Raw genomic sequence first — 60,948 nt, forward strand, 5'->3', positions numbered from 1 at the left:
ACAAAAGAAAGAAAAGGAACCCCAAACCTGTTCTATAAGCTGTTAGTCCTAGGACCTTGGGCAAGTGTTTGAACGTCTCAGCCTTGGTTCCCACATCTGTGAAATGGGAGTATATAGTGACTCACTTGATGTTGTAAGAGTTAAAGAAGTTAGTGGAAGAGAAGTGGCCAGCACATGGTCGTTTTGTCTGCTTGTACTTAACTGCCAATCTCCATAGTCACCCAGCCAGCAGGGAAATGGAGCCTGAGCGGCAGAGCCGTGTCATTGCCGTTGAGTTCTGTGCCCTTCTTGGCTGTGGCCCAGTGCCTGGGCTGGTCACGAGGATTAGATAAATATTTGTAGAATGAATGAACACGTTTTGGTTTTGGAATTTTAGGTGGTGGTTTTCCAGGCAAGGCGAATTTGTTAGACGGTAAGAACATACCTTGGGACGCATGAAAGAAACAGAACACCAGGTCAGAGCTCTGGAGAGCACCCCTGTATGCCTCAGTGTGGGCTGTAAAAGCAAACAGCTCCTTGGATCAGTCACTTTCAGAGAGAAAGAGAGAGAGAGAGAGAGAGAGAGAGAGAGAGAGAGGAAGAGAGAGAGCCCTTGGTGGCTTCATGATGGTCTGGCCCAGGACAGAAGTAGTGGGGTGGGGATTCTTAAAGCCCTGTCTGTCAGACATCTGGTCTACCTTACCATGGCGACAGCCCATGAGTGATTCGGGTGTTGTGCTTGGCTCCTAAAAAAGCACAGGCATTGGCAGAGAACCCAAGGGTGCTCCTATCACTTTTATTACTGGTGTCTGTAGACGTGAACTTTAAAAATAGGTGAGTCTTCTCATCTGTTTAAATGCTGTGAAGGAGAGCAGAACACAAAGACTGAATTCATTGATGATAGGGCGTGACTGGCAGAAGTCAGTCTTCTGGTCAGGTGGCAATGTGGGTGGAGTTAGGTCTGCTGTGTCTTTGGATCTTCCTCTCTGAGTCCTCCTTTACTTTCCCATCTGTGCCTTCCTGGTGCCAGGCATCACACTGAGCCAGGAGAGAGGGGTGAATTAGTAGTGGTGGTCTAGTAGGCAGCTGTGATGCTCATTTATGAATTTGCAGTCCGATTTTCGCCATCAGGAAATCCAAGTGCTGGAGGCAATTGTCTTAGTCACTTTCTCTTTCTGTGACAAACACCAGGACCAAGGCAACTTGTAAAAGAAAACATTTAATATGGGAACTCATGATTCCAGAGGGTTTGAAGCTATGACCATCATGATGGGGAGTGTGGCAGCAGGGAAACAGGCATGGCGCTAGAAAAATATCTGAGCACTTGCATCTGAGCCACAAGCACAAGGAGGGGAAATGTGCTTGGGAATGGCATGTGGGCTTTTGAAACCTGAAAGCCCACCCATCCCCAGTGATACCTTCTCCAACAAGGCTGCATTGTCTGGTCCTTCCCAAACAGTTCCACCAACTAGAGAACAAGAGTTCAAGAGCTTTTGGGCCATTCTCATTCAGACCACCACAGCTATCTTGACTGGGTCAGGTGGCCTAGCAGTGGGAGGGCCTCCCAGAGTTGGGGAGATGTGCTGGTACCCAGGCTGAGGGGTCCATTGGTAACGCAAACAGAGCATTGTTCTGAGTCTTGGTGTAGGCTAGAGTGAGAAAGAGGAGGTGCCTGAGGAAAAGGTCTGGGTCTTTTGGATGCCCCAAGAAGGGAGTTTCTTTTACAGTGGGGGGTTAGTTTAAGAGTGTTATCAGTCAGGAGGAACCATAGTGATAGTGGCATGCATTTAAGACGCATGCAGTCAGGGGGAACGGGACATGAGAAGTTGAGAACCGTTAATTGGCTGGGACCCTTGTCACACCTGGTGTCTTCCCCTGACTTTGAAAAGCTGAGTCTCTCTCAGAGCTTCCTGTCTCCCTGTGAGTTTTGGGGGTGAGGGTAATGTACAAAGATAATGTGTACTCGGCCTCCAGGTCAGTCATATTCTAGGTTCCAGAGTGGGTTATTTTCCTTTCTCTTGGACACATTGCAGAGTAGACTGTAGACGTGTAGAGACTCCAATCAAGGCACACTTATCGCAGCCCTCCATTAAGTCCACAATGTGTTGCTCCTTCCCCCCATCACATTAAAACCCTGGGCCTGACTGGGAGGGGGGAAGGGCAGTTTCCAGTTGGAGACACATTCTGCTGCCCTCCGTGGAATTGTCTACTGTTGCCTGCAGCTCTGAACTACAGGTTACCAGTATAATTAGGAGTTCAAGAGTTTAGAACATACTGCTGCTGCGGAAATGGCAGTGGTCTTTACTGCAGCAAACACATGCTTTCCGTCCTCTGATTGGTCAGTCATGTCACAGGCAAGGTAAATGCTAAGTTGCTCTGTGGTGGCCCAGTCCGGTTCCAGGCAGGGCATGGAGAATTCACATTAGTCCACAATTCTGATTTACTCAATCCTTTTTTTATTCCAAAGGGAAAGAAAAAGATTCTTGTGCTTCTCCCTCTGAGTGAATGGTGAGGAAAAGTAGGCGAGGGTCAGGCAGTGGACACAGCGGGAATTAATGCACGTGTTGCCCATTGTCACTGAAGCTTTGTACGTGTTACCCCAAATGGGAATAAACGGAAAGGTGGTAACACATCTGTTCTTAATCTTTGCTCACACACCACTCGTGCTCACAATTACAGGTCTAGAGTCGAGACTTGCACAATCAAGGCCTTCAGCCCCTAGCCACACGCAGTGGTTCTTCAGTAGGACTGTGGATATTCCAAACTAAGAATGTGTGGGTCTAACATACCATGTTTTAAGAGTGAGTGTGGGAAAAGAGTGGACCTTTTCCTTCTTTATGTTGATAACATCCTCGTGCTATAATGATTAGGATTGATTAGTACCCTAGTTTTCTTTTTATTGTTATGATAACCACTAAGACCAAAGGCAACTTGGGCAGCAGAAGGGTTTACATCAGCTTACCGTCCATCACCAAGGGCCAGGGCAAGAACCTGGAGGCAGGAAGTGAAGCAGGGGCCATGAAGGACCGCTGCTTCCTGGTTTGTTCTCTTGCACTCTAAAGACCACCTACACAGCAGCAGCACCACCCACAGTGAGCTGAGGCCCCCCCCCCCAATCAAGAAAATGCCTCATAGACTTGTCTGCTGGCCAATTGAATTGAGGCATTTTCCCAATTGCAGTTCCTTCTCAAATGGCCCTGGTCTGGTTCAAGTTGACAAAAGCTCATCAGAGCAGTTGGGTTAATGGTACGTGTCTGCTTCTCTCTCTCTCTCTCTCTCTCTCTCTCTCTCTCCATATTTGTATGTGTTCAAGCATGCGATGACAAGAGGTCTTCCTCAGCTGCTCTTCATCTTGCTAGCGCTTTGTTTTATTTTGAATTTTGAGGCAGGATCTCTGTTTTTACCTGGAGCATGTCAGTTTGGCTAGGCTGGCCATGGAAAAAGCCCTAGAGAGAGATTTCTTGTGTCTGTCTCACCAGGGTCACAATTACAAACACCAACACACCTGACTTTTTTTTTTTTCTCTTTCTTTAAATGGGTACTGGGTTTGAACTCAGGACTCCATGCTGGAGAAATGCTTCAGTTGGCAAAATGTTTACATGAAAGCACATTTTAAAATGTGACTTATATTTAAAAATTATATTCATGGCTCCAGCTGTGGACCTAAGAGGCCGATGAGAGGGTTTCCTAAGGAACTGGCCACCACTGAAGGAAGACACTCCTGAAAAGTTTATCTGCTGAGTCAGGGGTCAGCTCCTGCTGTTTCCTGCCATTGCCACTGCCAGGCACAGCTTCCTGGGGGAATTCACTTCCTTGCCTGCCAGCAGTAGTCCCAGAGTGTCCTCTTATCTCCTGTCTGTGACGGATGACGGGGAGGGTGTGGATGCTGTTAGCCAGCTTTCCTAGAACCAGCAAGAGTTCCTGCACGCGTTGTCAGCCTGCACTGGCTGCTGCACGTTCGGTGAGCTGGCGATGAGGGTTCTGAATTCTGAGTGAGCTGCCTGGGCAGAATTTGCCCTGACTTGTTTTTCCTCTGATGTACCTGCGTTGTTTAGAATCAAGTCTTGTCATTTGGAGTGTGTAGTGAATATTCACACATGGAACTGTGGATCTGGAGGCCAGAGGTCAGGCAGCCTTAAGTGTCTTCCTCAGTTGCTTCTCTGCCCTGCCACCCCTTTTTCTTCTTCTTTTTGAGGCAGGATCTCTCACTGACCCGGGAGGCCGACTGTTAGCTGGACTGCCTGGCCGGTGAGACCCAGAGATCCTCCTGTCTGCCTTTCCAGAACTAAGATTATAACCTTCATCTTCATGCCTGACTTTTTCACATGGGTCCTGGGCATCTGGTTTTTTGCTTGAACTGCTAAGCACTTTACATCCCCTGAGCCCTAGTATATGTGCAAAAACTACCACCAACAAAAAAGAAAAAGAAAACTTCTTAGGTCCTTTTATTCTTCTTAATTACTATTTATTTGTTTATTTTTATATTATGGATGTGTTTGTACCTTGTGTATATGTGAATTATACGCATTCCTGGTGACCATGAAAGACTTGGGCTGTGAGCTGCCATGTGTGTGGGTACTGTGAACTGATTGCTGGGCCTCTGGAAGGCTCTTAACTAACTGCTGAACCATCTCTCCAGCCCCATGTTTGTTCTTTCCCGGGAAATGAGAAGTTTGTACCTTGTTGACTCTGTTGTTCAAAAATGAGGCTTCTTTTTGAACTTCTCCCTTAAACAGGTATCCAAGAAGATTTATCTTGGTGCCTAGAAGCAGGATGTGGAGACCTGTGAGTGTCCTTGACAAAACTTTGTAATCTTTGTATGGAAAACAAAGGCACTTAGACGGCGCAGTTGAAGAGATCCTCCAGCTTGCTGTCTGGAAGGAGAGGGAGCAGCATTGTGTAGAAGAATTTAGGTTCTTTGTTCATTGATTGAGGTGTGGGCCTCACAGATTTCAGTCCTTGTAGAGAGATGCTTGCTTCACACACTACGAGGTCTCTGTGTGTGTCTGTGCAATACAAGTCCCCAAGTCAAACTAATGAAGAATATTTTCTGGTGAACACTGAACTTAGTTTACTCTCAGTTCTTTTGGGCTGGGCCTGCCTAGGCATTTAAGGAAAGATTTCTTTCTCTGGGAGAAGAGATAGAAGGGAGCCAAGCCCCACCTTCTGGCTGTAGCCCTTACTTGTGATAACTCACCTACTGCCTAGATAAGGCCATGAATCCATTCTTGAGGCCCAGTCCTTGATACCTAGCACCTTCTAGAGGCCCCACCTCTCAACACTCTGGGGACTTAGTTTCCATAGCAAGGACTTTGGACACATAGTTTGGCAAGCTGTTTGATTTCATGTGCGCCTCTGTGGGAACTTCTAAAATATGTTTTAAATCATATATTTTATAGTGACCTTTCAACTCAATAATTTCAAAGCAAGAACTCGGATTGCAGCGAGTGTTCATCATAGAGGCAAATTCTAGCTGTGGGTGTGTGTGCTAGGATGTCATGTGAATTCCGTAGGAGCAGCGAGTTCCATCCTGAGGATAAGATATTAATGTCCCCTCATTCCTCCCTGGCTTTTGTTTGACCTTTCCCTCTAGGACCAACTGCTTACACTGCGGCTTTGTACCCTGGGGTCTATGTTTAAGCTGAAAGCCGCTGTTTGCTTCTTGTGATATTTTCCCAGTCAGACTAGATTTGAGGGTCGCTATGCTTGCTAGTTCTATGTCACCTTTATACAAGCTATGGTCATCTGCCGGGAGGGAACCTCAACTGAGAAAATACCTCTATATAACTGAGTTGTCGGCAACTGTAAGCTGTAAGGCATTTTCTTAATTAGTAATTGATAGGGGAGGGCCCAGCCCATTCTGGGTGGTACCACCCTAGACTAGTCCTGCAGGCTGAGCAAGCCATGGGGAGCAAGTCAGTAAGCAGCACTCTTCCATGACCTCTGCATCAGCTCCTGCCTCCAGGTTCCTGCTCAGTTTGACTTTGCTTTGGCTCTCCTCCATGGATTGTGATTCAGGATATGGAAGCCAAAAAAACCCTTTCCTCCCCAGGAAAGGTTGCTTTTAGTCATCACAGCAATAAACCCTTACTAAGATAGTCACTGAGTTGGTGCATTTGCATATCCCAAGGGAAGGGAGCCCTCATCCAGTCCCAGCTGGAAGATATATCACCTCTTTCCAGCCAGATGAATTCCAGCCACTGGTGGGGCACTGAAGACCCAGCCCTTACACTGATTTTTTTTTTTTTTGTAAATGTCTCCAATTGGTCCTTGGGTACTGCCAACTCCACCCTGGTTTGACTTTGCTGTGAAGGCAAGAATGAAAGCTTCCATCCTGTGAGAGTTGTTGCTGGCTGGTGACCGCGGCCTGAGTCATTAGCTGACTTAGCTTGTAGTTTTTCTTGCCTGTGAATGGAAGACAGGGCTCAACTTTTCCGAGGAAGAGAGATCAGGGTCTTGCGCATGAAGAAGCCAGCAACTGGGATTGACACTTGCAGTGAGTTTTAGGAATAGCATCCCGAATTTTTTTTTTTTCCAAGACAGGGTTTCTCTCTGTGTACCTCTGTCTTGGTAGACCAGGCTGGCCTCGAACTCACTGAGATCCCTCTGCTTCTGCCTCCCAAGTGCTGGGATTAAAGGTGTGCGCCACCACCGCCCTGCTAGCATCCTGATCTCCTGGAGCTCTTTACATGCTTTCTCACCTGTGCCCTTTCTTCCAGTCAAGTCAGGCTGCCCAGGTACGGGGCAGTGTGAATCCGTGATGGTGCTTGTGGAGCTCGGTCCTGCTATCATGGTTTATGAAAGTTGGGGTTTCTGGAATTTAGCCCAGGGAACTGCTCTGGGTGAGGGACAGTGCCTCAGTGTGGCACCAGCTGAGGCAGAAGCAGAGGGATCTCAGAGAGTTCAAGGCCAGTGTGGTCTACCAAGACAGAGCTACACAGAGAAACCCTGTCTTGGAAACAAACAAACAAACAAAAAATTTGGGATGCTATTCTTAAAAACTCACTGCAAGTGTTGGTCCCAGTTACTGGCCTCTTCATGGGCAAGACCCTGATCTCTCTTCTTGGAAAAGTTGAGCCCTGTCTTCCGCTCACAGGCAACAAAAACTACAAGCAAAGTCAGCTAATGACTCAGGCCGCGGTCACCAGCCAGCAACAACTCTCACAGGATGGAAGCTTTCATTCTTGCCTTCACAGGTGTAGCCCATTGCCCCATTTTACATTGGGCATCAGGTGGTGAGCAGCTTCCTGAGTGAGAGACAGGAGTCGGGGCATTTGTTTTGGACTAGGGGCATTTGGGTCCACACAGGGCAGTGGTTCTCAACATTCCTAATGCTTCGACCCTTTAATACAGTTCCTCATATTGTGGTGACCCCCAAACATAAAATTATTTCATTGCTACTTCATAACTGTAGTTTTGCTACTGTTAGGAATTGTAATGTGATTATCTGATATACAGAATATCTGATATTCAGCCTACAGACTGAGAAACACTAGCGTAGAGCCTGGAGTCCTGGGGGTGGGGGCTAAGAACAGGGCTGATCATGATTGTAGGAGCTACGAGGAATTGCCTTCCCTTATGTTCGCGACTTAGAGCCTCACGTGTCTGCTCCGGAAGGGAACTGCTGGCTTTGTTTGGCAGACCTCAGATGCAGCTCACCTGACTTGGCTCATTCTGTGTCCAGCTCGGTGGTGTCTCAGCCAAGCTTCAGCCTCCCACATACTCATTCAGCTGGTGACCTTGCGGGTTTCCAAGTGTGGAGTGGCTAAAACCACTGACAGGGCGACGGAAGTAGCCCCTGGCCGCACAGATGGTGCCCCCGCTCTGTGCATGTGTGCTGCGTCTTGTAAATGCAACTTGAAGAAAACCAATGCATGGTATTGTTTGTGGAAGTCATTTGTCCGCATTTCATTGGCAACAGGGGTGATTTGGGTCCTTAGTGGCTTCCAGGGCTGGGCGGGTGAGGTGTCTTAGATTGTTTGTTCCTGGGCTAGACAAAGGTGAATGCCTCCATTGTTGAGCCGTGTGGTGCTGTTAATAGTTTATGGCTGGTGATTAAGGGGAACTGTGTAAGCCAATTTACAGGGTGTCTCAACCTAGGTTGACACTTGGCAGAAAACTGGCCCTTTCAGCTCCAGATTTCCACTTACCCATAGGAACTTGGTCCATTCAGCCCCCATAACCTGCTCCTGGCAGGCTGCCTCCTTGCTCCTGTCTGTCTGTCTGTCTGTCTGTCTGTCTGCAGTCTGTCTTTGTCTCTGTCATGCACATGCTGGATTCTAGTACTCTGAAGACATTTCCCAAGTTCTTTTCTTGTGGCATAAAGTTTAAATTCATCTCATCGGAGTGCCACAGACCCCGCGTCACTGAACAAAAGCTCCAATTCTTTTGCCCACCTGCAGTCTCCGGCTGCTTATTTTAGTTCCATGACTTCTGGGAGGTAGATTGTATTTATTTCCCCCTTTCTGGTAATGACCAAAAATAATATATATTATCTATTTATACATATATATATAATTTATACACACACACATATAAAAGGCTCCTAGAGCTTACTGTATGTAGCGACTCATGGTGAAGGTGTGGTAAAGTCTCCGGCAAGGCAGTTTGGCATGGCATTCAGGACTGAGTCATCATTGAAAACCTATGGTCCTGGTTTATTTTCTATTGCTAAAATAAAGTACCTGAGATCAGGTAATCTGTCTAGACAAAATCAGTTCATTTAGCTCCGAGTTCTGAAGGTGAGCCCCCAGGGCGGATGGGGAGGGCCTCTTCCTTCCTGACCTGACTGAGGACATCACTGGGGACACAGAGCAGGGCGTCTAGAGAACTCCTTGGCAAAGCCACTGGGGGGACCAAGTTTCCAGCATGTGGAATTTGGGGAATACATTCCAGTCGGTCGCCGAGACTGCACTGCACTCCAGCCACGACACTCCCCAGGCTCGCTAACTGAGGGGCATGCCGCAAGCACCTGACCAGCGGTCCTCAAAGCTGTCAAGGCCCGAGAGACTGGAACAGAGAGGTACAGCACTAGACACAATGTCCTGGAGGAGCTGTGAGATAGGAAATGGGGACCGGGAAAACTGGTGAAGTCTGAACAGATTGTAGCATCGAGAACCTCGTTGTTCCCAGTCTGTTGTGACAGAGGATGCCTGTGGCGGAGATACACAGGGACTTCTTGTAGTATCTTTGCTACTTCTTAGTGTGTTCTCAAGCTTTCTGAAAGGAACCATTTACTTTGGAGGAACATCATGCCTATGTGTGCTCCCCCCCGCTCCCTGTTTTGCTGGCTTGTGAAGGTTATCCGTGTGTTCCCAGTCCTTGCTCTGGGAATTCGCCGGCTGGTGGTGAGCTCTGTCTTAGTGTGGGTTTCTGTTGCTGTGAAGAGACACTATGACCATGGCAACTCTTATAAAGGAAAACATTTAACTGGGGCTGGCTTAACAGTTTCAGAGGTTTAGTTCATTATCTTCATGGTGGGACATGGCAGCGTGCACCAGACATGGTGCTGGAGAAGGAGCTGAGAGTTCTGAACGTTCTACATCTTGATCCGCAGGCAGCAGAAGGAAGAGACTGTGCACTAAGTGTAGCCTGAATATATAAGACCTCAAAGCCTGCACACCTTCTCCAACAAGGCCCTGTCTTCTCCAACAAGGTCACACCTACTCCAACAAGGTCACACCTACTCCAACAAGGCCCCACCTTCTCCAACAAGGTCACACCTATTCCAACAAGGTCACACCTACTCCAACAAGGCCACACCTACTCCAACAAGGCCCTGTCTTCTCCAACAAGGTCACACCTACTCCAACAAGGCTCCACCTTGTCCAACAAGGTCCCACCTTCTCCATCAAGGTCACACCTATTCCAACAAGGTCACACCTACTCCAACAAGGCCACACCTACTCCAACAAGGCCACACCTCCTGATAGTGCCACTCCCTGATATGGCCAAACATTAAAACACGTGAGTCTATGAGCGCCATTTCTATTCAGACCACCATAGTCTCCTTCTATTTCCATGCCCAGGACAGGGTTGGCAGAATGTTTTTGTTGTTGTTTTGGAGCTAGGGGAAGGACCAGGCTCTTGTGCATACTAAGCACATTGCTACTCAGCTATATCGTCAGCTTCTTACTTTTTATTTTATGTTTTGAAGATTTAAAAAATATTTTAATATTTAATTGTTTTCTTTGGGTGTGTTCACGTTCCCAGGTGGCACCACACAGAGGTAGAGGGCAGAGAGAGTTTGTGGAAGTCAGTTCTCTTCTGTTTTGTAGGTCCTGGGGATTGAACTCAATTTGTCAGGCTTGCTGGCAATCATCTTTACCTGCTGAGCCAGCAAGCTGGCCCGAGCGCGTGCCTGCTTCAGCAGGAGTGTCACGTGCTCTCCAAATCCCAGGAAACCAAAGAGGAATGAGGGTGGGTTTTCAAGCAGGAGCGAAGAAATACATTTATTTAAATAAAGTCTTGACTGCTACCAAGAGGAACAAATGCAGACACTGATGTCATATAGGCATGCGTTGCTCCTGGCTCGACTGGAGCTCCTGCCCTCCCCTCCTCTCCCCTCTCCCTCTGTGCCTGTTCCTGATGGATTATTTTGAAATGACTAAGTTATTTTTAAATGCTTCATAACTGGTGGCAGGTGAAGCTGTAGTTCTGGTGGTTTGGAGGGAAAGTCGGGGTATATGGTTAGATAAATGAGGCCTGTATATTCCCCTGCCCTCAGCAAGGCTTTGAGAAAGAGGTTACATAAGTCGTGGGATCTGTGTGTGACTCAAGAAGGGGCCAAGAACAGGACCCGAATATAGACACTGCCTTGTTGGGTAGAAATGTCTGCAGAGTTGAAACTCGGTAGTTCTCTCCTGTGAACGTGCTTCTGGGAACTCGACCCGTCCGTCACACAAGCTAACCGGTCCCTTATTTCATAGTGTCCTTAAGTGATCAATACTAGCCCTCAGCTACACGTGTGAGATGCTCCAAATGTCTTCTGAAGGTTAGGTTGTTTATATGTGACAATAATAGCTAATCCATTCTCTGCTTGCCATTACGGCAAAGGCTGTCTCAGGGCAGAGAGTGAATCAGTGCACGCGGAGGGCTACCAGTTATTCTCCGCAGCCATTCTCTCCTCCCTACCCCTTCCTGTGCATCTTCTGTCTGCCTTCCTCTCTGCTCCCTTCTTTCTCTTTGATCTTACTATTTGCGATACAATTCACATATCCTATGTGTAGTATGTGGGGCTGGCTTGTTGGGGTATCTGTCCTGCCCTGTAGCCCACAGCAGGCAGGCCCCAAAGAAAATCACGCACAAGACTCCATAAGATTATAAACTGATTGGCCTATTAGCTCAGGCATCTTGTTAACCCTTGTAACTTATATTAACCCATTATTATTATCTATGGTAGCCATATGGCTTGGTACCTTTTTCAGCAGGGCAGCTTACATGTTGCTTCTTCGGTGATCTGGACAGGAATGGCAGAGGAACCTCCCTGCTTCCCAGAATTCTCCTGTTCTCATTGTATCACCTCTACTTCCTGTCTGGTTTTCCCACCTATACTGCCTGCCTGGCCAATCAGCGTTTTATTAAAATATGATTGACAGAACACAGACAATTCTCCCACATCACCTATGTTTCACCCATTTGGAGTAGAAATTCAGTGGCTTCTACTGTCTGCATGAGACTGTATCCCCATCATCTGGTTCATAAGCGTTTGTCCGTCCCCCAAATGATGTGCTGTACCTTTTAGTGTCATTCCTACCTCGGTTCAAGGCGACCATCTATCTGCCTTTTGTCCATATGGACCATTTTAATGAAATCCTGGTCGTGTTCTGGTTACCACCTGCCTTTGAAAGCTACCTCCTGGTCATGTCACGGGAGTGAACTTACACGATGTGTGCAGCATGTGCGCCTCTGTGACCACAGCCTTTCACTTAGCGTCATGCTTTCAAAGCTCGCTCAGACGGTGTCGGTTCTTCATTGCTCAGTAATTTTCCATTCATAGGTATACCACATAAAAGACCTATTCCACTAGGTGTGTTTCTCTAGCACAAGTAATAGAAACCCAGCGACAAGAATTGGAGTTCAAGCTGAAAGATCAGAGAAGCAAATCAGCCAAGCCACTAGAGAGCTCTTACCTCTATGAAGTCTTCAGACAGAAAAGAGAGCGAGTTCCTGTGTGCTGGAATTAAAGTCGTGCACCACCACTGCCTGACCTCTAGGGCTAGCTAGTGTGGCAGCTGGGATTAAAGGTGTGTGCCACCACTGCCTGGCCTGTATGGCTGAATAGTGTGGCTAACTTTATATTCTGATCGTCAGTCAAACTTTGTTTATTAGATCATAAAATCTCACGGTATCTCTCCTTGCGGTTGTCATGAACGACGCTGCTGTGACCATTTGTGTGCGTGTCTGTGGGCATGCCCTTTTACTCTTGTAGGATGTGTACCTATAGATGGATTCCTGGGACATATGGGAATGTCATGTTTCACTTTAGAGGGCCTCACAGATCCCCCCCCCTCCCCAGTGGGTGGATCATTACAGGTTGTTCTGGCAACCGCGGGGTTCTAATGTCTATATTTTTACCGCTATGTTGTACAAGGTTTTTGTTTGTTGTTTTAAATTGAACTAGATAATCTTTTATGTACTTATAATTCAGGAATAACGATTTAATGACAAGCACTAACTGGTTTTGAAGCTTAGTAGACTTCTGGGAAGAAGTTTATTAATGTGTGAAACTGGGTGAGAAGGAGCTAGCTGTTCTCGGGGCTCTTGCTTCCTACTGTCCTTCAGGGTCATTCATTTTTATGAAGTAACAGCAAGCCCTTGGTCTTAGTAAGTTTGTATATTTTTTTTTCCAAAGGCAGATGGTAGCCAGAACACAATCAGGATTTCATTAAGATGCTCTTATCGGTTTTGTTTATTTGTAGTTCTTTTTGGAGGAAAAAATGTTCTTGTCAAGAGTGGGGAAGGACTGTGAATTAGGAAGTAAGGGACAGGCCATCCGTCACCATGATCTGCAGGACTGTCCTCACAGTCCGGAACTGTCCACTGACCCACAGATGCATACGGTCTGCGCTGCCTTCACAGGCCTGTGCTGCTGCAGCTTCCGCTGCATCTGGAATGCCCTTGCCTTAAAGAGGAGGTTTCTCTAATCTTAGACAGTTTATGGAATTGGAAGTATAGTTTTGTTTGCTTGTTTTTAGAGATTTACTTTTTCCTGTATGTCTCTGTGTGAGTACGTGCATGTGAATGGGGGTACCTTCACAGGTAAGAAGAAGGCATTGGGATCTCCTGGAGGTGCATTTGTGGTCCCTTGTGAGCTACTCAGCATGGGTGCTGGGAATCGAACTGGGGTCCTCTGCAAGAGCAGTAAGTGACCTTGGGCAAGCTATCTCTCCAGCCCCTGGAACAGCTCTATATAATTTATAAGATTCATGTGTCCTCACCCTGTCTACCTACTTCTCTTTCTTGCCTGGATCACGTGATTGTTTCCTTATGTAATTATTCACCAAGGAGCAGAGGCTGGGGAGGGAAGGTGCTCGGTTGGGCATGGTGTATAGCCCTGTCTGCTCAGCAGAGGGAATTACTCTCCTGTCAGACCTTCCCTGGTTCCTGACTCCTAGCAGGGAAAGGTGTCGAGGAAGGAAGGTAGGCTTGTGGGAAGTAGCTGGGAGGCTAGACCAGCTTCCACGAAGGGGAGAGCTGCGGGTATCCATCCATGCACACATAGCTTGCAGAGACATTGGGAGCGGTTTGCTCTCCGTCCTTGCTTCTTGCCCCGTCATGTTTCTGCAGGTGTGGGGCTAGGCTCAGTAATTTGGACAAGGATGACTTCTTTCAGCGTCTATTTGTTTCTTGAATTTTTTTTTTTACTTGTCTCTGTAGTTCAGACGAGTAACTGGTGTGGTGTTTTCAGGAGTTGTGAAGAAGGGATAAAAAGCAGAGCTGACTTGGCCATGGGAAGAAACCATTTGCAACCTCACACACTCCAGACTAGACACCTTGCCACGCGGCTTCCTTTTTTGTGGTTTTGATTTTGATTGGGAGTGTGGGAAGCTGATGAGGCTTTGTATCATTACCTGGGGAACACTGAGTATAGGGTACTTTATTGGTAATAATAGACCTGTTAGTAGTCTCTTTCCCACCCCCTCCTTTCCCACCCGCTTCTGTTCGTACCTGCCTGCTGTCATCTTTATGAAAATGACTTTTTCTGGTAGTGGTGATAGAGTTTGCTGCAGTCCCTGCAGGAGTGGGAAGAATGGAATGTCACGTGATCCTTGTGTACTGGAGAGCCCTCCTGTGGACCAGGCTTGGGGCAAAGAGAACTGTGTGATAATAACCGTAGGCAGACCTGACTCGTTGTCAACCATACCGAGGTGCTGGTTAACTTTTTGCCAGCAGGACATAACCTGGAGTCACCGGGGAGGAGGCGGGCGATGCCAATCAGATTGGCCCATAGACACTCTCTGAGGGGTTATCTTGAGCTGTGATCGATATGGGAGGGTCCAGCCTACTGTGAACAACACTTACAGGCAGGTGGATCTAAGCCAGCAAGAGAGCCAATCCACAGCCTTCCTCCATGGTGTCTGGTCTGGGTTCCTCCCTAAGCTTTTGCCCTGTCTTCCCTCAGTGACGGACTATTACCTGGAAATATAAACCAAAGAAACCCCACCATGAGAGCGCTGGTATTACATATGTGCGCTGCTGTGGCCCTGTTTACATGGGTTCTAGGAATGCACACTCAGGTTCTCATATCCGTGTGGCGAGAGCTTACCCCCGAGCAGTTTATTTGGGAGCCACATACTTTTGTTTTTAGGTGGGTTTCCAAGTTGTTTGTAGAACACCACCCTTTGGGGGCAAGCTGATGAGGCTGACTTCTTACAGAAATGTATGGGAGGGCCAACGAGATGTCTGTCTGTCACTGTGAAGATGCTTCCTGCCAAGCCTGAGGCTCTGAGTGTCATTCTCTGGTCACACATGGTAGAACAGAAGAATCAGCTTCTTTAAGTTGTCCTCTTACCTCCACATGACACATCATGGCGCATGCATGCCTGCATGTACACACAGACACACACATACACACAGACACACACAGACACACACACAAACACACAGACACAGAAAAATGTACTGTTTAGTAGTGTAGCATGCTGTTAACGATTTCTGTGGTCCAACCTGGAAAGTTATCAACACCTCTAGCATGGCTTCTGGGGAAGGGAATGAGATTGTGTCTCATGTTTTAAATTGTATTTTGCAATTTTAAAAATGAATTTTGATCATATTACTTTTCCTTCCCCCAACTCCTCCCTTTTCCTCCTTCACCTTCCTATCCACCCAGCTTAATGTTTTCTCTCTGTCTTTAAAACACACACACACACACACACACACACACACACTGTGGCGTATGACTTGTGGTAACTTCTGAGCATGGCGCTGCCCTAGAGTGTGGCTGTGGCTGATACACTTAGTGTCACTCTATTGGAGAAACTGGGTTTTCCCCTCTCCCAGCAGCTTTCCATTTTGAATGGCTTCCTGATTTGGGGTAGGACTTTGTGCCAACCCCTGCCTTCTCCATGCAGGGGCTTTCCCTGGATTGAATTTGTCCAGATTTTGAACATGCAACCAGTCTCTGAGTTCACATGTGTGCCTGCTCTGGTTGTGTCCGGAAAACGCTGTGTCCTTGAAGTCATCCACAACCCTGGCTCTTACAATCTTTCTGCCCCCTCTGAAGTCATCCACAACCCTGGCTCTTACAATCTTTCTGCCCCCTCTTCTGTGTAAACTCCTTAGCCTTGAGGAGTGTAATATAGTCATCCCGTTTAGGGGTAAGCTTTCCAAAGTCTCCCACTCTCCATCTCTTCCAGTTGTGGATCTGTCTCTGTGTTTGTTCCCATTTACCACAAGAAGAAGCTCCCCTAATGGGGCTGACCAATGAGCTCATCTCTGGCTATAGCAGTGTGTCATTAAGAGTCTTTTAATCGCTATGTTCACTTAGCAGAACAACAGTTACAAGTTTCTCCCCTCGGGTCTGTGACCTATCTCGTGTCTAATTATTGGCTTTATTAGCAGTGTCAGGTTCTGAAGTGGGCCCAAAATTCGAGCAAAAACTGGTTGGTTACCCTGTCACACTCATGCCACTGTTGTACCAGTGGATGTGTCTGCAGGTGGGTGGGTTGTCATTGTCCCTCACAGAGTTTGCAGGTGGAGGAGATTGGTGGTGACTTTCTCCTCCCCTAGTGTGTTACACTAGATATAGTGTGTTCTAGCTCCTTACAACATGAGAAATGCCAGCCAGTGGGGTGCAGCTTCCAGTTGTCTTTCTCCATGTTCTGTACACCAGCGGTTGCCTAAATAGAAAACAAACTCTGTCATTGCTCAACCACCACCAAACAACAGTCCAGGTTTACGATTCTTAAACCACTTATTTCCAACAGTAGCAACCATAGCCTCCCAAACTTCTCTCTCCCAACCCTCTATTGCAGTTGTCTCTGAAGTAGTGAGTGTGGGACCCTCCCTTGACTTGATCCTTGGCTTTGATCTCTCCCTTGGCCTCAGTCACAAGCCATCCAGGTGTCACTCAGAGCTAGACCATCCTTGGGTCCCGTTGAAACTTCCCTCCTTGAATGTGAGTCCATTGTTCACACATGATTACCAGCTCAGGGTCAAGTCCTGCGGCCCTGAGAAAAGGAAATGCGTCAGGAGGGGCTTTTGTGGGTCTACACCTCTGCTTGCTTTCTAAAGGGTGCTGAGGGTGTGTGAAGGCCATTGCTGCACGTCCATTCCCTGGAGTACTTGGAGGAGAGCATTTGTAGTAATTTTTGTTCTGTTTCCAGGCCCCCACTAGTGCAGAACATGGCCTTCTCATGGGAGGAGGAGGTGTCCATTGGAACCTCCTCTTGCATTTCCGGTCCCCTGGCTCCTGGCCCCGTTGGCACATTTATTCCCCATGCTCTTTTGGGATGAATGCTTATACCCTTCACTTCGCTCCGCATTCTCGCTTTAACCAAGTCTGGGCTTTCTAGGTTTTACTCTGGGGTTTGCAAGCCTTTGAGAATTGAATTAGGCTGGGTGGCGGTGACCTGCGCCTTTAATCCCAGCACTCAGGAGTCAGAGGCAGGTGGATCTCTGTGAGTCCGAGGCCAGCCTGGTCAACAGAGTGAGTTCCAAGACAGCCAAGGCTATACAGTGAAACCCTGTCTCGAAAAGAGAGGGAAAGAGAAAGGAGGGAGGGAGGACGGGGGAGAGGGAGAAAGAGAGGCATGAATTAGCACCTGAATGGATGTGCTGCCTGTGCAGTTCCAGCCGTCCTTGTGCAGATATTACAAGGTGAAGCTCGATTAAAATCAAACCCAGGCTCCACAGCAGCAGAGCACACGGCGAGAAGAGCAGAGGGAAACGGCGGCATCCCTAGGCGCCCACCAAACGGCGGCCCCCATAGCCCTTCCCGCTGCGTTTGCCACATTTTGAATTATGCTGCAGCAGGGTGGGCACCCAGCTTTAATGCTCCCGGAAACGGGATCTGCTCCGGCTGTGCTTTCCTTGGCTTCTGCTTCGTGAGATTGTTGCCATCCATAGACCTGAGACAGCGACAGAGTCCACTTCCAGAGAATTAGGTCAAGAGCGGTGAGCTGTTAACACTCAGAATTTCACGGTAGCTGTGAAGTTTCCACTCTCGAGTTATTTCTCAGCGAGGACAGCTCCTTATCAACAACGACTTGTCTAGCTCAAGATAGAAGTATTGCCGACCGTGGACTTTCTCTGCGGGAGAAAGCTGCTGTTGTGAAAGTCGTGTGTCCCTTGATGTGGGTGTCCGTAGTGAGGGACTGAAAAAGAAAAACAAAACAAAACAAACCCACCTGCTGCATTCACTCAGAATCTCTTCCCGTAGATGTGCGTGGTGGATGGAACTGGGACCTGGGAGAGAGTGTGCTGTTTAAAGCCATAGGACTAGTGTATTATCTGGATCCAGTTTCTGGAATTAGGAACAAGGATCCCCACCCCCTGCGACAGCCGGGCTTCTACACCCTGGAAGTCAGACTGATACAAACAAAACGAGGAGAAGTTTGGTTGCTGCACTGTTTATAGATCTGAATATTCAGATTAGTTTATCATGTCCATTCTAAAGTTCCATGAGTCTTGAGTAATTGGGGGTAGGGTGGGGAAACAGGTACAGTCGAGTGTACCTGAGGTAGAACTGGAACCCTGTGTGGTCCAGGATGGATCATCTCACCTTCCTTCCTTCGTATCACCAGCACCGGAGTTACGGTGTATTGTTACTTACTTTTCCTTTTTGGACAAAACACAATGTTTGAAACAACTTATAAGTGAGGGTTTATTTGGGACTTAGTGTTCTGTATTGGGCATGACACAGCATTGTAGCTGCAGATGAGGGCAAGCGGAGACGGTAGGACAGACGGATGGACGGAGGGGGAAGACACCCCCCCGGGGATGGGGACTGAACGGCAAGTTTGCTTGAAAGCCCAGCCTCAGTGATATACTTTCTCCATCAAAACACACCCCAACTGGGGTGTTCACGTCCCCGAGACTTGTATGGGGCCTCTCATTCGGATCCCTCGAGCAGCATGAGCCACCATGCCCGTTTTATATGGTGCTGAGGTGTCCAGATTTTGTGGATGCTAGGCAAGCATTCTATCATCTGAGCTACCTCACGAGCCCTCTCCTGAGTCTTTAAGAAAAAAGAAAAGAACACACCACGTATCAGAGACGAATTGCAGCTGTGGCCTGAAAGTCGCTAGCAAATCCTCATCTGGGTACCTTCCCAGGAAGGGACAGCCACCCTGACCTGGTGCTGAGGCCCGCGTGTGTTCTTGGCTTAGCATGTTCTCTGTAGTGCCTCTGTGATGAGAACAAACATTAGATTTATTCCAATCTGGAAAGAAAATAATTTTTAAAGTCAGGAGAAATAGGAACATTTTAAAGGACAGGAGTAGGCCAAAATCTTGGTGGTGCTATCCCCTGAACTTCAGGGATTAAGAATTTGGGGGCAAAGGACTTTCATTATTTCATGACTTCAGGCTTTGTACTATTACCTCATTTTGCCCCAAGGATGGGAAGGAGCCTTAGACAGTGGAAAATGAATGAGCTGGCCAGGTAGTTCCGGTAGAATTCATTGCCTGTGGATGTGTTACTGCAGTCCTTCAGGCAGTGTGCCAGGGTTAAAGGCCATTTCCCAGTGTGTGTGTGTGTGTGTGTGTGTGTGTGTGTGCTGAGTACACCTCAGGTGGTCTCCTAGGCTCCCCTGCCCCAGGCTTTGTTAACACAGAGTAGGGACTAAATGAATTCAATGTGAGGTCTTCAAAGTTTCAATGTGTAACATATGGTCTTTATACTTAGTCATTGTGGATTTTCTTTTTGGTATGTGTCTTGATTTCTCCATTGCTTAATTGTAGGGATGAGTTTGGTTTTCTACTGTAGAAGGTTAGGAATATATTTACATGCCAGTAGGAAGTATTCAAGCCGGTCAACTTTTTTTTTTTTAACAACTTAAATTGTTTGAAATGATCTTGGGTGTATCTGTACCTCTGTGCAGGACACAATTCATGTACCTTCCCTGTCTGAGATCTACCTTTCCAAAAGAAAATCTGTGACATAGAAGCCTACCATACGGAACCTTTTTGTCTGGCCTCTTCCACTTCTCACAGTGTTTCTGAGACCCATCCTTGCTGGAGAAACCACTGAACATATCAGAGATTTTGTTTTTCTTATTACCATGGAGCCATATGTAAATTTGCCATGTTTTCTCTGTTCCTGCACTAATCGGTAGACCTCTGAGATGTTTCCAGTGCTTGGCTGTTAGAAGTCACACTGCTGTAAGTTCTTGCACAGAGTCTTTGTCTCAGTCCTGTTTCCTGCGGCTGGGCTGGAAAACCTAACAACCAGGGGGAGGGGTTTACTTTGGCTCACGCAGTTCAAGGGCACAGTCAGCAGTGGTGAGGAAAGGAAGGAGCTGGAGGCAGCTGGTTACACTGTACCTGCAGCCAGGAAGCTGAGAACTCCTTACACTATTTATACAGTCTAGGACCCGAGCCAGGGCACGATGCTATCTTCCTTTACAGGGGCCTTCTGTCTTGTGAAGGCTATCAAGAGAACCACTCACAGGAGTGCCTAGAGGCCTGCCTCCTGGGTGGTTCTAGATCCTGGGTAATTACCAGTCAATATCCCCATCACAGACTTGTTTAATGCTTTTCTTCTCAGGAGGTTAGATTATCTTAGAGTTCTTCCTCTTCTCTCCTTGTCAGTGTCTAGGGGTTGGTTGGCTGGAGACTATCTATAGTAAGTCTTTGCTCATGTTCTTAAGAGACTGCCTGACTAGCTTCCAAAGTGGTTGTTCTTTCTTTCTTTCTTTCTTTCTTTCTTTCTTTCTTTCTTTCTTTCTTTCTTTCTTTCTTTTTTTTAGAGACTGAAATTTAAAGATACTTTATTTTTTTCCTTTTTTTATTATTTAAAAAAAATACCAATCCAAATTCCCACTCCCTCCTCTCCTACCAGTCCCTTCCCTCTCCCTCCACAGATCCTCCCCCCACCCCTACAACTCTAAGGGGGTGCCATGCACCCCACCCTGTGGAAAGTCCAAGGCCCTCCTTACTACGTCTAGGTTGAGCAAGGTTTACAGTGGCTGTCCTTTCTATTACTCTAGTTTCTCTGCATCTTCACCAGCATTTGGCAGAGTGTTTTTATTCTCTCCCGGAAAACACTGGTCATCGAAAGACGAATTCCTGTGAACCCCACAGAAAGGGATATGTCCCTTGCCTTTCTACAGGATTCTTCTGAAGATCGGAGGCGATGCACAGTTCTATGCAAAGGCTTCGTGTTGTAAACGTTACTGGATATTATGTTCTCAGAAGTTTTTAGCTGTTAAATTTAACGCTCACTTATCCATCTGAGATTTTAAGAGGAGAACGTGCCTGAGTTTTAGCAAAATGTATATGTTAGGATTCAGCATGGTCCGCTTGCTCATAAAGGCAATTTTTTCCCCAAATTGTGAGCTTTCTCCATATAGTAGGCTGCCTGTATTGTGTATTAAATTATCAGCCTATTTAACAATGTCAGACTATAATAGTTTACATATGGTGGGCAAAGTTTCTTCCCCGCTCAGATTTGGATGGTCTGGTAAATGTCCGCTTGTGAACTTATTAAATCCCACTGCTTGTGGGTGGCCTCTTCTAGGCCTGGGCATGTGCGTCCTGCTCTACTGCAAGGGAAGCGGGAAGACCGGGACTCCAGGGGAGCCACCAGGATCAGTCTGTGCAAGAATGCCCATTTCAGAGTTTTAGTTTGCAGTGCGGATTCTGTGGAAGTCACGGATTTATACACTTTCCAAGAACAAAGAGTGTTTCAAGTGCCTTTTCTTTCCTTCCCGTGGAAGATAACTGCTTGGTACAGATTTAGGGAACGTGGCAGACTCTGAGTTTGAAATCTCATAAAGGTTCCTATCAACAGCACTTCACACCTGTGGGAAAGACCTTTGGACACAGCTAAGCTGTGTGTTTGATCAGGGAGCGGGCAGCCAGTGTCAACACCGAGCTGGGGGAGAGAACTTCGGGAGGACCAGACTCTGTGGCTAAGGAACTGCACACAGGGTCAGAGCATGTTCCTGTGGCCTGTGGAAGTTTATATTATCCCTGGTCTTGTGTGTGTGTGTTGTGTGTGTGTGTACAGGGGTACTTGCATGTGTGTTGTATGTCTGTGTACAGGGGTGTGTGCATGTGTGTAGGGGCCAATCAATGGTCAGTGTTGTGTGTCTTCCTCAATCATTCTCTACTTTTTTTTTTTTGAAAGAGAGAGAGAGAGAGAGAGAGAGAGAGAGAGAGGCTCTCACTGAAGCTAATGCACATCAATTACTTTCTACTAGCTGGCCAGCTGCCCTGGCGCTGGAATTAGACTTATATGCCACTGTGCCTGGCTTTTCACATGCATTCCGGGGTTCTGACCTCAGGCTATCTGGCTTTCACACAAGTCCTTTACCAACTGAACCATCTCCCCAACCCCATGAGCTAGATGTATGTTAATTTGATCATGGATAATAAGATACTTCATTCTTATGAAACAGAGTTGATCAATGAGGATATAGACCTGTGAGGGTTTTTTGTTGGTGGTGGTGTTGTTGAAAGTAAATGCAGGTGAGAGTCCTGGCCGGCACTCCTGGTCCTGGGACGAATATGAAAATGAATTATTGTTTCCTATTTTAACCTTAGTGAAAAGTCTTACCGTGTATAGCCTTGGAGACATGTGTGTGTGTGTGTGTTCATCTGTGTGTTCATACATGTGCCTATGTTAATGTATGTACATATCTGTTTATGTGCATGTGTGTACATGTCTGCATGGTTGTGCATGCACGTATGTATGTATACATGTGTGGATATGTGCGTGTATGTTTGGAGATCTTTCAAAACTTTCAAGCATTGCAGTCCATAACACACAAATTAAAAGGAATAAATAAAGTCATTCAGGCACTTGGAAGCTCTTTTCTAGAATTTTGCAGTTAGAGTACTGAGTGACATTTGAGAGAACAGCCTTAGCGGCTGTCTGAGGTAAATGTTCTTTTTGGAAGCAGCTGTTTGCTAATAAAGAAATCAGGACTGACAGCCCTGGTGCCTTTCTCTCCATGCGTTCCCAGAGGCTCAGCTCAAAGTGGGGAGTCAGAGGGACATGACAGGCCTGAGGGGAAAGGAAGTTGGCCCAGTTGGCACATGTGTTCTTTAAATAGTCCTCGGGATTTAAGTCGGACACTTCATATTGGTGTTTGATGCCGCTTCCCAGCGATTTAGTGGAGGATTCCAGACCCCTGCGGATGGTGGCTAATGAACTAGAGATGGAACAAATGACTTAAAACAACCAACACGTTCAGAAAGAGGGAGGGCCTTCCATAGAGTCCTCCCCTGGGTCCCAGCAGTCACAAAGCTCCCTGGAGAGTCAAGTGTGTCATGCAGGAGGGAAGGGACTTTGTCACTCTGGCCACCGTGATCTCAAAAATGCTTAAATCTCCTGAACATGTGGCTCCTTCCCGCTGGGACCTCTGGGTTCACCTTGACTGGCCAAGCCGACTTACTCAGGGGCCCTGAAAATGGTGGTGGCAGCAAAGGCTTTTGGTCCCAACTGAAGGATCTTAAATAAGATCTCATCTGTGTGAAGGGAAGAAATAAGTCAGATTTACATCTTCCACATTATCCCTCTTAGGAATACAGAGCGAGATAAATCATATGTATGTGAAATGCATAACTTCCTACTTACAGTGATCCCCTTGTTAGGTGTACATTGCTGATGGATGATTTCTGAATGGCTTTGGCATATGAGGGTTTTTTCTTGACCCGAGTAACACATGTGTTTCTTTCGGGGGAGGGGGAGCTAATTAAATCTTTAGTTTAATATACAAAATCCCCACCTCAGCTTACTGCCCTTCCCCACTCCTTCTCCCTCATTCCCATCAGCCCCCTTTCTACTCCCTAAACGGTCATCCTTTGGGTTCTATCTCTCAGATGCACAATTTATCTTAGGGAGATAAATATCTCCAATGTGAAGTAGAAAGGTGGCGACATTAGAAATTTGAACTATTGGGGCTGAAGAGATAGCTCATACACTGTTCTCATAGAGGACCCAAGTTCAGTTCCCAGCACTCTCTTTAGGAGGCTCACAACCTCCCCCAGAACTACAGCGTCAGGGGAACTGACCCCTTCTTCTGGCCTTTGAGGGCCCATGTGCTCACATTCACGTCACTCTGCATATTTACATGGGGTTAAAAATAGAATACAATTTTTGAACAGTAGAAAGTGGAAGGGATAATGTGTGACCCCCTTGGGCCGCTGCTTAAGCCAGTGGTCATTGGTTTGGCAGGGCAATAAAAAATGGAAGTCGGATCAGTGTAAAAAATGAAATAACCCAGTCTTAAAGCATAAGCTCCGTAAGCTCCAGTTGTTTGGGCTGCAGCCTTGTAGGTGTCTAGTGAGTTCCTAGCAAAGTTCACACCAAAAGACTGTGCTTATTGAGCGGTTTAATCCCTCTTCTGAAGGTTCCTGTTGACTTGGGAATTGTAGTACAGATAGCGCCAGTGGAGTGGGCTAATGTTCCTTAAGCAGACACATGTGTGAAGCATGACCTGGGCAGGCGGGAGGCACCAGCACCGAGATAGTGGCCTGGGTAGAAGTGTGGCCCCTAACACCTACTTTCCAGGTTCAAGTCTGCTCGGTCTTAGTGTGTTGAGTACTTATCTGTAAGCCTCAGTTTCTCCTTCTGTGATGTAGGGGTGGTGATAATTCCTGTTTCCTGGGTGCCAGGGGTCAAATGAGGTCATCTGGGTGTGTCATGTGCACAGTAGGGACGTGGGATGTCATCCTCTTTGCTTTGTCTGCCTGGTGGGACTTGTTGCACCCAGGGATGGAGGAAGGTTGTAGTAGCTCTCAACCATCACCTTTTTGCTTGAATGAGAAAGACATTTGCTTTTTACACAGATTACTCTTAAAATGTTATTTATTTATATCTTTTTATGTATATGGGTATTTAGCCTGCATATGTCTCTACATTGTGTATCTGTGCCCACAGAAGCCAGAAGAGTGCATCAGATCCCCTGGAACGAAAGGTCGTGAGGTGTCACCTGCAGGGAATTGAACCTGGGTCCGCTGGAAGAGCGGCCAGCGCTCTCCTGTGTTCAGCCCTCTCGTCAGGCCCCACGTTGGCCTTTTAAAGCTCTGTAGGAGTCCTGGTGATTTTCAGAGTGGTGTTTTGTGACAGAATACCATTTGAACTCATAATTCAATTTTTTTTCTTTCCAGGGAACAAGGGTCTGGCTGAGAGAAAATGGCCAGCACTTTCCTAGTACTGTAAATTCCTGTGCAGAAGGCGTCGTGGTCTTCCAGACTGACTATGGGCAGGTAAGGACAAGTCCCCTTCACTGCCCGAAGTCTACGCCCCACAGTTTCAACCCTGGGCACCGCGAATGGTTCCCCTACACAGGCACACACATAGAACAAACACGTGCAGACTGACTCTCGTTGACTTTCCTAAATGATAAATCAGAGCCCAGGAAGGCATGGCATTCGGAATGTGTGCCTCGTGTCTGGTGGGTAGGACACCATCTTCACCAAAGGAGAGCAGCAAGCGTCCCAGCTAGTGCAGGGGGGTAGAAGGACACAGCAGTTGCTGGCTTTCCTTCCTGGATTTCTTTTCTCCCTCAGGAGTAGCTGGGCATGCAGCCCAACAGGACACTGAGATTCCAGCGTCCACTGTTGTGGGTTTGCTTCCCAACATTCTTCTAACTTGACTGATGATTCTTGACTGTGAGCTTAACAGGTGCCATCATGATGCTGGGTTAAGAGATGTGCATGCCTGCTAGACTCTATGAGCAAAACTCAAAGGATTGATGTTTAACAATTGCTTTTCTTGTCCTTAACTCTGGAAAACCTTAAGCTTCCATAGTGTCCTCTGTGTGGGCCGAATGGCAGGACCAGACACCACAGACAGTTGTTTTTCTCACAGTTCTGGAGGCTAAAAGGTCAAGGTCAAGGCTCCAGCTGATCCAGCGCCTGGAGAGAGGGTTCTACTTCCTGATTCACTATGACCTGGCATGTTATGTCTTGGGGCGTGGGAGGAATGAGGCAGCGCTCTTGATCTTTTATAGGGGCGATAATCTCATCCTGAGGACTCCACCCTCACGATACCCTTACTGCCCTGAGGCCTCACCCACTGATACCCTTGCACTGGGCATTAACTGGGGTTAAGATGCGAATGTATGGGTCGGGATAGGGAGCATGCACTAGCTCTCAGACTATAGTTTACAACAGATTGAAGTCCTGGCATGCCTGTGATGAGTCTAGGGTACTGGTATTCTGGTCCCTCTCAGAGCCCTGACCTGTGTGGTTTAGGGATCAACATGCCTTGGGTAATGGGAAATGAAAGAAGACAGACACACATACAGGAAAGTCGCGATGGACACAGGCCATGGGCTCTGATGGAGATGCTCCTACAAGCAGCCAGGAAGCTCAATGTTGACCTAGGAGGCAGGTTTGCTACTCTGGGTAGGGGGATCTCATTAGGGGAGCAGTCCCAGGCTACAGTCCTCCTTGAGGAGGAAGCTATGGATTGATCCTTCCGCACCCTTTCTGGCAAGATCAGAACTGGGGCCAAAGGAAGACATTTCCATTCCCCTGAGCCATGGGTCTGAGGTGTTGGGGTCATTAACTTGGCTGTGCTCATGTCCCCAATACACATCCCCTCAGGACTTGATCTGCTCCCCACAGATTTGAAACATGAAGTAACAGCAGCCATTTGGTTTGATGAGCTGTGGTGAAGGCTAGTTCTCTGTGGTCTAAGGTGGAAGGGCTCCCTGGCCAGCCTCAACTTCACAGGGACTGCCCACTTGGAGAACCTTTCTTGAATCCTGGATTTGTAAGCAGTCGTGACATTGGGCTGTTGTTTAGTCTTGTTCTGTCTCGTTTGGAGTCTCAGACGGACACTCATTGTTTATCAGGTAGATTTGGGATCTGGGAAAGCGGCAAAGATGCCACTTTCTAAAAGCTATCTGCAGCGTGGGCATTGCCGTTGCCCGGTTTACTTGCTTCCCCACCAGCCTCTGGTAATATATCGTGAACTGTCAGCTCAGAACTAAGTCCAGGAAATCTGCAGGAAGGAAGGAACACCTCTAAAATATTTCCTTTCCCTGACAGGACTGGTCAGTGCTTTTCTGCCTCACCATTACTGTCCAGCTTCCCTCCCACTTCCCCAGATGAGTGTGCAGTTCCTTTCAGGCCCTGCGAGCTCTGCTCTAGAGAACGTGAAAAGGGAAGACAATATTTAAATAGCATGCTATCAACATAACTGAGAGCACCATAAAATAAATTTTATTATCATTCTTTTCTTGTTCAGTTTTGTTTTGATTCCAAATCTGCTTTGCTTTTTTTTTTTAAAGTTAAAAAATAAAATCATGATGAAAACGTGTAACATGGCCTGGACAGATGGCTCGGTGGTTAAGAGCACTTGCTGCTCTTCAGAGGACCAGAATTTGGATCCCAGTACTCATGTAAGGTGGCCCACCACCACCTGTAACTCAGCTCCAGGGAATCCATTGCCCTCTTCTGACCCCCGAGCACCCACACACACATGGTATGTGCACCTACTGAAACACACATGTATGCATAAATAAAAATAAAGCATGTGACATTAACCTTGCAAGGCTTCTTCTCCATTGTACACTCCAGTAATTCCATAGATCCATATTCTGTGGCCTGTTCAAAACGTTCCTCCCACAGCATTGACACCCTAGATGCCCCCAAACACATCCTCGAATTCCTCCCTTCCACCTCAGTCTCTGGTACATCGCTTTACTTCTTCCGTCTCTGATTTGAATAAATACTTCGTGTGAGCGGCAGTGTATAGCATCTGTTCTGAGTCTGGCTTCTTCCACTCAGCACACTATCCTTCCTTTCTGCCTTGTTTCTCGTCCCAACTCACTTGTGTGGCAGCTGCTCCCCAGGTCAACACTGCCTTTCTATGCTATTGCTCCGAACTGTGCTCACAGTCTGTGCCACACGAACCCTCTGCTGGCCCTGCTGGGTAGGCGGCGGCTCTTAGTGGTGACATAGTGGGATGGGTGGCCAGACTCCGAGCAGTATTTATAGAGTGCAGGCTTAAGAAGGACTAAACCAGAATAATGTGTACCTACAGTGAAAACAACACAAAATCCTGACCTCGAAATCCGTCGTTGGTTCCTGAATGTATGATTTATGTTGTCTAGTTTGTCGCTCCAAATATAACACATATAATTAGCTTGGTGGTTTGTGTAGGAATTGCAGGGTTCCCAGTATGGGAAAAGTGAGGCACCACTCAAAGAACGGGTTCAGGCTTGGGCCAAGAACCAACAGAGGCTTGCAAAGCCGCTCACACTCCAGGTAGCTCAGGTGCTCACACCTTCAACACAAACAGAGCAAGCTGCAGGTGGGGAGCTTATAAAACTCTCAAGGCCACGTGTTCACCCCTTCCCGTGCTCTCCCAAAGGTTCCGTAGTGTCTCCTAAATGGCATCACCAACTGGGGAGACATCTTCAAAAGATTGGAGCCGGGGTGGCCGGGACATTTCTCTTTCACACCACCCCAGTGTTCTTGGACAGCAATCTCTGGACAATTTCATAAGAGGAGATTGCACAACGGGTCACCACCGTGTCTGTTTTTGTGGAGCACAGACAGCTGAGACCGTCCCCTGTGAGGGGGGCAGGCTCGCACTGAGCTTCGTCTTTTCTAGAACATTCAGGAGATGTACTGACAGTCACAAGAGCTCCCTCCAGGGAAGTGTAGAATTGAAGACTATATTCTCAATTAGATTTTTTTGCTAGGGGAGATTGAAATTTTATTGTATTATCTTTATCTAGAAAATGTCTAATTTCATTGCTCTGAAATATCTTACAGTAGTATCAGTTTACCTAATTGCCTTTTAAGGGATTGTTTGTTGTTGAATTTACTTCAGTTGACTTCATCCAGGCTATTAATCTATCTGCAAGGATTGCAATGAGTTTCTATCTGAATTACCCTTATCCTGCGTCTTCTAAGATATTTACTGGTGGAGAATATGATTACCCCAAATCTACAAGTCGGTGTCCTCTTTCATCTCCTTGTCTGTTGATTTCCAACAAGTATAATTAGATTTGGCTTAAAGGGCTAGTCTCACTTTATTACGCTGTCAGGAAAAGCCATTCGGGTGTTTGAGTTGTGTCTATTCCCTGGTAAAGACCTCTTCCCAGTCACACTGAGGACAATAGTCATGCCTCCTTAATGCCAGCTCTAACCTGACCGTTTGACCTTCGAGATTGACCTGCGGTATAGTTACTGCTGTGAGCCTAACTCTGTGCAACCTAGGACTGAGCTAATTATTGCAGTGACTTTTCATTCACGCTTGTTTTATTTTTTATTCTTTTGCTTTCTTTCTGCCCTAGCTACTTTTATGTTGCTCCACCCCTCCTGAAACTCTTTTGTCTTCCTCATGCTTATAAATGCCTTATGTGCTCTGAACATCTTGTGAACATGGGTAGCTTCTGTCCTCTTCACTCCTGCTCGCCAGTGAAGTGTCTGGGCACGCTACTGTCTGCTGGAGAGATCTTCCCCAGACCTGCAGAAGGCTGGACCCAAGCCCTGAAGCAGCACCATAGGAGGGCATCTGTCAGAGCTAGCCCTGGGAGCTGGACAACTTGAATTCAGTGGCTTTAATTCTAGGTGGTCACAAGTCAGAAGGGACCCTGCAGGTCTTTGACACTTAAGCTGAGTTGTCATCTCCGAAGCTGAGGAACACTCAGGCCTTTGACAGCCAGGAGGCTGCATTCCAGGCTTCACACGCTAGGCCAGCTGTCCAACAACGCAGCTGTCTTGGTGGCGTCTGCAGGGTGAAAGAATGAGATGTCCTGGACCAACTCCTTTCTCTGCTGGGACGGGAAGTAGAGAGCGGCAGCTGGTGCACCCACACCCCCCCCCAGGTAGCCGGAGAAGAACTGCAGGGTATTGAAGAGTGGGATGAGGGGGAGGCTTGCCAGGAAATAACTTGACTTAGGAAGCTGGAGGAAAAGGAGTTTAGGAACATCTGTGCTATCAAAGTAAAATTGTTGCAGTGTGTCATTAGGACGCCATGACTCTAAAAGCCAAATGCTGGGACAAAAAGTCAGGTTCTAGAGATCTCCTCTAGCTCAAGTGCAATTCCCCGGCCTTTTAAAATTGTGTGTGTGTGTGTGTGTGTGTGTGTGTGTGTGTGTAAAATGTAAAGTGTAAATCAGAACACATCTTACAGGATCAGTTCAGTTCTCTCTTTTCCACATTACCAGTCCTGGGGATCAAGCTCAGGTTGTCGTTACTGGCTGAGCCATCTTACCAGCCCAGGGCTCTCAGGCTGGAAAGACCACAGATAGCAGAAGTATATACAAGCATCATGGGGGGGGGCGGGGGTGCACCCTCTAAGTTCCACCCAGGAAGTGTATAAACCATCCACATTCATTCAAAGGCTCAGAATGAGATAACAATATGTCAGGGGTCTGCTTTTGTGGAAATGATTTCATTTGATAGACTCCAGAAATATATAAACTATATATTTTTCATTTCCTGGAGGTGGGATAGTTAGTAGGTACTGAGTTTTATTCTAAATCTTTCTTTCAAAGTCTGTAATATTAGGACCTAAGGGTTGCTGATCTATAAACTTGAGAAGCCACATTGAAGCGGGAGCCATTTCTAGTGACAAACACTTCCAGCCATGGTGCTGGACCAAGGAACATGGGGAGTGCCCAGTGTTGGAGATTTAGTTTGCCAAGGGCACAGCATCCTTCCTGTGTCCTTGCGTGATGCCGTTGGGCGGGCCTCCTTGATTTCTGGGACTGCTTTCTCCATTCACTTAACCGAATTTAGGGCGAGTGGATTTGTTATCCCGTTTACTTCCGGTCCTTGTCTTCCAAAGCAAGACTTTCACCCTCCCGGCCTAGCTCCATTTGTCTGAGCATCTGGGTTCCCTCTGCCTCCTACTGGGAAGGAAGGTGATGAGGTCTCTGATAGCAGCATTTACTGGCCTCAGTGAAGACTGGGTAGAATACACACACGTTAAAGAGAGAGCAGATGGCTTCTACCTTGGATCAGGGCTTTTTTTTTTTCTCCCCTGAAATTGTGACCTACTTTTCCTTTATTGGTCCACTGAACACACCTCTTCTCACCAACCCTAGGGCTTGGACTTCTTGGTCTTTTTGTCTGGACTCAGGCATTCCTCTAACCTGTACCCCTCCCTCATCTTTGCTGACGTCTGGGATTGAGTCTGCGCTTCCAGTAGCTGGGTCTTCTTGCTCCTGGGAAAGTTTGCTGTACACACAGCTCTTTCCTGTGACCACAGGCCTTACAGAGTTGGTGCTTGGGCACAAAGAGAAAGAGCTGATGTCTGCTTTCCATGACCTCTACCATTGTGCTTGGTTTGGGGCTTAAATTAGGAAATTTAGTTACTCATATTCAAAGTCATTGGGGTATCATGTTGTATTCTTGGTACCCGTGGATGTTGAAATCATCACTCAATCAATGATAAATGCTGCTTAGACCAAGCTGTAATTTACGACTGATGGAAACTCATCAGGAAACCAACCAAATCAAACCCATTCTTTGTATATGGGTATTTAAATAAAAAATATACTTTTGTTATGCATATCAGCTTGTGAGAAATGTACACAACAGCCTCATTTGGATCATAGTCAACTCAGAAATTATCTATGGGAATTAGACACAGCCTCATTTAATGCTGTGTGGGATTTCAGTAGAATAAGTAGAAAAACTTGGTTAAATTTAGGAGGTTATCTGTTTGCGAATGAGTTGCATTCCATTCCAGAAATTAATTTATAAGCCTGTTATTTGGAACAAGATTTTCCAAAGACTCGTGGTATCCATGGCTAATTGATTATCCAGTCTATCCACAAAGACCTGTTCTGGAATCTATAATGCACCAGAAAGCAGGATGATGCTAATCCTCTATTGCCTGATTCTGGCTCTAGCCATCTTCAGAGTCCTATCCCAGGATGCCTCAGTGGTGACTGGAGAAAGTCCCATTCTTCCCTTGATTGCCTCCACTCCCATAGGTAGAGACAAAAGAAAAAGAATCACCTGGAAGGTGTGTGCTTCTCCTGGTTGGTAAGAAGAAAGCCTCTTCAGGATTGGCCCTGCCTGTGGGTGAAAGGAATGGTATTTGCCTAGCAATGCCTTCCTGCTGGGACCACAGTGGTGCATTCCAGTCTATTCCTGCTGATTCCCTCCCCAAACCACCCCGCAGGGAAGGCGCTGACCAGCTGTCTTGTTTCTTCTCCTGCCTCTGTGATGAAATCCTGCCACCAAAGTGGCTTCTGGGAGGAAGGGCTTATCTCACAGTTCAAGGGGCACTGTGTCAGGGCTGTCAGAACCTGAAGTGGTTCGTTACTTGCATCCACAGTGCGGAAACAAGATTGAATGCCTGCTGCCACTCCAATCCCTTTCTCTGTTCAGTCCGGGATCCCAGTCAGGAAATACCAGCACGCACAGTGGGTGGGTCTTCCGGCCACAGGTAGTGCAGGAAAGACAACTCTCCACAGCCACGCTCAGAGCCTCCGAGTGAGTCTAGATCCTGCAAATTGATGGTTAACGCAGACCATCATACCCAGCCACCAGTGTGATGATTTCTGGAGCTGAGGCCTTTAGGAGTCCTAAGTAGGAATTGCTGTCCCTAGAAATAAAGCCCACGTGAGCTTCCTTGTCCCTTCCACCATGTTAGGACACAGAAAAAAAAAAGCACATCTATAGCACAGAAAGCGTCCCCCACCAGGTGTGGGAACTGCCACCCCACAGATGTTTATATTTCAGCACTAGCCTAGTAAGAAATGCATTTCCATTTTTGATAAGGCGTACGATGTGGTAATTCATTACAGCGACTTGAAAAGGCAGAGGCTGGCCTGTTTCTTACCCTCTCCAGCAGGCTGGATGGGAGTGCAGAGGCAGTGGTGAGCTGCCAAGGGAAAAGAGCAAGGAGCTCATGCCTCTTGGATGCCTGTCTTGCAGCTTCTTCAGGAACTCGTTACGCTGGACTAGAGCCTTTAGTTTCAGCTACCTAGTTATGCTGCCGTTGTCGACATAACAGGCATCTCAGAAATCAAACTAGTGGCCACTTCTGAGGGACTGGCCTTCCTAAAGTCCCCGGAAACTTAGTTATCTGCTTATGTGGCCATCAAGGCTGTGTATGTTATTGTACACAAAAAGATCTTGAGTTTTTAGAACTGTCGCATCCAACTTTTTTTGAATGCAGCTGTTTATATTGAAGTGGCAGATGCCAGGAAGGCAGCGTTACTTAGTGCTTGCATAATGACTCCCACGTTTGGCTGAACAGGAGCAGCGAGCATAGCCCTCATCCACACCCCAATCTTGAACAGCCTAGAAGTTGAGAATGTCTTTCAGATTTTTGAATGTTTGGAAGAAGCCAAAAGAAGACTATTTAACGGCACACTATTATGTGGAATTGAGGCTTAATACAGTTCTATTGGAACAGGATGCTGGCCGCTCCTTGGCTTGTGGTCTGCAAGGGCGTTGCCACTGCAGCAGGGCCGGGGCAGAGCTTCAAGGCCTAGGCATTTCCCTCCCTGGCTCATTGCAGAAAACCTCTGCCAGCCTCATCAGGATGATCTTGCCTTCCAATCGCTTCTGATTCGATGGTATTTGGGCTGCAGGGGCCTTCCAGTGATTCCCAGCCTGGAAAACACTGGAATCACTCGAGAGAGTGCTCTGAATGAGATTCAGGCCCACTGAGCTATTCCCATTGGCTGGCCTCCCTGCCTGGGAAGCCAGGCATCTGTTCGAGTCCAGGACTGCCAGCCAGCCTCAGTCGACCTGTGAACTCTAATAGGCTGCTAGTACATCCAGCCATTGTGACGCTGCCAGCTTTCTCTCGTTCTTTGTATTCTTTTGAGGGAAAAATGCCTTGGGCAAGAGGGTAAAGGTAGTTTGAGGCAAAACTCATGCTCCTTGGTCTGCGGACATGGCTTGGTGATTAAAGGCCCTGAAACCAAGCTGGACAGCCTGAATTTGATCCCTGTAACCCACACAGTAGGAGAGAACCCATGCTTGAAAGTAGTCCTTTGACCTACATATGTGCGCTGTGGTGCCCTTGCAGACACACACGTTACATAAAATTTCGTCAGTCAATCAATCAACCAAATAAAGAACTCCTCTTTCCTCTAACCCAGCGCTCTCAGAATTGAATGAGAATCAGAATTCCATGGGAAACTGTGGGCCAACTGGGTCCTGGGCCTCCACTGACAGTTTCTGACTCGGCAGGTCGCTAGTGGTACCTGAACACTTGGAGCCATGGATACCGCCATTTTGCAAGCCAGACCTTGGAAAGACATCTGCAGAGCATGGCAGGTTGTAGGTTTGGTACCCACCTTTCCCGCTTCTCTCTTCTTTCTCAAATCCAGGTTCTAAATAAAAATGACTGGCATCGTCTTCCTACCAAAGAAAACAAAGATGGTCACTGTCACAGGTCAAGCCCCTCTTCGCCTGCTACCGCTACAAAGGCGCCATTCTTAACACAGTGTTGGATTGAAACCACCTGAGGTCTAGAGATCAGTTTTTAATGTTAATACCTGCCAGGGACTTAGTCCGCAGCCTCCCCTATTCCCCAGGGCTGGGTGGAGAGCCACTCCCAGTAATAGCAAAAGTGGGAGAAGTCTGTGGATTCCAGCCTAACACATTTCGGAGGAAGACTTACGCCTTTTTGAAGTAATCACGAAACAGGCCAGTTGTGCGCGTAAACATCCACGAGCTGCTGCTTAAGCCTTGAGCCTCGTGCTTGTTGTTCCAGAAGAGCAGTTCAGTTGTCAGCTCACTGACTGCCACGTGAGGCCAATTTATAGTCCTCGCTTTTCAAGTGAGGTGCGAAAGCCTAAGATGGAGATAATCTCACTTTTTGGAAGCTGCCGTCAGAGCTCCCGTGGTTAGCTTTCTCTCGGCTAGGCTCTTTTGGCTTGGCGTTGTTGATTTTGAGGCGGCGACTTCCAGGGTGGCCCGAGCTGGCATCCAGCGCACCGTCTGTGAGTGGCATCCTCTCAAGTGCGGGCATCCAGGTGCGTGCCACTCTGCCTGTGCTGAGGCACCCGTCCTGTCCTTCACACTAGTTGCTGTCAAAGAACAGTAAAGGCAGCGAGAGTGGGTGAGAGACATGAAGCCCTACGCTCAGAGGGCGCCCCAGCTCTAGAGAGGGGCTCATTCCATTCTATGATCCTATCACAGTCCCAGCTCCCATCAGAACTCAGGACCTTCATGAACAAGACCAGCTCTCATCTGCTCACCCCACCTCTGCCTTAGGTCGAGAGTTCCCCACCATAGGCTGCCTCCCCTCTGGATTTGCTTGAATGATGCACTGATACCGTTAAAACCTTCTGAGAAATGGCTCCTTTATTTTAATGCATTTATTTTAGGTTCCAACTACAGCATCCCCTCCCTCTTCTCAGACTTCCCCCTCCCTCCCAGTCCACCCTTCCTCTGTAATACTCAGAGGCCTGCAGGCCTCCCATGTTTGGCCATGGGTCTTTGAATCTGCCTCCATTAGTCACTGGGTGAAGGCTGTCTGATGGCATCCCAGGTAATCACCAATCCAATCACTGGATGGCCACTTCAGGCTATGCATTCGCTGCTGCTGGGAGTCTTAGCTGGGACCATCCTTGTAGACTTGTGGACAGTTCCCCTGGGTCGGGCTTCTACCCAACTTTCTTATCCCCTTCCCAGTCTTCTCTTTTAGTACTGTTCCCCTCCATCTACCCCCAGCCGAATCCCTCATGTCCACCTGCCCCAAGTCGAACCAGGAGGTCTCCTCTATTTCCCCTTCCCAGGGAGATACACGTGTGTCCTGCCCCCATACCTCCCACTCCCTTACCCCCCCCCCCCGCCACCTTGAACCCTTATTGTTACCTAGCCTCTCTGGGTCTGTGGATTGTAGGTTAATTATCCTTTACTTTGCAATTAATATCCACTTAGGAGTGAGTACACGCTATGCTCGTCTTTCTGGGTCTGGATTACCCCACTCAGGATTTTTTTCTTCTAGTTCATCCATTTGCCTCAAATTTCCTGACATTGTTTTTAACAGCTGACTAATACTCCATTGTGTAAATGTACCACTTTTTCTTTATCCATTCTTCGGTTGAGGGGCATCTAGGTTGTTTCCAGATTCTGGCTATGACGATAAGAGTCTGTGAACATAGTTGAGCAAGTGTCCTTGTGGTACGACTGAGCATCCTTTGGGATATGCCTAAGTGGATCTTGAGGTAGATTGATTCCCAGTTGTTTGAGAAACCGCCACATCGATTTCCAAAGAAATCTTTGTGACTCCTTTTGAAGAGGACTTTCTTTGGAATTTGGTTTTAAGATATCCCGGTGTATACATTTTTCATAAAGTTGTTTAAGATGAAATGTCTGCGGTTTATACCATGGTTGGTATGATAGAAGATTTTGATTGTAGCAAGTGGGTTTCTGAGCTGGCATAGAGTCACCCCAGAGGGCTTTTTATATGAAGACGTTCGAGCAGGCTTGTGCAATCTCACATAGAACTCCAGCCCTGCATTTCTAAGTTCAGCGTATAGGCTGTATGGAGGTTCCAAACGCAGAAACGGCATTTTAGGGACTGACGTCAGTCTTTAATGGAACTGATGTTTGGATGTGCCAAGTGGTTCATGGAGGGATTTTGCAATAATTAATGTCATTTCTGAGTTTTCCAGAGAGGGTAACAGGGTAGCTCACCCTGGAGAATTGAGCAACTGTTTGAGCCTCCTGGAATGATCCTCTGTTCTGAAATGCATCCATCTTTCTGCCTAGGCAGGGTTCATGGTCTTTTGCTTCAAGCATCTGCTTTTGCTCTTGTAAATAGAGCTAATGACAGATGTAAACTGGCTGAACCCCGACACTCACTCCTGTGACAATGGCTTGGAACATATGCTGTCCTGTTTCAGGAAGCCTCTGTAACAAAGAACTCAAAAGGGACCACACCTCTGAGAAGTGCTGCCAGTTTGCCTTTGTCGGGGGGCAAACCCTGTCCAATGTATCCAATTCCGCCTCCAGCCCTGGTAGCAGGCAGGTTGACCTTGCCGCTGTTTCAACGCGAGCACCACCCCCACCAAATGTAGTTGAACATATCTCATTTAAAATATTCATAAAGTGTATCTATCATGAAAACTTGAACATAGCTCACTTTAAACATTTATTACACCAGAAGTACTCAACCGCTCCTTGGAAAAAGATCCTGGCTGGCATTTGCTGGAGGGAACACGAGTGAGCTTGGATGTCAGCATCTGAAACTCCAGGCATCCTTTCGGTCCCCTGTCTGGGACATTTTTTGCCCCACAGCCCAGGGAAAGACAGGCTCACGCTATGCATTATAGGCTCCTTGCTAGCTCCGATGGGGATCTTAAAATAGCTTGCAGATGTTACTTTCAGGAAAAAGAGCAAAAGTGGCTAAAGCCACATTTTAGCACTAGGATCTGACTCATGAATAATGGCCGTAAGTTTGAGCTATGGTCTGAAATGGAAAGGGATAGCCTTCTCTTTAATCTTTGCAGAAGAGAGAGTTGTGCGTGTGGACGTGTAGTATGTGTGCATGTCGGGTGCAGGTACATGTGCCCATGCGCACAGGGAGGCCAGAGGATGATGGTGTGCCCTGCTCTGTCACTCCCATGTTAGTCCCTGGACACTGGGTCCCTCACTGAACCTGAATCTAGGCCGGTGGTGAGCAAGCCCCAGTGAGCCTTTTGTCTCCGTCTCATACAGCCCTGGGGTCACAGTGTGCGACTCCGCCTGGCTTTTTACATCATTTCTCGGGATTTGTGCTTCAGGCTTACCGAGCACTCTTACCTGCTCGGTAGCTCCTTAGCTCTTCTTTCCTTGCTTTAACTTAAGAGCTTTATTGAAATATGACTCACTTCCTATATAATTCACCCATTTAAAAACTTATAATTTTGTGGCTTTTGGTATATTTAAAGAGTTGTGTCCTTATCACTTCAGGAGATTTTTGAACATTTTATTACGGGCAAGATCACACCCCCCGGTGCCATCCCCGACCTTCTCTCAACCCTCCTTCCATTCTTTGTCCCAGGAAGTCTCTATAGCTCTGCAGCCTCTGGAGATTTCATATACATGTAGTCACACAGTGTACAATCCGCCACGTCTGGCTGCTTTCACTCGGCTTAATATTTTCCAGGCTCCTCCGTGTTGGAGTGTATACTAGTAACTTCACTCCTTTTATGGTTGAATAATATCCCATTGTATAGAAATGTCACATATCAAGCAGTCTTTTAAACATCAGAAGACATTTAAAAAGAAAAAAGACAAAAGGAAAAAAAGAGGTGAGGGGAATGGCTGTCCATCAGCATCCAGTTCCTGCAGTGTTCATCAGAGGTTACATTTTAACACTTTAAAGGCAAGTTTGACAGGATCACTGCTGTAGTTCAAAGAATAGGAAGAGAAGTCTTACATGCTTTAAAAGTAAGTTTAGATTTCTCTTGGAAACCTTGTGTCGTTTTTTTCTTGTGTTATGCTTGTTTTCTGTTTTGTTTTTGAGCCAGCCTCACTGTGCGGACCTGGCTGTCCTGGAACTCTCTGTCTTTTACTAGGCTGGCCTTGAACTTGCAACCATCTTCTTGTCCCTGCCTCCCGAGTGTGATACATAATAGTCTCATATCTGAAAATGGCCTTTCTCCTTCTTCTGAGATGGCTGATAGAGCAGTGAGGCCTAGAAAGTGGGTTCTGTGGAAGAAGCCTGGCAAATGAGCGGGGGAGCTGGGGAATTGTTGAAGGCTTGCTGTGAACGCCGCTCTCACTCAGGGTGAGGAGTGGGTTCTTTCCTGCTGGAGAAGAGGGGCTAGCACCCAAGAAAGACTGCTGCTCGGGATCTCAAGTGCAGCCTACAGAGCGTGTGGGCAGCAAATGGCGTGACAGCCTCTGACAGTGAACTGCTGGCTTCCTTCCTGTCCTGGCAAATACTGAAGACATAGACAGGACAGCAAGGGTTGCCAGGACCCTTCTCCTGCCTCTTCTGGCCGAGCAGGAGGGGTCGCCACTTGGAGTTCTTCTGCAGGAGAAAATGGCCTTCTCTTGGACCCGCAGAGTTTATTGATTATTTTTCTGATGCTATAATAGAGCCCCGGGACCAAGGCAGTTACAGATGGGAGTTTATTTGAACCGACAGGCAGGGGAGGTGGCAGCAAGTGGCAGATGTGTGACTGGAGCAGGAAGTTGAGAGCTCACATCCTTATTGGCAAGCATTAAGAGGGAAACAGGCAGTGGACTGAGCCTGTGTAGGAGGAAGGTCGCTTGTTAGTTCCCAGCCGCTTAGCCCAAAAATAATCGCACAAAAACTTTTAATTAAAACACTGCTTGGCCCATTAGCTCTAGCTTCTTATTGGCTAACTCTTCCATATTAATTTAAACCATTGCTATTAATCTGTGTATTGCCATGTGGCTGTGGCTTACTGGCTAAAGTTTGGGTGTCTGTCCCCAGCTGGGCTACATGGCTTTTCTCTGACTCTGCCCCCTTTCTCCCCACATTCAGCTTAGTTCTCCCCTCCCCACCTCTGTTCTACCCTATCATGGGCTCAAGCCAGTTTCTTTATTAACCAGTGGTATTCACAGCATACAGAGGGAAATCCCACATCAAGCCTGTATGGACTTCCGCCAGCAACACCTACAACCTTGCAGCCTCCCTGCGACAGCTCCACATCACACCATAAACTAAGGACCAGACGTTCAAATACCGGAGCCTGCAGGGCACGTCCTCATCCAAACTGCCGCACAAGAGTGGCCTCTGCGTGTTGCTTTCCATTGCTTTGCTAATGCAGTGTGTAGTAATTTTTTTAGTCTAGACTCCAGGGTCTGGGTAAAGCACAAACTCTAGGACGAGGCTATGAACCCCAGCGCTATGTGAGTGCTAAATGGGCGTGGCATCCCACCTGCAATGATGGTTTCGGAAGGCAGGGGGAAGGCTGTGGAGAATAGCTGTATGGGTAGTTCTGGGTTTGAACAAGAGTACCTGCCTCAAAAGAACAACCTGAAGAGAGATCTCAGATGACTCCAATATCCACCTCAGTCCACCACGTGCACATGTATACACATGCGCCCCCACACCTATGGACACACGCAACATGAGAAACACATGGGAAACATCTGGATACCTCTATGTTCCTGACACCATGTCAGAGGGTTGCTGGGCAACTATACTGAGATGTTCTGTGTGAAAGGGTTGGGGTCTCTACAGCCCGATTCTCTGGTGGGAACCCATTTCGAGCCTTGCAACAATCATGTGATTGGCAGTCATGTGATTTGCCTCTTAGAATGTCATTTTTGAGCATCTGTTGATGTTGTTTTTCTTACTGCATCAACAGGGAGCAATTTCAGATCTGAAGACCTGACTTCGCAGTGTCCACTGAGCTAGGTAGATGGGGCGATGTTCCCAAGGCCGTTTCTCTGGGTTTGAGTGTAACTTTTCCCTAAGAAATATAAATCAAAGCCCAGCAATACCAACAACAAAACCACCAGAATCCAGTGACTACTTTTCCATTCTCTGTTGAGAGACCAGTTCCTAAGTGTGAAAAGGGCCTCCTATCGATATAGAGGTCTCTGGGGCTGGAGTGATGGCTCAGTAGTTAAGAGCCCTGGCTTCTCTTCCAGAGGTCCTGAGTTCAAGTCCCAGCAACCACATGGTGGCTCACAACCATCTGTAATGGGTCTGGTGCCCTCTTCTGGCTTGCAGGCATACATGCAGACAGGACACTACTTACATAATAAATAAATAAATCTTCAAAACTAGATAGATCGATAGATAGATAGATAGATAGATGTCTCATGCTAGCTACAGTTTTACTAAAGGCAGCTTAAAAGGGAGCCAAAACCCTGCCCTCCACTTCCCCATTCACTTTTTCAGGTGGTCGCCTTAAGCCCCAGGATTTGGGACATGGACTGAATTTACCTCTGCTCGGCTGTCCTCTGTTTCTCCCTGCCAGCGTCTGTTTCAGGTCTCACTGCTGTAACCAACAATGTATTTGACTCTTTTTTCGGGAATTCTTTTTGAAATACTATGTGAGCAGCTAGAGGTAAACAGGTTGGCTTTCCTGTGTGAAGCCAACCTAAATAAGAAATAGCTTTGTGGGTGTGTGGTTGTCATTGTTGATGGCGTTTTCCCCACTGGTGCTGGCTAGGCAGGATGGACTCCTTTAGCTCTGGGGATGCTAATGTAGGCCAATTAACTTCTTGTTTGCCTAAAAGCATTCCTTTTTTGTCTCACAGCAATTCTGTAGCTAAAGTGGCCGCTAGGATCAGGCATGCTGAGTAAACAGTTGAAATGTCAGCCTCCTCAGTTACTCTGGGTAAAGAAAATCTAAGCCATCTGGACTTTCTGGGTCTTTATTATGCTGGCTCTAAAGACTGCAAAAGAGCCTTTGTTTCTTGGGTCAAAGCAGATGTGCTTAGCCTGCCATCTTAATTTCTTTTGTATGGCTTGGCGTATATTTCAGCTGCTTCGAAATGTTGAAAAGGTTTCAAACCAAATTGGGGAAGAACAAAATGAATTGATTTTTTTTTTTCATGACGGAGTTTAACAGTTCAAATATTTTGTGAACAAGTATCTTCTGAAATAAGTACATTTCTTTAATACCATTTGGATGTCTCTCCAAATTTGTCGTTAATCAGTCTTCTGGACAGATGTTTAACGTATGTCGGAATTGTGCTACTAGACTTTGGTTTAGCATGTGTAAGAGAAGAATGCCAACTGATAAAGAATTTTGATATTAATGTTTCTATGGAGGAAAGTCTGAGAGCACATGTTGTCTCTTCCAGGCACAGAGCCCTGCAATTTCTAGGTATGTGCGCCTAACTCTGCCTTACTTTGCTGGCTTCTGTAGGCCGGGTATTTTGAGACTGCGTGGATAAGAGCTTTATCATTAATAAATGTTCAGCTCCAACTGGCTTTTGTGTGAACCTGTGTCTCTACAGCTGTGCCGTCTTTGGGATTCATTTTGTCACCTGTGGCAAAGCCCTTACACAGCTGAAAGGAGGGATTACCCGTCCACTGCCCAGTGACAGGTTAGAGTGCAAGAACCATTAAATCCCATAATGTGCGGGTAATGGATGGAAACTTTAAGTTTTTTCAGCTACTAAAATGGAAGGCCAAATGCTTTCAAATGATTCAAACACAGGTTTAATTGGTGTTTTGTGCAGTGTTATTTCTGCCTTCCTGGGTGATATTCTTAAATTACTATTATGTAATTGTCAGAACTAAAGAGCCATCCGTGGTCCGTACCCTTAGGACTTAGTTAGCAATGACGGCAACTGGGGCCTCCACGTCTAGGGTGGTGCCAGTGTGAACACAGACCCCATTGGCTGGTTTTTCAGTCCATCACTGCTAAGAATCAATTCCCAGGATTTAGGCTAGGTGTGATGGCTTATGCCTGGAATCCCATCACTCAAGAGGCTAAGACCGAAGGATCGTGGTGAGTTCAAGGCCAATTTGGACTGTCATCTAGAAAAACTATGACTAAAAGAAAAAAAAACCCTAAGAAGTAAAACAACAACCAACCTCCAGAGGCTTCACCAACAGCATCTGCAGACATGAGTGTTACATAGAAAAGACAAGCCTTGCATGCTGTTGGGAGAATCAGGGTAAGGGTGGGTTAAATTAAGGCTACGTGTGTTGTTCTTTTGAGAAATTAAGAAATGAGAGGCAGGAGGATCTCTGTGACTTCGAGGTCAGCCTGGTCTACAAATCAAGTTCCAGGACAGCAAGGGCTACACAGAGAAACCCTGTCTTGAAAAACAACAACAACAACAAAGCAAACAGACAAATAAAAAAAATAACAACTCCATTTACTCTTAGTGTCTAGAGTAAAGTTCAGGTCTTTGTAAGCATGCTTCTTGGATAGTAAAAGAAAAACGCTTTCTTATGATTGTGAATTAATACTCGTTAATATTGCTCTCTCTGGGAAATCCTGGCTCACCCTATGTGCTGTCTTCCTTCTTTGGGGTGCCTGTTTACATTTAAATTCCTGTCATCAATGATAGCCAATTGACACCAACTTGTTGTCTAGGGGTATGTATGTATATTTGACTGTTGTTAAGGGACTTGGAATTGCCTGTTTTTGAGTCTGAGATGTGAAGGCTAACCTTTCCAGACTGACTGGAGAAATAAGGAAGGAATGTATGTGTGTGGAGGCCGTGCCTGGAGTGAGTCCGCAGCCCTGTCTATCACCCACAGGCAAACCTGATTGCAGTACCCATGATGTGGCTTCTCCATACTAGTCACACTGATGACGCCGCTATCTGTGGCTTCTCTGAGCTTCTTTTAAGGACAGAGAGCCAAGGTAATACAAGCATTGGAAGCTAATCTGAGGAAGGTGTTGCTTTTTCTTGATGACCGAGATCTGAGAGAATTTCCTTTTTATTTATTTATTTATGGCAGTAGACTCTTTGGAGCCAGGTGTGGGTCTTTATGCTAGGGTATGGGAGAAAAGAAATGAAAGAGACTTGGCAGCTCTGTTCTAGAATATTTTGTCTCACACCCAGCAATGATGGTCACCCTTGAATGACTTCAGGGCGGTTTTTAATGTTGCAGAAAAGCTTGGCGCGAAGGGAATTTCATCTGGATCCTGCTAGGTCTTACAGTACTCCCCAGTCAGCGTTTGATGGTCTTTAGCACCTGGATGCTGCCGCCCAGAGGGCCCAGCATTTTGGATTCCTCCATCCAGAAACTGTAGGAGAACCGCATAGGCCAGGCCCCTCTTTTATTTTGTCACACCAGGGCATTTAGTAACCACTGCCATCATTTTACTTACCAAAGATAACTCAGCACACCTCAACAGCAATGACAGTCTCAGGGTAAAGGGCAGTCTTCAGGTGGAAGTAATTAGGTTGTACGAATCACTATAATTTTTCAGCTGACCACGAAATCTGTCTCAGTTCAGGACATGAGAATTCTATAGATAATTCACCCATAGGTGTCTGTTCCCTGTGAGAACAAAGTATCTCAGGGAAGCATCTACCTGTGTGGCTGCCACTTTAAATATTCTCACTCCTTTGCCTAAAGATGAGGCTTTAATCATGTTAGTGCATACATTTTTATATATGCGCATATATATATGTATTTGGTATATGCATGTGTGTGTATGTATGAATTTGGTGTAAGCATGTGTGTGTGTGTGTTGTGCGTGTGCACGTGTGTAGGCATACAGGGGCAGTTGTCTGGGGGCATGCACGTATGGGTGAGTATGGGGGTAGGGATCCATGGTTGGGGGTCTTCTTTTACCTCTTCATCTTACTTTCTGAGACAGTCTCTCAGCAAACCTGGAGTTCGCTGATTGGCTACACTGGCTGGCCAGGGACTCCAGGGAGTTTGCCAGTATTCCCCACTTCCAGCTCTGCTGCCTTTAGCCGCTTTTCCATGGGCGCTGTGGGTCCAGTCACGACCTCATGCTTCCGTGCCAGGCATCTTCCTCATGGAGCTGTCTCTCAAACACGTTGCTGTTTTTCCTGGGATAATTAAAGTCAGTCAACATTTGAGAAAACACATAGATAAAATTTCTTTATTTGGATGACACCTAACTGGGTAGTTTTTTGTCTTCGAGGCAATGTCAGGAGTGGGGAACAGAAACCCTTTTATTTCTGAAGTGTCTGTGAAAAGTCGGGACTGCTTGATTCAAGAACTAACTGTTGCACGGGGCTGGAGCGATGCATGACTGCTCTTCAGCAGGACCTGGATTTGATCTCCAGCACCCGTGCCCACTGTCTAACTCCAGTCCAGGGAGGATCCGATGCTCTTATCTGGCCTCCTGTGCGTACCGTGCTCACACGGTGCACAGGCACACACACAGGCAAACTGCCCGTGTACAAAAAATAAAAATAAATAAATCGCAAAATCAAAACCCTATTGCTTGAGGGACTCCAGACATGACTCAGTGGTTAAGTCTGTGGGCCTGTTGAAGAGGACCCAAGTTTGTTTCCCGACACCTGTGTCGGATGACTCCCAACCACCTGTAACTCAACTTACAACAAACACATGTCAAACATAATGAAAACAAGATCTTAAACCTATTTCTTCAGGATACTTGAGTCCAGGCAACACTTGTTCTTTTTTATTAGGTTCTTCAAATGCTTGACCTTTTTGCTTTTTAATTTCTTCATTAGTGTGACTCGTGTATACAAAATAACAATGAGTTATTTGGTTCCTTGCACGCTATAACTTCTACTCTTAATCACAATTTCAGTTTAGTGGTTATATAACCTTAAAAGAAAAAATAATCCACAAGGTGAGACTCGAATGAGTGCTTGCATACAAACGAGACGCTAGTTTTATATTCTAGGATATTACAAGGACACCCCCTGCTTTTCAAAACAGCAGCCAGATGCTAAGTTCTGGTAGATGAATTTAAGTCATCGAAAGTTAAGACGAGTAAGTTTTCTTACTCCGTTTAAAAGGTATTCTCGTCTTTGAAACACAGTTACTTTTATAGCCACACATTTTCCTTTGTGTCCATGACCGTAAGGAACGAAGGTGGCTAGGTCGATACATTCTTGGGCGATGGAAAAGGAATAAATTTTACATCATAGTTTCATCTTTACTCAGGATATTGATTTCTGGCTTGCTTACTTTACTGAAGTTCCCAGAAAATGAACATCTGTGTTAGTGTCTGGCGTAGACCCAACAGTCAAATACACATTTTACTTTGGTTTCTGTGAAACAATCCTAACCCAGCATGGAGAGATGGCTCAACAGTAAAGAGCACTTGCTGTTCTTGCAGAAGACCCAGGTTCAATTTGTAGCACCCACATCAGGCAGTTCCCAACTGCCTGTAACTTCAGCTCCAGGTGAAGTAATACCCTCTTCTGGCCTCCATGGGTACTTGCACACATGTGGGGCACAGACATACATGTTGGTACTCATATATATATATATATATATATATATATATGTATATATATATATATATGTATGTATATATATAATAAATAAATAAATACAATCTTAAAAACAAGACAAAACTCTTGAAACCAATTGATCGTATATATATATGCACTGGACAAAGACCTAATTCAAAAAAAAAAAAAAGAAGTGGGTAACATTTTCGGAATGTCAAGTGTGGTTGTAGACCCCTGTAATCACAGTTCTGGGGAGACTGAGGCAGGAGAATTGAAGGTTGAGTACTAGATTGTACCTACATGGTGCTCAGAAAGGAAAATGGGGTGGGGGAGGATGGTTCAGTGGGTAGAGCGCTTGCTATACAAACAGGACAGGCCCACATTCAGATCCCTGACACAAAGGGGAACAGTTAGCGTGGCTGCCTGTGGCAGGGCCCCTGTGACCCTGCTGCCGTGGTGTGTGGAGACAGGAGGATAGCTGGGTTTACTGCTTGACTCGGTGAAAGATGGTGAGCTCCTGTTTCAGAAATAGGAAAACAACTGAAAGAGAATAATTTAATTATATTATGATTAGAGAGAAGCACTCTGGAGATCTTGGGAGAGCAGAGGATGGGAGAGTGGGGGACAGTGGTGGGGAAAGTGAGCCGGTTGTAGTTAGCCAGCAGCTGATTTGCTGAGTGAGTGGGGAGACCCACCCATGCCCACTTCCCCGATTTGTGCTGTGCCTTCGCATTTGTTGGGCTACATTAAAATGAAGTAACATGGGTTAAGTGTTTGAAGCTCTTATGTAATTGTATAATTAGTATTTGTTGATGTCCTCACTCAACCTTCCCAGGTTAACTCGTACGAAGCAATTTGATTCCATTAATAAACTCTAGAGGACCCAGAAGCTTCTTGGTTAAGCATTAACTTTCCATTTCCCATGACTGCTTCGCCTCGTGACTTGGTACTTGATATGCTCTGCAAATCCTTAATGCAGTTATAAAATCCTGTTTGATTTTAACTAGACTTTTAGTAATAGGTAGGCCAGAGAGATCGTCTCAGCATCAGTTAATAATTTAGACCGAGAAAGTCAGGGGGTGGTGGGGAGGCTGCGGAGATAGCTGAGTGGCGGACAGTGCCAGGTCCCAGCACTCACCCCAGATGGCTCACAGCCTCCTGGATTCCACTCCAGGGATCCAGCACTCTCTCCTGGACTCTTGGGGAGCATGTACACAGGCGACATGTAAATACACAAAGTAAATAAATAGACGACTAGGACCTTATGGATCCCAGCAGATAAAGATCAGTTTTAAAAATGGGAAAACAGCCAGATGCAGTCCAGTGGCCCTCAGGTTGGCGTGTCCCCGTCGATAGCTGCTTGTCCTTATCTCTGCCTGCCACATATGCCACCGTAAGTGACTTAGACTGGCTGGACCCTCACATATTTCATTCATAAAGATGATGTAAGAATAGCACCTTCTCAGAGGGCTGATTGCCAGAGGGAACACAGGTACTTGGCAAGTTATACTGATCACGGTTGCCCTAGTTATGTGTCTCTGTGCGTGTCTAGGTAATTTATGTGCACGTAGACATCCAACTGAGTCATGGTTTGGAAGTGAAGGGAGGTAAGCTGCAGGCTTCAGGAAGGAGCCTGAAGAAAGTCAGTGCTGGATTATTAGCTGGGCATGGCCCCATCTGGCCAGCAGGTCAGTCAAGGGAGTGTGTTGGTGTCTGTGTAACCTGGTATATAAGCAGGGCAAGCAGAATCTGAAAGCAAAGCAGGGTTCCCAAGGGTACGCTCCTTTGACAGTGTTTTGATTGTAGGAGTGGCCTGGCGGTCTCATCTTGGTGGCAGCCAATGATGTGCAGTCCTCAGGCCTACATGTTGTGAGCTTGCGAGCGCTTGCAGGCAGGCAACTTTGCGAACCAGGAAGCAGAAGTACTCCTGCCCCGCTCACAGGTCCAGGAAGGACAGGTCTGGCAGTGCGGTGTCAGTTGCCAGGCATTCCCCCTAGTGACAGGGCTGCAACCGCAGCCTAGAACAAGGAGCGATGGACTCCATGCAGTCTTTCTGTCTTCCAGGAGTCCAGAGCTTTGCCTTGTGGTGGTGGACACTTTGAGTCATCCATGTCTGTCCCTGTTCCTGCATCTGATGCGTCTGCTTTACTGCTTCTCCTGTATCTGTCTCCTTGGCTCTGTGCACAGTCCTGGGTACAGGGTACAGAGTCAACACACTGAACAAAAGAGCTTTTAGCAAAGTTGGGCCAGGAGATGACCTAACCCCTGTCACAAGACTCAGAAATTACAGTTATTTCAACTCGGATAAGCCCAGGGGCATGCCGTCTACTATGCTCTATTATGTACAAAGGGTTTTCTATGAAATGGCTTGTCTTAAGGCTTTACTGTGTGCTGTGAAGCCAAGAACACCCTGGCCACCTGCTCTTCTGCTTCTCATGCAAGGCAACGCCACGCCCACTCCTCCCACCAAAATTAGTCTCATATGAGCCTTTATGATTGAGTTCTTTTTGTCTAGTAACCACATACTGTCCAAATTGATCAGCAGAAAAGATCATGGCCGTCCCCTAGTGAGGGGAACTTAAGCTAGTGTATGTTTAAGAAGAAAAAAAAAAGCTTCCAAGTCTCTAGCTCTCTGGAGTCAGGGCTAATGAGGCCAGGACAAAGACTGTAGACTTTATATTAGACACACTGACAAAGCCAATTAATGAGAAATGGCATGAGAAAAGTTGGCGTAGAAATCAGCTTCCATTGTTAGGAGTTCAAATGGAACTGAGTTTTGCCTAAGGAGCCCGACTTAGTCATTGGTGTCCTGCCCATAAAGCCGGTTTCATTTGATGGTCTATGGAGCCTGTGAGGCAGCCTGCCTTTTCCATCTGGGAGAAACGGCAAAAGTTAAACATTTGCAAAGGAAAGCTTATCTCTAGCTTGGCTTTTTGATGCATGGCCGTGCATAATTTACAGGGTATTACATTTGTGCCTACAGATTTTGGTGTTCTTAAGTCAAAGATGCTTAGGATTTTGAAAGTCTAGAGAACCTTCCGTGGAATTTTAGCCCACTTAACAGAATTGTCACTTGGCTAGTAACGTGTTCTGACCTTTGTACAGACATGCTGTGTCCATTTTAATGGGCTTAACTCAACTCACAAAATAACTTTGCACAATATCTCAACTCTTCCGTATAGTAAGTAGGATTTTAACAGCTTCAGCATTGAACTCACCTGTAAGTTCAGTGTGGATGGAGGTTGACTGTTCTCTTTTTCTGAAGTAGTCTCTGGGATTATGTAAGTGGCTTCTGAAGATTTAGATCCTTACTTTGCGTTGCTCCCTCATATGTTGACTTGACACTTGGTGAAGACTATTGTTTTAAAATCTGGGTTTACAGCTTGCCTCTTATTGTCATCTACTTGTGATTTCAGCATCCGTGTTGATGGCATGTATGTCTTCATGTGTTATAGTGTGCCAGTGGCAGCCACTCTTCTGGCCATGAGTACTAAAAATAATGATTCTTTTCAAGAGGCCTACTGCGCAAAGAAGAGACCCCGTGTTGCTTCTGTTGTAACACAGGGCAGAATAGTCAATGGTTGGCTAGATGGACTCTCGTGTGCTGGTCTTTCTTGCTTCCACTGATGAGTAGCAAACCTGCAGAAGATTGTTGAAGCGGCATTTAACCCTCTCCATTCTTGTTTGTACAAGGCTGCTCGTCTTTTGCTTGGTTCCACTTGTGTCTCTGTTGTTCTAACTGCCTAGCCTTTCTCCAGCCCCCCTTTAATTAAGTTTTCCTTTGATAGAAAGCAGATTTCACAGAATTTACCTCTTACAATTTATAGTCCAGTGGGTTTTTAATCTCCAGAATTATGTAGTCATCAACACAAGCAGTTTTATAAAATTAGGTCTCGGGGCTGGAGAGATGTCTTAGAGGTTAAGAGCACTGAGTGCTCTTCCAGAGGTCCTGAGTTCAGTTCCCAGCAACCACATGATGGTTCACAACCATCTGTAATGAGATCTGGTACCCTCTTCTGGCCTGCAGGCATACATGGAGACCAAATGTTGTATACATAGTAAAAGGTCTCTGTGTATGGATGCACACACATGCATGCAGTGCCCAAGCAGCTAGAAGACATCCAAGTCCCTGAAGCTGGAGTTACAGTTGGTGAGAGCTGCCCAACAGGGATGCTGGTAACTGAATTTGGATCCTCTGCAAGAATAATGTGTGCTCCTAATCGCTGAGCCATCTTCCCAACCCCAAGTGTTAGGACATTTTCGCTATGTGGAGCAGTCAGTCCCCAGTCCCGCCTGTTCTTTCTTTCTCTGGATCCACTTGTTTGAGATAGTTCAGACACATGTAATCTTACAATACATGGCAGTTTCTCTGTTTCTTCCTCCAGGTTTCTTAGTGTTTTCAGGGCTCGTTATTCTATAGTATAAAGGACAGGAGTCAGTCTGTCCTTCTTCACAGCTGAGTGACATTCCATTGTGCCACACTTAGGTTTTCTCTACCTTTTTGCAAACAATTTCGAATGACCACTTCTTTTATGTGAATGTTTGTTCAGGGTGTCTGTTCTTCGAAGTGGAATTGCCACGTCATGGCAACTCCGCCTGATCCTCTAAGAACTGCCAAACTGCGTTCCAAAGCATCTATACCATTGCACGTTCCCACAAACCATGTATCAACCCACACGGTTTTCAAAGACGTATACAGGACTGTCAAGAGATTAGGAAAACAGAGAATTTCATTTCATTTGCTTTGGCTTCTGAAATAAAGTCTTGTCATGTGCAGGTTTGACTCAGCTTCCTAGCCGTCCTAGTACTGTAGGCTGAGAATTTATTTCTAATCCTGAGGAAATGGGCTGCTCTGTGACTCAGTGTCTTCTCTTCCTTCCAGAGCATGGTGGTGGTGCCCACATCCTCTGGTACAGTTTTGTTGTTGTGTTCTTTCCTCGTCTCCACCTGGACACACTCTCGTGTGTGTGTGTGTGTGTGTGTGTGTGTGTGTGTGTGTGTGGCCTCTGAGGCAATGGTGTTGGTCTTGTCGTTGCCTCTGTGATTAGATGAAGGTAGAGCAGCGCAGGGCAAGGCTGAGGAGCAGGGACAGGACACTGCCCGGACAGGTGTTCCAAAGGAAACAGGAGAACAGGTGTATGATTGCCTGCTATGTTTGCAACAGAGAGGGAGGAGGAGGGGCTCTCTCTGGGGCTGTGGACCAGTGAGCGCACACTCCTTTTCTTCTATACTGTATTTGACCCTTTCATCACAAAACCCAAATGCGAAGATGTGCAGCTGGAAAGGTGCCACCAGGAAGGAAGGGAGGCCAGTGGGGATGGAGGCTGTGTATGTAAAGAAGGATGGCGTCGACAAGCACAGCCACGCACATCCCTTCTAACCTCAGCCCTGTGGAAGGCTACTTAGGTTTCCTCTAGGTTCTTTCACCAGACACTCCAGATTTTAGTCTTTGGCCCCTATTCCCAGCACAGAATGCACAGGGGTTTTCTGTGTTTGGTTCTATAGACAGGAACCGACATTGCCTGCCTCTGCCTCCTGCCCGCTAGGATTAAAGGTGTGCACCACTGCACAAAACTTTTCAAGCAGCAGTTTCCTACCTGGGGGAAGAGTCTTTCTGAGACAGGTCTATGTAGCTCTGGCTGTCCTGAAACACACTCTCTAGACCAGGCTGGCCTCAAATTCACAGGTATCTACCTGCCTCTGCCTCTGAGTGCTGGGGGTAAAGGTGTGGACCAGTACACTCTTGAACTCTTTGACCCTCTGATTTTGCTCATGCTACAGATGCCAAGAAAGCTGTCTCAGCTCATGGTGTTCACTTTTCTTCCTGTCGTTTTCGTTCGCTGAGACAGGGTGTCTCTATGTATCCTTGGATGCCCTGGAACTCTCAGTGTAGACCAAGCTGGCCTCGAACTCAGAAATCTGCGTTCCACCCAAGTGCTGGGATTAAGGTGTGTGCAATCATGCCTGGCTTAACTTTTCTCGTGTTATTAAAAATGCTTCTATTTTAAGAGGACTTCACTTTAACGGCCTTTGGCCCCCTACTCCCTAACCACCCCCCACTGCCTTTTCTTCCTCCTTTCTGTGGGTCAATGTAGTGTTTCCTTGATCTTTCTATAAGTGCCCTGGACAGTGGAGCCGGGCCAGTTCACGGGGACATTGTGGAAAGAGAATCATCTCAAGTTCCATGTTCTTCTGCTTTGTTTCTGGCCTTGCAAGCTTTTAGTTTTTGTGCCATGAGTTTGAGCCAAGTGAACCTGCGGCCCCTCTCTGTACATACTTTAACAAACAAAACAGCCAAAAATGACTTGTGGGTTTTGTCTAGAATCTGGAATCAATCTGACTCTGTTTTCCCTCTAGATTCTTACAGACCTCTCGAGTTGTCTCTGCCTTGCACTTAGGAACATGCTCCTTTGACAAGGGAGCTTAAGAAAAAGCAGAGTGTGTAGGCAGAGATTGCTCTGTTGTTTCCTTGTTGCCCAGACCCGAATAATCACACAGAAACTGTATTAGTTACAGCACTGTTTGGCCTATTTGCTCAGGCTTCTTATTAACTTACTCTTACATCTTAAATTAACCTATTTCTATTCATCTGTGTATCATCATGAGACTGTGGCTTACCGGATAGGTTCTGTTCTGATGTCTGTCTCCTTCAGCAGCTACGTGGCATCTCTCTGACTCTACCTACTTTCTATATCTTTTCCAGCCTGGCTATATTTTGCCCTGCTATAGTCTGGAGCAGCTTCTTTATTAACCAATGGCATATTTATATTTATATTTATAGCATACAGAGGGGAATCCCACTTCAAGAGTATTTAAAGTAGAATTCAGAGAAGTGATTTTGACTGATTTAAACTCCAGACTTGGGGCAGAGAGATGGCTCAGCAGTTAAGAGCACTGGTTCCTCTCCTGGAGGTCCTGGGTTCAGTCCTTAGCATCCAACATGGCAGCTCACAACTGTCTATAACTCCAGCTTTGGGGGATCTGACACTGTCACATAGGCACATATGCAGGCAAAACACCAACGTTCATAAAATAAAAATAAATAAATTCATTAAAAAAGCAACAACAGAATAAAACAGAACCTCAGCTCGGTGTGGAATCAGCTCAGATATACCCCTTTCCCTTAATTACCAAGCAACCACATGGCTGTCTTCATTTTTTGACATATTTCATTTATTTATGTGTCTCTCTGTGTGTGGGTGCCCATGGGAGCCAGAAGAGGGCATCAGGTCACCTGGAGCTGGAGTTCCAGGTGGCTGTGAGCCACCCAATGAGGACAGCGAGACCTGATCCTGGGTCCTCTGCAAGAGCTTCAAGAGCTCTTAGCCCCCGAGTCACCCTCCTGCCTCCACCTCTGCCCTGCTCCCCAGTTCAAGGCAAGTGGCGGCGGAAGAATGATCTACAGCTCAGCCTCTGGGTGACCACAGGACCAGGGATGGCAGCTGGTGTTCTTCCCTTAGCAGGCAGTTACTAAGTAACCAGTGTGGCATCTGATGAGGAGCCAGGGTGTTCCCACATATTCCAGCCAAGGGTGGGTCCAGCCCCAGGCCTGACTGCTCTGGCCACCACACAGGCATCCTGCCCCATTCCCCACTCTGTTTTAGGCTGCCCTGGATTGTCATCCTTTGCCCCTGAACTGCAAGCCTTGTTATCCCCATTACTAGACAGAGATAAGAAAGGTCAGAAATGACTCTCGGGTGGTGAGTGTCACAAGAGGCTTTTGTTTGGGTGTTGGACCTGGCAGGGATGGAGGCCGGACCTGGCAGGAAAGGAAGGTCCCAAGTCCCATCTCAAAGGGACGGTTGCTTTGCTTTAGCTGAGCTGGCCTGGCACCTTAGGAATTCAGGCTTTAACTTGGAAACTACTGGAGCAGACTGTGAAGAACTTCAGCCCGGGAACGGTAGCCATCAGATTCCATTCCTCAGAGCCGTCACTTGGTCAACTCAGACTTCCTGCTTCCTGCGGTGCCCAGGACTCTGACCCCTCTGTGATCACACTCTGTTTTTAAACCACAGTTCAGGCTTCTGATGACCCATGGGTCACAGATGGTGGAGAGGCTGGATATGAAAGTGACCACTGCTGAGCCACCGAAGCTCCCGCGGAGTTCAGTACAGCCAAAGTCCCTCTGGCTCGCACTGAGCAGTCCCTGTTTCATAGGAGAAAAGATATCAGTGGCTTCTGTGTGGCCCAATACCAGCCAACGCTGCCTCTGAAAATACACTTAGATCATTGGTTAGAAACAGGGATGCTAAACTGTTGCGAAAATACCACCAAAAACACAGCACAAAGCTTTATGGATGTGTGTGTGTGTGTGTGTGTATGTATGTATGTATGTATGTATGTATTTTACATATGTGGGGCAGCAGATAGGTTCTGGTAGGCTTAGTTCTGTCCTCAGGCTTGCAAGGTAGACATGGTGGCTAGTAAGTCTGAGTGATTTAGGTCATCAGGTTTCTGGCTTGAGGTGGGGTGTGGGGCAAAGGAGTCATCCCTGAGAAAGGAGTAAGTAAGTCCACATGGGCGCCGAGGAACTCTGACTCGGCCTTTGGGGATCTGGGTTTATGGGTGTGTGCCACCACAACCAGATTTAGCTTCTTTATAATTAAACTTTTTTTGATGTAAGTGTACATCCACACTCGTTTGTAAGCAATTACGGAGAAAGCTCCCAGGAGCCATGGGTCCAGTCTCCTCCCTGAGGAGAACTGAACTGACCCTGGTAGCTGAGCACAGCAGGACTCTGAGACCCGGAGGTATACCGGGGCATTTCCCAGGGCAAGACGTCCACCCGGCAGCCCCTTAGCTGCCCTTTACTGCCAGCTCATTGCCCTGCTAAGTCCCTGTTTCAGCTCTGGAAGCCCAGTCCACTCTTTGCGCTGCCGAATGCTGTCATTTCAAGAGTATAAGAGAAGTAGAATCACACAGCAAGACTTATTATTCCCCTGCTGCCTGTATGCAGCTCTGGCTATCCTGAGTACAGCTGTCAGGAGCCTTGCTGTGTGAGCTTTCTGTGCAAGCAGAAGTTTTCATTTATCTAGAATCAGTACCCGACTTGCTGGTGAGTGTGCGTGCTTTTAAAAGGTAAACTTAGTATTGTAGTGTGTGGGTGTGGCGTCCAAGTGCACCATGGGTCTGTTTTAGCATAGTCCTGTAATAAGGAAAGCAATCTTTCTCCGTCACACTCAGTTCTTCAGTGTGAGAAGACTGGCAGCAAGGGGCTGCGTGCTTTCCCTTTCCCGATAGCTGGCCTCCATGGCAGTACAAGCAACAAGGAGGGTTTATAGTGATTCATGGGTGATTCTTTGCCTGGTACATTTTCTTAGAAATGATTAGGAGTTTCCTTTGTGGGTGTTAAGTAGTGTAGTTCAATGCTCGAGAGAGATGGAAGTCGGGTAGTGAAGGTGGTCCACAGGCACAGGAGCATAGCCAGTGCTCAGTTGGTGGGGTGGGGGGGGATAACTGGTAACTCTGTGTAACAGAAGGAAAATTATGATTAATTGTATGTTCCACAGTAGTGAGTAGAAAGGATTGGGGTATTAGCAACACAAAGAAATGCTAAGAGTTTGAGATGGCAGAGGTAGCGGTTACCCTGATCTGTCTGCTGTGCACGGTGAATGCATACTGAGGTCTTATTGGTGCACCTCAAAAGGATGTCGCCATTATCTTCTACTGACAAAATTCAAAAGAATCTGTACACGGGTCTCTCATTTAAAAATAAAAAACATTCTCTAACCCTCTAACCTTGTGTATAAGTACAATTTGGGGGGCTGACTTTCCCTAATAAATAAAATAAATATGCTGAAATGGAGGGAAGGTCACTATTTATTCTTACTATTGCTGTACAGGAGTGTGCCTCCCCTTTACAGTGAGCCTTCCCACCGCAATTCACCGTGTGGAAATAAATTACACGAGAAACTTAGAACCTCACAGCGGTCTGTCCCCTCGTCCTGTAGACCTGGTAGTGCATACCAGCCAATCAGCCTTGTGCATTTGTTGACGTCACCTGGGGTGACCTGACCCCACTGCCTTCACACACCAGAAAAAGAAAATCTTTGAATGGATTTTCTGAATTTCTAAGTTTATCAGGCCACTCTGTGGCCGATCCTATTCTAGGATCTTTGCCAGTGATAACCCGTTTCCTGATAGGCAGTGAACCTTTCCCTCCAAGGTACATTCTGGACCACTCCACTTCTTTCCTTGGAAATGCTCATGGCTTTGAGCATCTGCTACACTCTGCCTCAACAAGTAATCTGTGTATTCCCAGCTTCTTTTAATCCCATCACAGTGATCGCCCTCTGTGATTCTCTTGTCCTGAGGTCATGAAAAAGAAGAGTTCAAATCCTCCTGATTTTCATACTCCTCGGCTGGGCATTTGCTTGTGTTCTGTCTGCCACAGGCTGCTGGCAATATGAGGAAGGCCGTGGTAGTGGCTCTATGAATGATTTGAGACCATTTGGTTTTTTTAGATTTTTACTTTGTTTTTTCTTTTCCGTGAGATTCTGCCTAGCTCTCCTCTCTTATATGGGCTCCTGCATTGCCTTGCTTTTCCCAGTAAAATGAAAAAAGGATAAGGAAATATTTATATTTGACATGAAAATGTAGTCAATAAGTATGTATAGAAGTATACATATTTGTGACTATTAAAAAGTACATTCTAGAAAACAAAATCAATATAACACAAAAATGTTATTATTAAATGATGTTCTGTCTTCAGATTCTGGGATGGGTGCTTAGCGTATGCATTGCGACGAGCTTTGGGGAAGTGGTGTTGGCACTGGACAGGAGCTGACGCTGGTTGGGCTTAAGGTCTGGGGTGAGAACTGGTTGCGCTGACTTTGAGTCTGTCCTCTTTCCTGAAAGAGCTTTGGAGGTGACTTGTATTGACCTCAGAGGGGTTCTGAGACCGCAGAGTCTGGAGTAGTTTCTCAGGACTGCTTTTAACCAATACTTGAAGTTCTGAAGACAAGGCCTCCTGAAAGACAACACGTGACCTTCCTGTCCGCTCCTCAGCCGAGAAGAGTTGACCAGGCTAGGCAAGTTGTGGCTTGCACCTCCTCAGCCCTCTCTGTGCAGGATGCTGTCCTCCGGGGGTGTTTCTGGGGTACCTGCTTGAATTGGCATCCCGGAGGAAAGCAAGCTAGCAGAGGGCAGAGGGCTTGTCTAGCTTGCGCTAAGGTGACATCCATTGCCGGTCCATGTTTCTTGAATTTTCTTCCTTGGTGGTTATGACTCGGGCATGCGTTTCTTGTCTCAGGAATATCCTGTGCCATTACCTTCACAGCTGCTTTGCTGGATGTGGGTCTCCCCACCCATATTCCCTCAGCAGCCCCAGGTCTCTGTCCAGCTCATGGTGTTTTGGTGGCCAGCTGGGCCCCTCCACCACCTGAGGTAGGGAAACTGGGCTCTCTTCTCAGGTGAATGTCTGCCAAACAGCATCTGGGGAGAGTGGTTCTTCCTCGGGAGGGAAGGGTGTGTCTCTATGCTGGCCTGGGGAAGTTTCTCAGGGCTGGTTTGGACCGACTTTTGTGGTATGTCTGGCCTAAGTACCACTATGGAAGTTTATTTTTTTCTCCAGAAAAATAAAACACGCCATTTGTACCAAAACCATTGGGTTGGCATTTTTGTAGTTCTCAGTGTGTCGTTCCCTTTCGTAGGAATGTGCTGTTTGTTGCAGCGTAGACAGCTGGTTGATATTAAATTTAAAATCCCGAATCAAAAACTTCTTGAGCCATGGCAGGAACGGCGTTGTGTGCGGCATACGCACGTGTGTACGTGTGAAGTCTGAGTTCCTCATGTTATTTATATGCTTTTTCAAAGAACCTTTTGGCAGTTTTTTTTTTTTTTTTAAGGAAACTGGCATGGCTTAAAAACTATTAACTAGACACTAGTGGGGGTGAGAAAGCAGCTGAGTGGTAGAGCACTTGCTAGACCTGGCATTTGATTCCCTGTACTGCAAAGCCAAACCCAAACTATGAACGCACAGTTGAAGATACGGACTCCATAGGGAAATCCCTTTTATTTGTATGTTTATGTGTACAGCAGTTTGAATTTTGTCAGCAAACAGCATAGCTTTCTGTGTTTAATTCTGTGGTCACTTACTAACAGAACACCAAGTGGCTTCAGAAATATGTGCTGATCCCAATAATGAGCCACATAGTATTGAATGTCACTTGACATACATGCTAATATATATGTATGTGTGTGTATGTATGTGTGTATGTATCACTCCTTACCTTTGTCTGGAATTATAAGGTGGATCATCCGTTAAACAAAAAACACATACATGTTACATTCCACGACGGAGAGGGAATGCTGGTTACATTTTCTAAATATTGATGTCATGACTGTGGCAGTCTTGTAGCAAATGGGGGTTAACAATCAGTATAACAATATAATTCTTAAATCAAAGAACTTTGCTGTGAAACTCTGAGGCTAACAAGTGGTTCAGAGTAAAACTATAGGGAGACCAAGTTCCTGTCTATAGAAACTAAACAAAACTAATCATTTTTTTTAAAAAAAATGTTTTATTGGGCACTGTTGGCACCCATCACTTGGAAGGCAGAGGCAGACAGATCCCTATGAGTTCGAGGCCAGCCTGATCTACAAAGTGAATTTCAGAATAGCCAGGGCTATGCAGAGAAACTTTGTCTTGAAAAGAAAAAGGTTTTAGATTTACGTTTTTATTTTAATTGAGTGTTTTGCCTGCCTGTATGTATGTGCACCACCTGGTACCCTTAGAGTTCAGAAGAGGGAGGGCATCAGATCACCGAGACCATGAGTTATGGATGTTGGAAGTGTCTGTGTGGGTTCTGGGAAATGAACCCGGGTCCTCCACAAGAAGTGTTTGTAACCACTGAGCCGTTTCTCCAGCCCATGTGAGTTCCCTGATTTATATCGATTAAAGAACTGCGTAGAAAGTGAATTATGAATTTAAAGTTTCTGTGAGTTTCCAAGGATGATTGATTATAAGTTTACTCCAGCAGCTGTCAAAATAGTTTCTTCCTTAGAAAATGTATAGATGCCATAAAGAAAATTAGGAAAAAAAAATACACTTCTAAAACTTAGACTGTTGTACTGAGATTGTTTTCCCAGTCTGGGTACTTGCACAGAGTCATCTGCTGGAGACTAAACAGTGAATTTCTTCCTACCCTCAGGTGTTCACCTACAAGCAGAGCACAATCACCCACCAAAAGGTGACACCTATGCACCCCATGAATGAGGAGGGTGTGGACGACATGGCCTCCCTGGCCGAGCTCCATGGAGGCTCTATCATGTACAACTTATTCCAGAGATACAAGAGGAATCAAATATACGTAAGTTGTACCTACAGTTCCTTGGGGTAGCAGGGGTAGCTCGGTGTGCTTGCCCAACCTTCGTGAGTGCTAGTATCCATCCCCAGCATTCCACACCCCATAAAAAGAAGCCCCTCAACTTGGAGTGGGTTTTTTTATCTTTCAAAGAATATTCCCTGACCTTTGAGCGCCTCTTGTTAATTTCTGAAAAATTGTGTTTCCTAAAGTTTTGCCAAGTTAGGAACTTGAGAGAAAAAAAAAAACTGTTTCTCCTCAACTTCCTGTTGATGGGTTCTCAGCAGTTTGAGATGACTCACCCTCCTGCTTCTTGTGAAGCCACACATTGTGTTTTGTTGCTGAGTGTTCTTTTATGCAAAGAAATCATACAGGATCCTTTGCCTTCCTCAATAAAGGACATGCCAGTACCTCCATCTAAGCTTCTTTATCGTTCCTTTGAATTTTTCTGGTTTTGTGAAATTTTTTGTGGTCATTTCTGCCTCCAGGGTCCATCCTAGAGGTGATTTTTGCATTCATGAATATTTGCCTTTCTAAGTTACAGGGTTCCTATTTCCTTCTTTCAGTGGAGAAATGCAGATATAAAACCTTCGTGTGCATTTTTCCTCACTGCTTTCATGAAATGGGATTAAACCTGTAGTATAAGTAATATGGAATATAAGTATGAAAAAGTAATGTTTACAATTCGTCTTTCGGCTGCAGAGATGGTGCAGCTGATAGAAGTGCATGCTGGTCTTTGAGAGAGCCTGACTTCAGTTCCTATCATCGGGTCAGTCAGCTCACATGACTGCCTGCCTATAACTCCAGTCTCATGAGGACTAATGCCCTCTTCTGGACTCGGAGGGCATCTGCACTCAGATGGACACATTCTCAAATTCAGAAGGCTCAGTGGTTAAGCGCACTGACTGCTCCTCCAGAGGACCCGGGTTCAATTCCCACCCAGCACCCACATGGCAGCTCGCAGCTGTCTGTAGCTCCAGTTCAAGAGAATCTGACATCATTATACCAATGCGCACGAAATAAAGTTAAATAAAGTTAAAAAAATAATTAAAAATAAAATAAATTTTGATACTGTATGGACAGTTTGTGGGACTTCTAGTAGTGGAACCAGTATTTATCCCTAGTGCATGAACTGACTCTTTGGAGCCCGTTCCCTATGGAGGGATACCCAGCTCAGCCTAGATACAGGGGGGAGGACCTTGGTCCTGCCTCAAGTGAGTTTATTAGTGGATGGGGGCTGGGGTGGGGAGAAGGTGGGAGGAGGGGGAGGATGGGAGAGAGAGGGAACTGGCATTGGTATGTAAAATAGATAGTTATAAAAATTACAAATAATCTTAAGATATTCATTCTATAATAACTTTTTGAAACTGAAATGCAGATGTTGTTCTGCCAGTCAAGATTAATTGGTCTACATGTATCATCCCCGTTTCTGTCTGTTAGCAAGTTTTTAAAAAGTGAAAATGGAGACCCCTGCTTATACATGTTTTGTGTTAAGTTCAATTTCATATAGTTTTCTATGAGAACTAACACAATGATACTACTGAAACTCTTGGACCCATAGTAATTTTTGTGCCATAGGAGTTATGTTTAATGCTGCCAATGTTTTTGGAATTCTGGTTATTGTAATGTTTTTTATTGTAATGATTTCGATCTCTAAATGGTGCTAGCCGAAGCATGTTTGGTCCTCCTTGTCTATACTTAGGTGGAGGAAGGGGTGAGGTAGAGGAGAAACTAGACATAATTTTTTGTTTTGTTTTGTTTTTGTTTTTCGAGACAGGGTTTCTCTGTAGCTTTGGTGCCTGTCCTGGAACTAGCTCTTGTAGACCAGGCTGGCCTCGAACTCACAAAGATCCGCCCGCCTCTGCCTCCCGAGTGCTGGGATTAAAGGCATGCGCCACCACTGCCCGGCTAACTAGACATAATTTAATGCTCACTTCTCTTTAGTATGAAGAAGGAAACATTTGCCTTCTTTTACACTGTGATTGTGTCATTTTTGTCAGGCTGATGCTAGAACATGAAGCTTGATTTTTGCAAACTTTTTGATTCAGCTATTTCTGAACACATGCTCTTCTGTCGTAAGAAAATAGGCGGACATTCTTATTGCACATTTTCAATAGATAAGAAAGTAGGTCAGCTAGGAGAAGCAAAGCTATCCCAGGGCCTTTTTCACCCTCTTTTCTCTGCTCATGATAATAATGTTAAACCTGATAGCTAAATTGCCCAATAACTCTTTGAATAAGATCTTGGCCCTCTTTTCT

At 46.4% G+C, this 60,948-nt stretch overlaps 1 protein-coding gene across 1 annotated transcript; it reads left to right on the forward strand.

The window, feature by feature from the left end:
* The first annotated feature begins 13,512 nt into the window (after window positions 1-13,512).
* LOC146891549 (unconventional myosin-X-like) lies at window positions 13,513-59,759 on the forward strand. The gene is made up of 4 exons (XM_085676601.2): window positions 13,513-13,620; window positions 24,759-24,857; window positions 58,538-58,696; window positions 59,393-59,759. The coding sequence occupies exons 1-4, from the start codon at window positions 13,522-13,524 to the stop codon at window positions 59,405-59,407; spliced, it is 372 nt and encodes a 123-aa protein (XP_085532727.1). The 5' UTR covers window positions 13,513-13,521; the 3' UTR covers window positions 59,408-59,759.
* The last annotated feature ends 1,189 nt before the right edge of the window (window positions 59,760-60,948 follow it).

The sequence above is a fragment of the Myodes glareolus genome, chromosome 15 (genome assembly GCF_982192425.1).
Source record: "Myodes glareolus chromosome 15, mMyoGla1.1, whole genome shotgun sequence".
Classification (NCBI taxonomy): Eukaryota; Metazoa; Chordata; class Mammalia; order Rodentia; family Cricetidae; genus Myodes; species Myodes glareolus.

Bases quoted from the DNA above. Each gene is read 5' to 3' on its own strand.
- LOC146891549 (XM_085676601.2), top strand. From the start codon at position 13,522: ATGGTGTATAGCCCTGTCTGCTCAGCAGAGGGAATTACTCTCCTGTCA. The intron at 13,621-24,758 runs GTAGGCTTGTGG...TTTTCTTTCCAG, and splicing joins AAAGGTGTCGAGGAAGGAAG to GGAACAAGGGTCTGGCTGAG. The intron at 24,858-58,537 runs GTAAGGACAAGT...TCCTACCCTCAG, and splicing joins TCCAGACTGACTATGGGCAG to GTGTTCACCTACAAGCAGAG.